General features: G+C 46.4%; 3 protein-coding genes and 1 non-coding gene across 4 annotated transcripts; 2 read left to right on the top strand and 2 right to left on the bottom strand.

Annotated features, from left to right (window-relative positions):
• Positions 1-17500: 17500 nt before the first annotated feature.
• On the bottom strand, positions 17501-19851 carry LOC144697761 (uncharacterized). Its single transcript, XM_078569764.1, has 2 exons — positions 19720-19851; positions 17501-18919 (listed from the first exon to the last, which is right to left on the bottom strand). The coding sequence occupies exons 1-2, from the start codon at positions 19849-19851 to the stop codon at positions 17645-17647; spliced, it is 1407 nt and encodes a 468-aa protein (XP_078425890.1). The 3' UTR covers positions 17501-17644.
• A 7634-nt stretch (positions 19852-27485) lies between these two features.
• Positions 27486-27651, top strand: LOC144698585 (U1 spliceosomal RNA). Its single transcript, XR_013580533.1, has one exon. It is a non-coding gene; the product is annotated as a U1 spliceosomal RNA (small nuclear RNA).
• A 912-nt stretch (positions 27652-28563) lies between these two features.
• Positions 28564-41369, top strand: LOC144697760 (uncharacterized). Its single transcript, XM_078569763.1, has 7 exons — positions 28564-28683; positions 28784-28911; positions 29888-30232; positions 36279-36509; positions 38714-39006; positions 39261-39363; positions 40424-41369. The coding sequence occupies exons 1-7, from the start codon at positions 28564-28566 to the stop codon at positions 41367-41369; spliced, it is 2166 nt and encodes a 721-aa protein (XP_078425889.1).
• Positions 41370-68266: 26897 nt separating this feature from the next.
• On the bottom strand, positions 68267-69436 carry LOC144697759 (interferon-inducible GTPase 5-like). The gene has a single exon (XM_078569762.1). It carries the CDS (start codon positions 69434-69436, stop codon positions 68267-68269), a length of 1170 nt encoding a protein of 389 aa, XP_078425888.1.
• Between the last annotated feature and the right edge of the window lie 2653 nt (positions 69437-72089).

The following is a 72089-nucleotide window of genomic DNA, read 5'->3' as shown; positions in this document are numbered from 1 at the left end:
AATTTCCAAACCCACCAACAGAATCAATGCGGCTCCTCTGAAACTTTCAAGGCAAATATTGATCCTTTATAAGGTGCCGTTCCCAGAACTATACACAGCCCTCATGGTGTGACCGAACCAGAGCTTTGTATAGCTGCAGCAACCCTTTCCCTCTTTTCTACAACAGTCTCTGTAACAGTTTGTACAGCAAGGGGAATTAGATTATATAGAGCGACTGAGAAAAACGAGGACATGCTTGATCTGAATCAATCTCTTTGGAAAGTTCGGTATGAAATCAGCTGCATAAATACATTTTTGGTTCAAAAATTATATCGCGATCTAAAGACCAACTCTTGATGTCATTGGGTCAGGGAAAATTTGTTAATGATCACACAGTGCGCATGGGCACTGCAGAAACTCCTGCACCTCTTTCAATATTGTTTCTCTTCACTCAGACTTTTCAAAAAGCAATTGGGCAATGACTTGAAAGGGAGAAAAATCAGGTTTATGAAAAAAGAGAAGGAAATTAGGACTGATCAGAAAGCTCTTTGTGAAAAGCTGACATAGACACGATGGGCCGAATTGTTTCCTAATGTGCTGTGTCATTTTATGACGACATTGCTAAATCAGTCTGATTCCAGAATTACTGATTCCATTTCTTCCAAACAAAGACCCAAAGTGCTGCTGCATGACCGCGCAGGTTAACATTGCGGACAGGTCCATTGGGTTTCGGCAGCGCACTGATTCTGTCGTGTGGTGCTTATCACGCTCACCAAACACACAAAAGGATCCCGGTTTGAAATTGGGCAGAAACGTTTTCAAAAACTGCACATTTAAATGTGAAGAGAAGTTCGATAATTCACTTGTGTTGTTAAATATTAAATACAGTATCTTACAGCCACGTGGCAATTGCTCTTCCAGATTCGCTGAAAAACATCCCACAAATGAAAAAGAAGCACATTTCATGATACACGAAACAGTAAAGGTTATGAATCATTTTCAACTGTCACTCGGCAGACCTATCAGCAGTTTGTTTACAGGTGCAGATTAACATACTTACTCTCCGTCTCAAAGATGGCTAATAGCAATGAGTGCTCCCAAAGACTAACAAGACAAGCGATACTGTAATTGAAACTGAGGAAACGGCAGATATGACACTGAATCACTTTGTATCGGTCTTCGGAATGGAGGAAGAGGAAAAACTACCAAGGAACCGAGGAAGCCACGACTCTGCGCAGATCTGGTGACATCCCTCCTTTCATATTCAGTACGGAAAAAAGAGACGTGAACGGGATGTAGGCGCCAGAATATAAAAGATGCCATGAGCCTATTTGAAAAAAGAGCAGGGGAGTTCTTCCTGCTTCCTGGTCAATGTTTATCCTTCAATCAACGTCACAAAGACACATTCTCCGCTCATTATGACGTTGCTGGTTGTGGGAGTTTGCTGAGCGGTGATTGGCTGCCGTGCTTCCTACATCACAAAAATGACGACACTTCACATAGTTCTTCATCGGCTGGTAAGTGATTTGAGACGCCCGCTGGTCGGGAAAGTCTCTACATAAATGCAAATCTGTCTTTCTTTAATTATCTTAAATCCCAGTCCTCTGGTTAATGACCCTCGTCAGTGGAAACAGTTTCTCCCTCTCTGCTCTCTCAAGCCGCCCGCCCCCACCACCCCATCCATTCCATAACTTTCAACAGCTCCATGAAATCTCTGTTTAACCTCCTTTGACCCGAAGAGAACAATCGCGGCCTTTATAATCTCTCTATAAAACTGAATTTCCTCACCTCTGGACATGATGCAAGGTGGAAAATTGCAATGAGATTTTAGAAAATATTGCCAGCTGGCAGTTGGGAAGATGGAAAAGAAACCAAAGCAGAAAACCCAGTCTCCAGCTTTGCGAATCTTTCGAAACTCTTTGGGAACCGGGATCAGAGGAGAATGAAGGGTGAACTGTCCGACTGACCGTTCAAGGTACCGTTCCCTTCTTTAAGACACTGGAACATTGACTCGGACGTTATCATTGAAATTAACTGATCTGAGACATTGAAAGGATTCTCCTTACTGCACATCAGCAATTTAAACCGAATATTGGTTTCGGGACAATCAGAACACTTGGTAACTGACAAGGCACCAAAAAGCTCGAAGGGAGATGGCACCGGCTGTAGGAGAGCTGGTTCCTGGTGACATGATTGTGGCTGCGGTGGGTGCGATCAGACTGTTTCCATGCATCCAAATGAATGCCTCACCCTTTATTTTGGAAAAGTAAAACTCGGAGAGAACAATTATTAGTCTGATAGCTGTAATCTAAAGCTTTAAATAGATATCTTACAACCTTTTGGTGCGTCCGTCTCTGTGGCGCAATTGGTCAGCGCGTTTGGCTGTTTATCGAAAGATTGGTAGTTCATGACCACCCAGCAACCAACTTTTCACTGTTTTTCAGCCCATCATATTCATCACCCTACATCTCTGGGTTGCCAAGGCGCATATTGGCTTCAAGCAAATAATCCACTATCGAGGCTCGCTCTTCTGGTATTCAGTGATCCCACAAGAACAGTTGCTTTCTTATGAATATATATTTCAAATGTAAAGAGAAAATGATTAGGCCCACCATGCACTTATATCTAACCCATTAGAAAGATATGAAGTTATGACATTCAAACAACCCCATCAGTGATTCTCTCTTCCTCAGCTCCACAGTGAGTGGGACAGGGAAAAGCAGAAAAGCAGCAATATTCCGGCCCCACACTCTCCAATCACCCGCTGCCAGCAGAAAGCAGCAACAGCAGCTTCAATCAGCGGGTTTCTGCCCATCCCTGGGATGCAAGATACTCCAACCCGGGCTAAACCTTCCAATACACCGAGCACAGGCTCAGGGAAAGGCAGGTAAATTATATCCCGTTCACTAAGCCTCCGAGCAGCATTTACAGAATACCCGAGTGAGGGAGTCACAAATAAAAACACCAACAACTTTCTAAAACAAAAACAAAAATAGCTGGAAAAACTCAGCAGGTCTGACAGCATCTGCGGAGGGGAACACAGTTAACGTTTTGAGTCCGAATGACTCTTCATCAGAACTTTCTAAAAAAAACAACTTTCTAAATCTTTTCACTGTGAAATTCCGTCTCTTTATTTAGAAACTGACAGTTGTGAATCTGAAAATGAGAACCATGGGATTTGTGTTACCGACTGACTAGTTTTCCATTGTTTGTCCATCAGGTTTCCAACTCAATTTCTGTTGGAGATTGAAGCGAATCTGATTTCAAAATGAGGTCACAAAGCAGGTAAATATTAAATCCAGGAACACAACCTGAGGAAAATAGATCACAATGTCTGGAAGGAGGTGCAGCCAAGAAATTGAAGCTGTGAATGATGTTACTGATGATTGATGGGAAAGCATTGGACCCTTCGGCTTCTGGTTGTCAATTCCTTTCTCTACCATTGCATTCAGACAGTTATCTCGCTGTGATGTTTTCCCTTCCCACACTCGGAGCAGGTGAATGGCCTCTCCCCAGTGTGAACTTGCTGGTGTTTCAGCAGGGTAGATGTACGAGTGAATCCCTTCCCACACATTGAGCAGGTGAATGGCCTCTCCCCGGTCTGACTGCATTGGTGAATTTCCAACTCAGATGGGTGGCTCAATCCTTCCTCACATTCCCCACATTTCCACAGGTTCTACCCAGTGTAACCGCACTTGTATTTCAACAGGCCAGATGATCCCCTCAATCCTCATCCACACACAGAACACGTGTACGCTTTCTCCCCACTGTGAATGGTACTTTCTTCTTCAATGTTCAAAGTCCGATGATAAATTGGGTAACTCCATCAGATCCTGGTATGAAGTTCGTTTCAGTTTCCTGATTGTAAATCCTCCCCTTCTAATACGCTATGAAACTGATTTAAAACAAAAAAAATGAAGTGATAGAGAGCCCACAAAAACACAAGGGCAGGTTGTGAAATTGAACTGAAAATTTGTGAATTTGTAGGACCGACACTGGGGAAAAATGACATTGAAAGTTGCTGGATTGCCCTAACAGATCAACTGGTACATTAATGTTCATCAGGGAACCTGCCACCCAGTCTGGGCCTACACAAGACTCTGGCCTCTATGGAGGAGAGAGAAAGAGAGGGAGAGATAAAGATAGAGATAGTGAGAGAGATAAAGATAAAGATAGTGTGTGAGAGAGAGAGAGACACAGAGAGAGAGAGAATGAGATGGTGAAATGCAGTGAGAGAGGGAGAGAGAGATGAGATGGTGAAATGCAGAGAGAGGGAGAGAGAGATGAGATGGTGAAATGCAGAGAGAGAGAGTGAGAGAGACCCAGCATCCATAGCCTTTTGGGGAGATTGGTCCTGATTTCCACCACGTTTGTCTGAACACGTTGTTCCTGATTTCACTCCAGATTCTATTGGCTTGATTCTGCCTCCTTGTTCTGGATTCCCCAGCAGAGCAAATATTTTCCTTGTATCTCCCCTCACAAGCACAGTGATCATTTTAAATACCAGCATCGTATCACCACTGAAACTTCAATATTCAATGAAATACAGACCAATTTTATGCAGCCTGCTCACCTTGAAGTGCAGCAGCATTGACCTTAATGACCTGGAGGAGCTTTCTCCCAATTGTTCAGAATGGCGACAACTTTTCCATCAAGCTGCATCACACTTTGAGTCACAACATGTTAATGATGAGGCAGAGCAGTAGCAGAGAAAGAAAGAAATGGAAGCAAATGATGCGCTCCAGTTCCCAATACTTCATGGATGTCCTGCCCCATGAGTCCAAAGATCTGCAGGTCAAGAATCAGTCTGTTCAGTCACAAGAAGACCCATGGCAGAAACTCACCACCTGAAGTAGAAGTCATCCTAGAATCGGGAGACTGCTGACAAAGTATTAACCAATGACCAAATAAATAACACAGGCACCAGGGTACTGAGAGAATACATGTAGCTGAACAGGTCGTTTTACTGAATTCTGACCACAGAAAGCTCACTCCAGTGAAAGCAGGCTGAACATGAAGATAAGGCAGAAACAAAAGTAAATATGATAGACCAAGAGTAAACATAATGCAAACTGAATTAAAAGGAACATTAGAGATTCACAATAAATAAGCAATAATAAGCAGAGACGTTTCGTTGTAAGATAATGAAAATACTGGGCAAAGATAGGAATAGTTTGATTCTGAGGGGATGAGGAGAGGCTTGATAGAGGATAGAGAAGGGTGTGATTTCTGCAGCTACTGTAGTTCTGCACTCTCACATGAAGGAGGTGGTTAGATGATGTAAGTGCCATCATTAAGCTGCAAAGTAAAATCAATACGTCATTTAAACAATTAAGTGGATTTAGAAAAGGGACCCTGTCAGATCAATGGAGCTTGAGAGATTTAGGGTTATTAATAAAAAAAAGAACATTGCCGCCTCTGAGTCAGAAACCCCTCTGCAGGCAGTCCTGGTGATTGGAGACGGCTCTCGAGCTCATTCTGGGTTGATATCAGGCAGGATAGGTCCGTCCAGCGAGTTGTGAGAGCTCAACAAACTCTTCCGGTTGAAGCCGGACCAGCAAATCGGCTGGAATTGAATGATTCCAGATAAGAAAGGAGCTTTGAACAGCCTGTGACTTCTTCCATGAATCACACTGTTCTCCAAGGGATGAGTTCAAAGAGAAACAATCGCTACACTCTGTCATTTCCTGAAATAATCCCTGCTGTCTGTCCTGAATGAATCCATTTCACGATCAAATGTTGAAATGTTTGCTCCTCGCCCACAGGGTTTCATCTGTTTAAAGCCATAAACAGAAAGGTCCAGTTTTCTCCTGGAGTTTGAGACAAATCAGCTTTCAAAATGATGCAGATTTTCAGCCAATGAGGGAGATCCGGGCTCAGCCTCGCTCCTCGTTCAATCTGATTGGTTGGCGGACCTCCAGTCCCGCCCCCTTTTCCTAATGGCCTGGAACAGCCGTCTGTTGAAGGGTCATGTGGACTCGAAACGTCGGCTCTTTTCTTCTCCACCGATGCTGCCAGACCTGCTGAGTTTTTCCAAGTAATTCTGTTTTTGTTTACAATATTTGAACCGGCTGCAGCTGCTCGGGCCATTACCCGAGACAGGGCCGGGTTAACGGCCGCCACCTTTATCGGGGAAAATGTGCAGCCGGGGCGCCTCCGGAGACAATGAGGGATTTATGGGCTCAGCCCCGCCCCTCGTTCACTCCGACTGGAGGACCAGCCGTTCTCGTTCGGTCCTCCAGCTCCATCCCCTCTTCCCATTGGTCATTCCCTCCCGTCAATCACTCCCCGGGCATTGTGAGCTGGAGTAACCGTTATGAATAATTATCAGCTCCTGGTTTGCAGCTGCGGGGCTTCTCCCTCCCGGGAACAGGCCCAGGTTAACGGCCGCCATCCTGGCTCAGCGAGTGGAGGATGGTTCACATCAGAGGATGGGGGAGGGGGGGACAAGAAATAAGAGGTTACACTTTGGGCTCAAATCAATGAGGATCTGATCTGTGGGAAGGAAGGAAACCCTGGGAGGTGGGCGGGGAGGATTCAGAAACACCCGCTGGAGGCCCCAAACCCCCAATAAGACTCATTGATTTTATTGTCAGTCTGCAGACAGGAGCTGGAGAACTGAACCCAGGCAGAGGAGAGGGAGGGAGAAAACTGGGAGTGGAGGAAAGAAATGGTGGAGATGGTGAGATGGGTTTGGATTTCAGCCCAGGGAGGAGGGAGAGTGTGTGGGACGGGGATTTACAGCTTTGGGAGAACAAACTCCCAATAAGTACCTGCAGGTCCCGCGTTTGCAGTTAAAAACTTTGTGCGGCCATCTTGGTGAAGCAACAAAGAGTGGGCGGGGCTACAGGGTTCCTGTGACCAGGAGAGAAAATGATTGATTCATTGATTCTATGCTCACTCTGCACGGAGGGGTTTGGGAACTGAACTCAGCCAGAGTAGAGGGAGATAACTGGGAGCAGAGCAAAGAATGGTGGAAATGATGTGATGGGTTTGGCAGGGTGAGCAACTCTCACAGAGATAATTAAGGGACGGCCTGCCATGGGGTCCATATGTGTGTGTTGAGGGAGGCTGTTGAGTGGGGTGCTGCCAGAGCTGTGAGGGTGGGTGGGGATGAGGTTTGGCTGCCAGAACAGTTTGAATAAGGTTCAATGTAGGTCCAATTTATGGGACAAACATCATCCTTGCACTTTGCAGCCTGGGACAGTTAACTCAAATAAGGGACAATCCCATAAAATACTGAACAGTTGGTAACCCTGGGTTTGGATTCCAGCAAAGGGAGAAGGAAAGTGTGTGACATGAGAATTTACTGCTTTGCAGGAACACGTGAGGAAAACATGCTTTCTAGAAACTAGAATTTTCTGTTCTGAATGTCTATCCTGTCTTGACAGTGCTGATGTTTGTAAACTCCTTTTACAGGATATTTGAAAGGGAGGATCTACTGACTTGGAATCGGCCAACCTGGAGAATCACAAGGTCAAGAAACCATGGAAGTGTGGGGACTGCGGGAAGGCATTCAGATCTCCATCCCAGCTGGAAAGTCATCAACGCAGTCACACTGGGGAGAGACCGTTCACCTGCTCCATGTGTGGGAAGGGATTTAATCGATCATTCAACCTACTCACACACCAGCGAATTCACACTGGGGAGCGACCATTCATCTGCTCTGTGTGTATGAAGGGATTCAGCAGTTCATCTCACCTCCTGAAACACAAGCGTGGTCACACTGGGGAAAGGCCGTTCACCTGCTCCATGTGTGGGAAGAGGTTCACTAATGCATCTGACCTTCTGACACACCAGCGAGTTCACACCTGGGAGAGGCCGTTCACCTGCTCCATGTGTGGGAAGAGATTCACTCAATCACAAAACCTAATGAGACACCAACGAGTTCACAAATAACTTCTGGAGGTGGATTCTCTTGTTATTGCAGTTGGTAATCACATCCAGGTCTGAACCATGTTCATTTGGACAGTTTGCATTTGTTTCTGCTGCTGTTAATAACCCCTATAACTGGCTGGAGCTAACTGTTCAGGAATTTGTCCCTCAAGTTCAGAGGAGATGAATTGATCAGCCAGAGTCTAACTGAATGGCAGAGCAGGCTCGAAGGGCTGAATGACCTACTCCAGTTGATAAAAGATGATCAGATAGGTGTGATCTCATTGTTATCGAACAATATGCAATGAGAGAGATCAAGGAGTCCATTTGGCCCTCAGATCATTTAACTGTGGACTGTGACTTGGAGTTGATGAAGCATCTGTCAGGCTGTGTTTATACTACATTCCTAGCCCATCTAACAAGGCACATCTCATACTGAGCCAGAGGATCTGCTGCTTACAACCACTGGGATGTTACACCACGGAATTGACCACTTACCTTGGCAAAATAGGTGTATTTCAATTTTTGGATGGAAATGATGGCACTGTTCTGGGGACCAAATTGGAGACACAAGCACAGAGGTGTGGGGAATCTACCCACTAGTGTGGGGATTGTTAACACAGCTGTGAAGGGATTTGGAATTTTTTACTGTGGCTAAGGTGCTATATACAACATGCTGTAGTTACTGTTGACTGGGGTGACATTCAATTCCCTGTTAACTCATGGGTACATTCACAATGCAGAAAGGCTGTTCACCAGCTGCATGTGGAAAGGGATTCACTCAGCCATCCTTCTTACTGACACACCAGTGCAGTCACGTGAGAGGGAGTCCATTCAGATACTTCATGTGTGTGAAGTGATTTACTCAGTTTTCCCACCTGTAAACATTCCAGATTTAAATTTTCAAAGGACTTGTTGCACAATGGGTACATTCCGGCTGGTGAGAGGCCGTATAAATGTGTGTGTGGAAGAAGATTCATTCATGCATGCTACTTGGTGACACATCAGTAGGCTCACATTTGACCATAGGGAGTTATCGATGTTGTTATTCACATCCAGGAGAGCACTATGACAGAGGACCCATGCACTAACTTTCTGAAACATAATCACAGAATGTTACGGTGCAAAAGGAAGCCATTCAGCCGTCGCGTCTGCAGAGCTCTCCAAATAAGCATTCTCCTGCCTTTTCCCTGCACCCTCACACATTGTTTCTATTCAAATAATCATCTACTGCCCTCCTGAATACCTCAATTGAACCTGCCTCCACTACACTTCTAGACAGTGCATTCCAGACTTGAACCACTCGCTGTGTGAAAAAGTTTTTTCTCACGTCACATTTGCTTCTTTTGCAAATCACGTTAAATCTGTGCCCTCTCATTCTCGATCCTTTTACAAGTGGGAAAAGTTTCTCCCTATCAATTCTATCCAGCCCCCTCATGATTTTGAACATCTCTATCAAATATCCTCTTACCCTTCTCCTCTCCAAGTAGAGCTGTCCCAACCTCTATCTTCATAACTGAAGTTTCTCATCCCTGGAACCATTCTCGTAAACCTCTTCTGCACACTCTCCAATGCGTTCACATCCTTCCTGTGGTGCCCAGAACTGTACACAGTACTTCAGCTGAGATCTAAATAATGTCATTTATAAGCTCAGCATAACCTACTTGCTCTTGTAGTCTATGCCCCTATTGATAAAGCCCAGGATACTGTATGCTTTATTAACTGCTCTCTCCACCTGTCCTGTCACCTTAATGATTTATGCACATATACACCCAAATCCCTCTGCTCCTGCACCCCTTGAACAATTGCATCTTTATTTCATATTTTCTTTCCATGTTCTTCCTACCAAAATGCCACATCCAGTCGTGAATGATGGTGGACAATTAAACAACTCACTGGAGGAGGAGGTTCCACAAATATCTCCATCCTCAATGATGCAGGAGCCAAGAACATCAATACAATAGATTAGGCTGAAGCATTTGCTACAATCTTCAGCCAGAAGTGCCGAGTGGATGATCTATCTCGGCCTCCTCCGAAGGTCCCAAGCATTACAAATGCCAGCCTTTAGCCAATTCGATTCATTCCATGTGATCTCAAGGCACGAGATACTACAAAGGCTATAGGCCCTCTCAACATTCCGGCAATAGTACTGAAGACTTGTGCTACAGAACCTGCCGCGCCTCTAACCAAGCTGCTCCAGTACAGCTACAACACAGGCATCTACCCAGCTATGTGGAAAATTGCCCAGGTATGTCCTGTGCACAAAAAGCAGGACAGGTCCAACCTGGACAGTTACTGCCCCATCAGCCTACTCTCGATCATCAATAAAGTAATTGCGGAGGGGGGGGGGTCATCAACTGTGCTATCAAGCGGCACTTGCTTGGCAATAACCTACTCATTGACGTCCAGTTTGGGTTCCACCAGGGCCACTCAGCTCCTGACCTCATTACAGCCTTAGTTCAAACATGGACAAGAGAGCTGAACTCCCGAGGTGAAGTGAGAGTGATTGCCCTTGACATCAAGGCCGCATTTGACCGAGTGTAGCATCAAGGAGCCCTAGCAAAACTGAAGTCAATGGGAATCATGAGGAAAACTCTCCGCTGGTTGGAGTCATAGCTAGTACAAAGGAAGATGGTTGTGGTTGTTGGAGGTCAGTCGTCTCAGCTCCAGGACATCACTGCAGGAGTTCCTTAAGGTAGTGCCCTCAGCCCAACCATCTTCAGCTGCTTCATCAATGGACCTTCCCTCCATCATAAAGTCAGAAGTAGGGATGTTCGCTGATGTTTGCACGATGTTCCACGACTCTTTGGATACTGAAGCAGTCCATGTCCAAATGCAACAAGACCTGGACAATATCCAGGCTTAGGCTGACAAGTGGCAAGTAACTTCATGTCACACAAGTGCCAGGTAATTACCACCTCCAACAAGAGATAATCCAACTATTTCCCCTTGATGTTCAACGGCATTACCATCATTGAATCCCCCACTATCAACATTCTGCGGGTTACCATTGACCAGAAACTGAACTGGACTAGCCATATAAATGCTGTGGCTACAAGAGCAGTGCAGAGGCCAGGAATCATGCGAGGAGTAACTCACCTCCCGACTCCCCAAAGCCTGTCCACCATCTAAAAGGTACAAGTCAGGAGTGTGATGGAATACTCCCCACTTGCGTAGATGAGTGCAGCTCCCACAACACTCAAGAAGCTTGACACTGTCCAGGACAAAGCAGCCTGCTTGATTGGCATCACATCCACAAACATTCATTCCCTCCACCACCAACACACAGTAGCAGTAGTGTGTACCATCTACAAGATGCATTGCAGGAATGCTCCTTTAACAGCACCTTACAAACCCACAACCACTACCATCTAGAAGGACAAGGGCAGCAGATAGATGGGAACACCACTAGTTGAAAGTTCCCCTCCAAGTCACTCACCATCTTGACTTGGAAATATATCACCATTCCTTCACTTTCGCTGGTTCAAGATCCTGGAACTCCCTTCCTAACAGCACAGTGGGTGTCCCTACATCACATGAAGTGCAGCGGTTCAAGAAGGTAGCTTACCACCACCTTCTGAAGAGCAACTAGGGATGGGCAATAAATGATGGCCCAGCCAGCGAAGCCCACATCTCGTGAATGAATAAAAACAAAAATCACCTCACACTTCTCCACAACGAACATCATCTGCCACCTATCTGTCCACTCCACAAACTTGCCTCCATCCTTTTGAAGTTCAACATTGTGCTTCTCAAAGTTTATAATGCTTCCAAGTTTCCTATCATCCCTCATCTTCGAGATTATCCGAATTCTTTGGCTGCAATTCTAATCGAATGAAAACGATATTTCGAGTTTATTAAAAGATTGATATTTAATGGTGATGCTATTCCCCAGCATTCCCCGGGGCCCAGAATGTGCCCTATCTTCACGACAGGAGACACCGCACGGGGCGGGGCTGTGACTGGAGCATGCGCAGTTTGATTGTTGAAAATGGACGCCCGCATTTCAATTCGATGAAGATCAGGTGAGAAACGTCAAGGGAGGAGCGGAGCCGGCGGGCGGGCGGAGAGGAATGCAACCCGTGTGGGGGGAGGTGGCGGCGGGAAGGCTTCTTAAATACCCTGTTTAAGCTTCAGACCTCGCATAACAAACTCCCAGTCCCGCCTTTATACCCAGCGGGCGGCAGCTCCGAGCTCCTGCAAGACCCGGGTTTATGTGGGGAGGGCAATGTGCAGCTGGGCGCATGCGCGGTCACCTGTCAGCAGGAGAGAATGTTGTAAATTTCTATCCTGGGGTCATAGAGGTCGACAGCACAGAAAAAGGCCCTTAGGCCCATCGAGTCTGCGCGGGTGAAACAAGTACCTAATTCTAATCCCATTTTCCAGCAGGAGGCCCATGGCCTTGTATGCCATGGCATCGCAAGTGCACATCCAAATTAAATGTTATGAGGGTATCTGCCTCTACCACCCTTTCAGGCAGTGAATTCCAGACTCCCACTACCCTCTGGGTGAAAAAATCCTTCCTCAAATCCCCTCTAATCCTCCTTCCCCTTACCTTAAATCTATGCCCCCTGGTTATTGATCCCTCCATCAAGGGGAAAAGTCCCTTCCTGTCTACCCTATCTCTGCCCCACATAACTTTATACACCTCAATCATGTCCTCCCTCAATCTCCTCTGCTCCAGGGAAAATAACCCCAGTCTATCCAATCTCTCCTCATAACTAAAACTCTCCAGCCCAGGCAACATCCTGGTAAATCTCCTCTGCACTCTGTCTAGTGCAATCACATCCTTCCTATAATTCGGATTCCAGAATTAAAGGCAACACTCTAACTGGCCAGACCAGCATTTTATACCGTTCCAACATAACCTCCCTGCTCTTATATTCTATGCCTCGGCTAATAAAGGAAAGTATCCCATATGCCTTATCTACCTGTTCAGCTACCTTATGGGACCAGTGGACGTGCACACCAAGGTCCCCCTGATCCTCGGTACTTCCCAGGGTGCTACCATTCATCATGTATTCCCGTGCCTTGTTTGTCCTATACCAAGTGCATCACCTCAAACTTATCTGGATTAAATTCCATTTGCCACTGACCAGCCTGACTATATCCTCCTGCAATCTAAGGTTATCCTCCTCACTATGTACCACCCCACCAATTTTCGTGTCATCCATGAACTTACTGATCAATTCTCCTACATTCAAGTCTAAATCGTTTATATATACAGCAAACAGCAAGAGACCCAACACTGATCCCTGTGGAACCCCGCTGGACACAGGCATTCAGTCACAAAAACACCCCTCGACCATCACCCTCTGCTTCCTGCCACTCAACCAATTCTGGATCCAATTTGCCAAATTGCCCTGGATCCCATGGGCTCTTATCTTCATTATCAGTCTCTCATGTGGGCCCTTATCAAAAGCCTTGCTGAAGTCCAAGTAGACTACGTCAAATGCATTGCCCTCATCTGCACACCTGGTCACCTCTTCAAAAAATTTCAATCAAATTGGCCAGACATGACCTCCCCAAAACAAAACCATGCTGACTGTTCTTGTTTAATCCCTGCCTCTCCAAGTGTAGATTAATTCCATCCCCCAGAATTGCTTCCAATAGTTCCCCCACCACTAAGGTTAGACTGACTAGCCTGTAGTTCCCTGGTTTATCCCTTCCTGCATTCTTGAATGACGGGACCACATTGGCTGTCCTCCAGTCCTCTGGCACCTCTCCTGTGGCCAGACTTGCCTCACTGACTGACAGGAATGGATTTTGGAAATTCCTTTTACAGGGGGTTAGAAGGGGAGGATTTACAGAAGGGAAACTAAAATGTTTTCCTGATGGGATCTTCTACAGGAATTGTGTTGGTGAGCGGTCATAAAAGGGCAAATGATATTAAATCCAGAAAAGTGCGAGGTAATGCATTTGGGGAAAGCAAACAAAGCAATGGAATACTCAATAAACAGGAGGATATTGAGAGGGCTGAAGGAAGTGAGAGACCTTGGACTGCAAGTCCACTGGTCCCTGAAGGTGGCAGGACAGATTTACAAAAATGTTGCCAGGGCCGGAAAATTGCAGCTATGAAGAAAGATTGGATCGGCTAGGGTTGTTTTCCTTAGAACAGAGGAGGCTGAGGGGTGACGTAATTGAGGTACACAAAATTATGAGGGGCCCAGATAGCGTAGACAGTAAAGGCTTGTTTTCCCTAGCTGAGAGGTCAATTACCATGGTCCATAGATTTAACGTGATTTGGTAGGAAGATTAGAGGGGACTTAAGGAAAAATCTCTTCACCCAGTGTGTGGTGGGTGTTTGGAATTCACTGCCTGGTTTGACGGTGGAGGCAGAAACCCTCAACTCATTTAAAAGGTACCTGGGTCTGCATCCGAAGTGCTGTAACCTGCAAGGCTACGGACCATGTACAGGAAGGTGGGATTAGAATGGGTGGCTAGTTTTTTATTTTTCGGCCTGCATAGATACGATGGGCTGAATGGCCTCTTTCTGTGCCATACCTTTTCTGTAGTTCCATGAATTGTTTCTGAACCGCCTCACTATCCCATTAATATAAATAGACTGTAGGTTGCTGTGAGTGTCAGACTATATTGTGTCTCCTCATTCTTCCCCCTTCTCCCACTCCGAGTTCCAGGCTGGAGGCTCCTGCGGCTCGATGTGTAGCTTTGGTGGGAATGTGGGACAGTTCTTGGGCCCAAAGATCCTGGAGTGTTGTAGGGCTGGAGGAGATTATAGAGATTGGGGGAGGGGAGGCCATGGAGAGATTTTAAAACAAGGATCAGCATTTTAAAATTGAGGTGCTGCTGAACCAGGAGCCAATGTGGGTCAGCAAGCATGGGATGGTAGGCGAATGGGACTTGGTGTGAGTGAGGACATAGACAACAGAGTTTTGGAGGATCTCACGTTTACTGAAGGTAGAATTTGGGAGGCCGGTCGGGATTGTGTTAGAATAATCAAGTTTAAAGTTAACAGTTTGATGGATGTAAGTTTCTGAAGCAGATGAGCTGAAGCAGGGGCAAAGTCAGGCGATGTTACTGAGGTGGAAATGGGCAGTCTTAGTGATAGTGCAGATTTGTGGTCAGAAGCTCACCTTCTGGTCAAATATGACATTGAGGTTGCAAACAACGTGCTTTAACTTCACACAGTTTGTGTACCATCTACAAGATGCACTGCAGCAACTCACCAAGGCTCCTTCGACAGCACCTTACAAAGCTGAGACCTCTGCCATCTAGAAGGACAAGGGCTGCGGATAGATAGTAACACCACCACCTGGAAGATCCCCCCCAAGCCACACACCATCCTGACTTGGAAATATATCGTCGTTCCTTCACTGTCGCTGGGTCAAAATCCTGGAACTCGACCTCCCTAACAGCACTGTGTGCGTACCGACACCACATAGACTGCAGCGGTTCAAGAAGGCTAAAAGGTTAGTTAAGGAAAAAGTGGGACCTATCAGAGATGAAGATGGAAACTTGTGTGTAGATGCAGAGGCTGTGGGAAGGGTTTTGAATGAATATTTTGTCTCCATGTTTACAAAGGAAAGGGAGGATGGAAATATAGTAGTCCAGGAGGAACACTGCGAGATATTGGACTGGATAATCATAAAGAGAGAGGAAGTACTCGAAGGGTTGAAACTCTTGAAAGTTGATAAGTCACCAGGGCCAGATGGATTGTTTCCAAGGCTGCTGAAGGAAGTCAGGGAGGAGATAGCACATGCTCTGAGGATGATTTTCCAATCTTCACTAGATACAGGGGAGGTACCGGAGGACTGGAGAAATGCAAACGTAGTTCCATTGTTTAAAAAGGGATCAAAGGAAATGCCAAACAATTATAGGCCAGTTCGTCTTACATCGGTGGTGAGCAAATTAGCAGGTTCAATCCTGAGAGATAGGATTAACTGTCATGTGGAAAGGCATGGGCTAGTCAGGGATGGTCAGCATGGATTTGTTAAAGAAAGGTCTTGCCTCACAAATTTGATTGAATTCTTTGAGGAAGTGACAAGAAGGGTTGATGAAGGTAATGCAGTGGATGTTGTGTACATGGATTTTAGCAAGGCATTTGACAAGGTCCCACATGGCAGATTGGTCAGGAAAGTAAAAGCCCATGGGATTCAGGGTAATGTTGCAAACTGGATAAAAGGTTGGCTTTGTAACAGGAAACAAAGGGTAATGTTCGATGGATGCCCTTACGAATGGAAAGTTGTCTCAAGTGGTGTTCCACAGGGCTCAGTGTTGGGACCCTTGCTGTTTGTGTTATATATTAACGATTTGGACGTGAACGTGGCGGGGATGATTGGGAAATTTGCAGATGACACAAAGATTGGCGGAGTAGTGGATAGTGTAGAGGATAGCCATAATCTCTAAAACAATATAGATGGGTTGGTGGAGTGGGCGGTAAAGTGGCAGATGGATTTTAACATAGATAAGTGGGAGGTCATACATTTAGGGAGGTCAAACAGTTACAAGGATTACACAATAAATGGGAATATACTGAGAGGGGTAGATGAAGTGAGAGATCTTGGCGTGCAAGTACACAGGTCCCTGAAGGCAGCAGTTCAAGTAGACAAGGTCGTAAAGAAGGCATATGGAATGCTCTCCTTCATTGGCAGAGGTATATAATATAAAAGTAAGGATATAATGTTGGAATTGTATAAAACACTGGAGAGGCCACAACTGGAGTGTTGTGTGCAGTTCTGGTCACCACATTATGGGAAGGACATAATAGCTCTGCAGAGAGTGCAGAGGAGGTTTACAAGAATGTTGCCAGGGTTAGAAAAGTGTAACTATGAGGAGAGATTGGATAGATTGGGGTTATTTTCCTTAGAACAAAGAAGGCTGAGAGGTGACTTGATTGAGGTGTACAAAATTATGAGGGGAATAGATAGAGTGGACAGGATAAAATTGTTTCCCTTGGTAGAGAATTCTAGATCCAGGGGACGTAGATTCAAGATAAGTGGCAGAAGGTGTAGGGGGGAACATGAGGAAGAACTTTTTCACGCAGAGGGTAGTGGGTGTCTGGAATTCGCTGCCCAAGTTGGTGGTTGAGGCAGAAACTTTAAACTCCTTTAAAAAGTACCTGGATCTGCACCTAAAGTGCTGTAAGCTGCAGGGCTATAGACCGGGAGCAGGAAGGTGGGATTAGAAAGGGTACCTGGGTGTCCTCGGGCTGGCATGGACAAGATGGGCCAAATGGCCTCCTTCTGTGCTGTAACTTTTCTATAGTTCTATGGGTATAATGATGGCAGATTTGAAGGAAAGATGGACAGTACTTGAGAGAGAAAACTGTCGACATATTCAGTGAAAATGGGGAAGTTGAGTGATCAGTAGTTTAGTGGGTGTAGGGTCAATAGAGCAAGAGATGAATTTCATGGACAAGATGAGCTCTGAGAGGGCATGAGGGGAGATGGAAGGGAAACTACAGAAAGATGTGAGTTCAGGGCTCAGGTATTGGGGAACTTTAGGGAGGGCGAGTGGAAAGGAGGGAAGCAGCAGAGGCAGCTCATCCGATTGTCTCAATCTTAGTGACAAAGAAGCTCCATGAGACCCTCACACCAGTTGTTGGGGGTGAGGATGGAGGGAGAGCATTTCAAAAGGAATGAACTTGTGTTAGAGATATTAAAAAGGTTCAACACATTGTGCCTTTTAACACACAACTAATTTATTTGATATTTATCCAGAATATTCGCCCCCCTAAATGGTCTGTAGTTTATTAACATCAGCAGAAACAGATCCCAATGAACATGGTTCAGTCCTGGATGTGATTAACAGCAAAATCCCACCACTTTAGTTACTTGTGAACTCGCTGGTGTGTCAGCAGGTTGGATGAGGTAGTGAATCCTTTCCCACACTGAGGGCAGGTGAATGGCCTCTCCCCAGTGTGAATTCGTTGGTGTGTCAGCAGGTGGGATGGATGAATAAATGCCTTCCCACACTGAGGGCAAGTGAACGGCCTCTCCCCAGTGTGAATTCGGTGGTGTGCCAGCAGGTTGGATGAGGTAGTGAATCTCTTCCCACACTGAGGGCAGGTGAATGGCCTCTCCCCAGTGTGAATTTGCTGGTGTGTCAGCAGGCTAGATAACTGAGTGAATCCCTTCCCACACTGGGGGCAGGTGAATGGCTTCTCCCCAGTGTGAACTCGCTGGTGTCTCAGCAGGCTAGATAACTGAGTGAATCCCTTCCCACACTGGGGGCAGGTGAATGGCTTCTCCCCAGTGTGAACTCGCTGGTGTCTCAGCAGGTAGGATGAGGCAGTGAATCCCTTCCCACACTCAGAGCAGATGAAAGGTCTCTCCCCTGTGTGAACTTGCTGGTGTGTCAGCAGGTGGGATGACTGAGTGAATCCCTTCTCACACTGGGGGCAGGTGAATGGCCTCTCCCCAGTGTGAACTCGTTGGTGTGCCAGCAGGTTGGATGAGGTAGTGAATCTCTTCCCACACTGAGGGCAGGTGAATGGCCTCTCCCCAGTGTGAATTTGCTGGTGTGTCAGCAGGCTAGATAACTGAGTGAATCCCTTCCCACACTGGGGGCAGGTGAATGGCTTCTCCCCAGTGTGAACTCGCTGGTGTCTCAGCAGGTAGGATGAGGCAGTGAATCCCTTCCCACACTCAGAGCAGATGAAAGGTCTCTCCCCTGTGTGAACTTGCTGGTGTGTCAGCAGGTGGGATGACTGAGTGAATCCCTTCCCACACTGAGGGCAGGTGAATGGCCTCTCCCCAGTGTGAATTCGCTGGTGTACAGTGAGTTGAGATGATCGCCTGAACCCAGTACCGCAGTGAGAGCATTTAAATGGTCTCTCGTCAGTGTGAACACGTTGATGGGACATCAGCTCGCAGGAACTTTTAAAGCACTTCCCACAGTCTGGGCATTTAAAAGGTCTCTCTTCACTGTGAACTCGCTGGTGGCTCAGCAGGTAGCTTGAAAGAGTAAATCCCTTCCCACACGTTGAGCAGGTGAACGGCCTCTCCCCAGTGTGACTGCGCCGATGCTCTTCCAGCTCTGACGGGAATCTGAATCCCTTCCCACAGTCCCCACATTTCCATGGTTTCTCCCCGATGTGGCTGCACTTGTGTCTTGACAGGCCAGATGATCGGTTGAAGCCTCGTCCACACACAGGACACATGCACGATTTCTCTCCACTGTGAACGGTACTTTCTCCTTCCATGTTCAAAATCAAATGATATTCAGGGCGAATGTCAGATTCTGCTGTGATGTTTTGTTTCTGTTTCCCGACTGCAAATCCTCCCCTTCTAATACCCTGTGAAATTGATTTAAAACAGAAAAAAAGGTGTGAGAGAGAATCCACAAAAACACAAATGCAGGTTGTGAAATTGAGCTGCATGAATCTGGTAATTTGTGGGGCCGGCACCAGGGAAAAGTGACCATGAAAACTGCCGGATTGTCATAAAAACCCAACTGGTTCACTAATGTCCTTCAGGGAATGGAACCTGCCACCTGGTCTGGGTCTACACAAGACTCTGGCCTCCATGGGATGAAAGAGAGAGGTGGGAGGTGCAGGGGGTGAAGATGTGTTTAATACATCTTCAGCTCAACCAGAACTTTGGCAGAATATCCCAAACCCTCAACATCCACTACCTAGAAGTATGAAAGTAACACGTGTCAATGAACACCATCACCTCCAACTCACACACTGTCCTAACTTGTCTGACATCCAGTACTGGATGAGCAGAAAGTTCCTCCATTTAAATGTTGGGAAGATGAAAGCCATTGTCTCCACTCCCTAACCACCGACTCCATCCCTCTTGCAGCTCTCTGAGGCTGAACCAACCTATTCACAATCTTGTTGTCAAATTTCAGCCCAAGCTGAGCTACTGACTACAAATCACTAAAACCACCCATTTCCACCTCAGTAACATCGCCCAGCTGTGCCACTGCCTCAGAGCACAGCCCGGTCCCCACAGTGGCGCTCTGGGTTCCTGTTCTCATTGATAGGGGACTTTCTGACCCACAGGGAATTCTGGATAAACCAGCCGCCATCGAGACCAATCAGTGAACAGCCATTTTTTTCCCCCAGTTGGTAAATTGGAAGATCCATGGCAAGGGGAATATTGGACAGGAAGCACAATGAGAGGTTCGGACACTTTATTAAATACTTACAGCAGAAGCACATTAATCTGATCGGAGATCACTTCCTCACGAGCAGCCAGCGGTGTGAAGCCTCCTGAGATTCCGGTCCCTCAGTATCTGTGGATGGAAACCATCCTGGTACCTTGTCTATCTTTCAATACAGACAGCTTATCCAATATCTCATCAATTTTAAACCCTTCAAGGGTCTCAACTATCTCCTTTTTCATCAGGACCTGTGCAATGTATTTTTCTTTGGTAAAGGCAGGTGCAAATTGTTAGTTTAATACCTCAGCTATGCCCCTTGCCTCTATGTGTAAATCCCCTTTGTGGTCCCTAATCAGCCCCACCCATACCTTTATCACCCTTTACCTAGTTGTATGCCTACAGAAGACATTTTAATTTTTAAGTTACCTGCCAATCTCTTTTCATACTCTCTCTTTGCTTCTCTTAATTGCTTTTCCAATTCTGCTTTGAACTTTTTTTATTCAGCTTGGTTCTATTTTACACCTGACATCTGCAAGAAGCACATTTTTTCTTCTTCATCTTAATCTCTGTCGTTTTTGTCATCGTGAGAGCTCTGGACTTCTTGCCCCTATCTTTTGCCTTGTGGGAATAAACCTTGACTGTGTCTAAACTACCTCTTTTTCAAAGGCTGCCAATTTTTCAATTCCAGTTTCACCTGCCAACCTTTGATTCTAACTTAACTGGGTCAGATCCATTCTTACCCCACTGAAATTGGCTTTCCCCCAGTTCATTATTCTCATACTTACCTGAAACCTTTGCCTACAGACAAACTGTTTCACTTCCACATTCAAACTTTGATGATATTCAGGTCCTGATTAATCGAGTGACTCTGTCAGATGTTGATGTGATGTTTGGATTGAGTTTCCCGTCTGTCAATCCTCCACTTCCAGTGCCCTGTAAGTTTACAATAACCGTCACTATAAATCCAGGATAGAAACTGAGAAGGGACAAACATTTCTTTTGATTTGAGTTTGCTGTGTGTAAATCTTCCCCTTCTAATCCCCTGTAAAAGGAGTTTCCAAAATCCGTCCCTGTCAGTCCAGGATAGAAATACACAATATCATCTCCTCCTGCTGACAGGGACAGGGATGATCGCGCATGCGCCCTGCTGCACAAGATGGCGGCCGTTAACCCGGGTCTCTCACCTAGGGACACGGATCGGGGGAACTGCCGCCCACAGATACCAGCGAGGAACCGGTAGCTTGTTATTCTGGCTTCAGAACGGCTCAAGGTGTTTACGAAACCTGCCCGTCCACCGGCCGGCTGCATCTCTCCCTCAATTCAGCCCTTTATCTTACCGGCTGCGGACCTGACAAACAGGCAGCTTTCTTTCGCCCTCACTCACACTGCGCATGCTCCAAACTCGAGGCGGGACTGCACCTGCGCTCTGATGTCCAGCTCCAGCAGCCACACTGCACATGCAAACGTCACAATGTCCAGGTGATTGACGGCAGCTCCGGACCAATGGTGGATGGGGGCGGGACTGCAGGATCAAGGGGGTACGGTTGGCCCTCCAACCAATCGGAGTGAATGAGGGGCGGGGTTGAGCGCGGATCTCGCTCATTGGCTGAAACTCTGCATCATTTTGAAAACAGATTTGTCTCAAACTCCAGGAGAAAGCTGGACTTTTCTGTTTGTGGCTTTAAACAGATGAAACCCTGTGGGTGTGGAGCAAACATTTCAACATTTGTTTCTGAAATTTGGGAACATGGTGAAACGAGGCACAAAATTAAAGGAATAACTGGGCAGACAGGGAATGTCACCACAACAAGGGAGTCCTTGGTTTCAATAAATGAGCAGGCAGGAGGGTTTAGGACACCATGGTCCTGCCAAGAGGGAGGTGTCAGCTGTGGCTCAGTTCATAGCACCCTCGCCTTTGAATCAGAGCGTTGTGGGTTCATGTCCCACTCCCGGAAAACCAAGAACTGTGATTGTACTCGAAAGAGTTGCAATCTGTGACTGTTGATAATTCGAAAGAGTTTCCTGGGGGAAAAAAAAAAAAAGTCAAGAACTGTGAATGTACTCGAAAGAGTTGACAGCTTACCATGGTCCTGCCAAGGCAAGGTCGGGATGGAAGGGCGATAACCAATCGCAATCCAAATCCATACCGTGGGTTACCTATCACTGTCCGAGTCACGGTGAACCACAGCGAAGGAGGATCACCTATGGATCGGGGCTTCTTCACCAGGAGGATCCTGTTGAAGGTGTGCGGCTTCCAAGCTACGGAGATCTTCACCCTGCATGAAACGAGGCACAAACTTAAAGGAATAACTGGGCAGACAGGGAATGTCACCACAACAAGGGAGTCCTTGGTTTCAATAAATGAGCAGGCAGGAGGGTTTAGGACACCATGGTCCTGCCAAGGCAAGGTCGGGATGGAAGGGCGATAACCAATCGCAATCCAAATCCATACCGTGGGTTACCTATCACCGTCCGAGTCACGGTGAACCACAGCGAAGGAGGATCACCTATGGATCGGGGCTTCTTCACCAGGAGGATCCTGTTGAAGGCGTGCGGCTTCCAAGCTACGGAGATCTTCACCCTGCATGACTCCCGCAAAGGCGGTTATTTTGACGTGACGTTCAAGCGGGTGGCAGACTGCGTCCGGCTCCTGAGGGTGTTCGAGGAGAAGAGAGACCTGCCGGAGATGAAGATCCTGACGGCGGAGCCGCACTTTTCTCTGCCGTTGCAACGGGAACGTGAGGTGATGGTGCATGTGTACAACCCCTTCGTCCCTGTCGCCGACGTGGTCACCTTCCTCACCAGGTACTTCGATAAGGTGGGGAGCGGCACCGAGATTCGAGACGACTTGGGGATCTGGACAGGCAAACGCCTGTTTAAGGTCACGCTAAAGACCGATGGTAAGGGAGCCATTTTCCACCCTCCCTCCAGTTTCGCTATCGGGGGAAACCGGGGCTACCTGGTCTACGCTGGGCAACCCAAGCATTGTCGCTCATGCGGCAAGGCTGGTCATGTGGCGGCCAACTGCAGCGCCTCCCTCTGCAAGATCTGCAAACAGGAAGGGCACCAGACAAAAGACTGCAAACAGGCCAAGTGCTGCAACCTGTGTGGCGAGGCAAGTCACCTCTACAGGACCTGCCCCAAACGCTGCCGTACTTACGCACAGGCAGCCAAAGCCGACCAGGGGGAAGCAGAAGAAATGTTTCGTGTCACTCCAACCACCAAGGCCCCCAGGGAGCTCAACGGGACAAAGGAGGACACAGAGAGAGACAAGGTGGAGAAAGAGATCGAGGCAACAGAGAGCCAATCAACAGCACTACCCCCTGAACCTCCCAGTCCTCAGGACAGCGAATCAATGGAGGAGGAGGCAGCAGTGGAAAAGCAGCAGGGGGAGTGGCGGACGGTGAAGAACAAGAAAAGTAAGAGGGAACGAAGAAGAAGCAAAGGCGTTTCCCAGAGAAGCGGCAAGAGGCGTCTCCCATCCGACACGGATGACAAGGGCAGCAGCTCTTCGGATGATGAAGTGCCAGAGCGGCACCGACAGAAGAGGCGGCAAAGCTCCAGGGCGTTGGAGGACGAGACACCCGAGCTCCAGAAAATTGGAGACAACAAGGAGACCAGCGCCCCCCAACTTTGCCTGCAACCTGAGGAGGCCAGTGCACCACAGCCCCTGGAATCTGGGAGCAGTGAGGCAATCATCGCACCCCAGCTCCAGGAAGCCGGGAACAGCAACACCCCAGAGGGGGTGAGTTTTGGAGAACCTTCTCCAGCAAAGGTCATCTCAAAACCCGCTCTCGACGTGAACCTCCAGATGCCACTGGAGCAGAACACGGCCAAGGAGATCTACCTCAGCCCATCCAAAGTGAAGGAATTTGAGCTCACTATGGGTATGAAGGAGCAGACTAAAGGTCTGGGACTCTCAGAGACAGTGGGTTTGGTAGGAGAATAAATGCTTTAAAATGGGTTTAAAGATTGTATCCATAAATGTGCGTAGCATTAAATCTACTACGCGATGTGTTGCGACCTTGGACTACCTAGCCAAGGTCAAAGCTGACCTGTTGTTTCTGCAGGAGTGTGCGATACCGCACCTCAGCTCCTACAGGCAATGGTCACGATGGTGGTCTCACGGGCCATCGATCTGGTCGGGCGGAAACGACTCTCGTTCCTCCGGCCTGGGTATTCTGCTGCGGGGAGGCAACTTCACCGTCTCCGAGGTCAAGGAGGTGGTGGGCGGGCGACTCCTCGTAGCAGACGTAGTGTACAAGAACGCTCCACTCCGGTTAATTAACGTGTATGGCCCGGCACAAGGGGCTGAGCGGCTGGAGGTTTTTCAGCAGCTCCCACTGCTGCTGGCGACCTCCAGGCCGGTCATTCTGGGCGGGGACTTCAACTGCATCATCGATGCGGCTGGACGATCCGGCAGGGCCGGAAGCAGATTGGACGCTACGTCCAGATCCCTGATGGAAACAGTTAAGGATGCCAAGCTGCACGACGTCTTCAGCAACCCTGCAGACGGAGCGCAGCGTAGATACACCTGGTCGCGGCCAGACGGGTCCATTCGTTCCAGGATAGACTTCCTGTTTGTGTCCCGTGCATTCACAGTCAGATCCACCGAGGTCAAGCCGGTGTTCTTCTCTGACCACTGCCTCCTACTGGCGGACTGCCACTTGGAGAAGGACCTGAGGGTGGGCAGGGGGGCATGGAAGCTAAATGTGCAACTGCTGACCCCAGAGAACATTGAGGAGCTCAAGAGGGATTACAAAGGTTGGAGAACCGTGAAACCCCTCTTTGAGTCCCTGACACACTGGTGGGAAGCGATCAAGGGAAGCATCAAGAGGTTTTTCATCCTCAAAGGCACCCAGAAAGCTAGAAAGGAACAGAGGGAAATGTCCCGACTCCAGAAAAAGATGCAGAATCTGCTCCGGCTGCAGTCGATGGGGGTCGATGTCAAGGAGGAGCTCCAAGAGGTGAAGGGCCAGCAAGCCTCGCACTTTGCCTCGGAGGCCTCCAAGATCATTTTCCGTTCCAGGGTCCGCTCCGTGGAGCAGGATGAGACGTGCTCACGTTTCTTCTTCCAAAAGGTACACAGAGAGCGCTCTGTGATCAGCAGCCTGAAGGAAGAAGACGGCTCAGTAAAGTCATCACGGTCCGACATTCTGAGGATCAGCAAATCCTTTTATGCCGGACTGTATGACGTGAAGCCCACGGACAGCACGGCCTCCCAGTCCTTCCTGTCCTCTATCACGGAGGTCTTAGACCACAGTACGCGGGAGAGCCTAGACAAACCGCTAACTCCTGATGAACTGACTAAGGCCCTCGAGTCCTTCGAGAAGAGTAAAACCCCCGGAAGCGACGGCTTGCCGGCGGAGTTGTATTCGGCTCTGTGGGACTTGATCGGCCCAGACCTGCTAGGGGTGTACGAGAGTATGCTCCTGGCCGGTAGTATGTCAGAATCCATGAGGAAAGGCATCATCACCCTCATCTACAAGCACAAGGGGGAAAGGGAGGAAATTAGAAATTGGCGACCCATTTCACTGTTGAATATGGACTATAAGATTCTGTCCAAGGTCATCGCCAATCGGGTCAAATCCGCTCTGGAATTGGTGATTCACCCTGACCAGACCTGCTCTGTGCCAGGCAGGAAGATCTCTGACAGCCTGGCGCTGCTCAGGGATACGATTGCCTATGTACAGGACAGGGGTGTGGATACCTGCCTCATCAGCTTGGATCAGGAGAAGGCCTTTGACAGAATATCGCACACCTACATGGGGGATGTGCTCTCCAAAATGTGGTTTGGGGAGGGAATTCGAAATTGGATCCAACTGCTCTACACTAACATCAGCAGCGCAGTCTCAATCAATGGGTGGGAAACAGATAGCTTTCCGATTAAATCTGGAGTCAGGCAGGGCTGTCCTCTCTCGCCTGTCCTTTTCGTGTGTTGCATAGAACCCTTTGCCGAGTCCATCAGGAAGGATCCGGGCATAAGAGGAGTGACGATCCCAGGCAGTGGAGGCACTCAGGTAAAAGCCTCCCTGTACATGGACGACGTCGCCGTCTTCTGCTCGGACCCGCTGTCGGTGCGCAGACTGATGCACATCTGCGACCAGTTCGAACTGGCCTCGGGAGCCAAGGTAAATCGGGGGAAGAGCGAGGCCATGTTCTTTGGGAACTGGGCTGACCGATCCTTTTTCCCCTTCACTGTCAGGGCTGACGGCCTGAAGGTGCTGGGGATATGGTTCGGAGGGACCGGGGCATGCGTTAGAAACTGGAAGGAGCGAGTGGCTATGGTGAAAAGGAAACTGGGCATGTGGGAGCGACGCTCCCTCTCCATTGCGGGTAAGAACCTGGTCATCAGGTGTGAGGTACTCTCGCTGTTGCTGTACGTGGCGCAGGTCTGGCCCATTCCAGACTCCTGCGCGACGGCGATCACTCGAGCCATCTTCCGCTTTATCTGGAGGTCGAAAATGGATCGTGTCCGCAGGGACGCGATGTACAAGCCTCTAGATAAAGGGGGAAAAAACGTGCCCAACATCGCCCTCATACTGATGGCCACCTTTGTGTGTGGCTGCATCAAGCGGTGCGTAGACCCTCAGTACGCAAACACCAAATGTCACTACGTGCTGAGGTTCTACCTGTCCCCGGTGTTGCGAAGGATGGGTCTGGCCACGCTGCCGCGGAACGCTCCAAGTAGTTGGACCGTGCCATACCACCTGTCCCTGGTGGAAAAATTTATGCAGAAAAACACCTTTGACCACAAGTCCATCAGGCAGTGGTCAGCACGTAACGTCCTAGAGGCCCTGAGGGAAAAGGAGAGGGTGGACCCTGTGGGATGGTTCCCCGAGCAGACTGTCAAAGTCATTTGGCAGAACGCCTCATCGCCAGAACTTTCCAACAAGCACCAAGACGTAGCTTGGCTGGTGGTGAGAAAGGCCCTCCCCGTCAGATCCTTCCTACACGCCAGGAGGCTCACCCCCTCTGCACGTTGCCCTCGAGGTGGCTGTGGTGGGGAAGAGACCGTTGTTCACCTCCTTGTGGATTGTGCCTTTGCAAAGAAAGTCTGGAGAGAGATGCAGTGGTTACTGTCGAGGTTCATCCCGAGCAGCTCTGTGACACAGGACTCTGTGCTCTACGGGCTGTTCCCAGGGACACACACCGAGACAAACATCAACTGCAGCTGGAGGATCATCAACTCGGTGAAAGACGCGCTTTGGTCTGCCCGAAACTTGTTGGTCTTCCAGCACAAAGAGTTGTCCCCGACCGATTGTTGCGGACTGGCACAATCCAAAGTCCAGGACTACGTGCTGAGGGACGCACTAAAGCTTGGGGCAGCTGCCGCAAAGGCGCAATGGGGAAGGGTCGCTGTCTAAGACCTTTCTACCACAGCGCACCGAGAGACTGGGAACTGTTTAGAGCCCCTCGGGCTGTACAGATCAAAATGAAAGGCTGTAAATGATTGTAATATTGTTTGTACTGATGCACCTGGTGATACATTTTGTAAAAGTTTAACCTGGATTGTACCCTTGTAATGTTGTTTTTGAAATGGTTTTGAATGTGATTGAAGATTTTTATGAATAAAGTATATTTTTACAAAAAAAAAGGTTGTTCTCCCAGGACGAGGCTATCCCATTGCACTTCGGGTGTGCTGATGCCTGCGATGTCCCCAAATGCGGGATACTCGACTGCAAAATTTGTGGTAGTGGGGGACTGCGTTCTCGCTCTCCCCTGGTTTACAATTCAAAAAATAGACTTCAACTTATTTGTTTAATGAGGTTCTTTGTTATATCTTATCCAATGTAAACAATTTGGGCCACAAAATACTCTTTCGAAATCTAGACTCTTTTGTTTTCCCTCCCGCAACTATCCAACCCCCATTCTTTTCCTCCCTGCGATTATCAACAGGCGATTATTCCATCTCCGCATCATTTTATCGCTGCCATTTCTTTTGCGGCCGCCAAATTCCACGCGCCATTTTTAACCCCGTATTTGCCCACTCCAATATTCTCTCTCAAACCCCCATATAATACCCAACCCACCATCAAAACAGTCCCTGCACTCCTTCCAGCACCACCCTCCACCTCCCAACCCACCCCGTATCTCTCTGGACTTCGTTATAATATCATCATTCATATACATTCACCATTTAAAACATGCAACTGCGAACCCTCACTATTTCAAACATGTGCAAGTACCCTGTCCCCATGTACATTCTAATTACCCCCCTCCGAAATCAACAGCAGCCTCCCACCCCCTCTGTATAATCTCCCACTTCAACAGCTCCCTCTGTGATTTCTACCTTCTCAAACTCCTGCCCCCCTCTCCCCATGTGTAAAGTCTTTCCCTGCCCCTTCTGCAGCTCACTTCCCCTGCTGTGTGTTTATCTCATAAACAGGCTTTCCATTCACTTGCCATTATTTCTTCAAGACTTCAGTAGCGCAAAGCGAAGAAATAAACGGAGAAAGAAAGCTGGAGAGAGACAGAAAGAAATCTAAACCCAAAACCTCCGTAAAATGAATAGAAAATGACCAACAGGAATCCCGTTTCTGGGCGGCTCCTTTGTTGTGAGTCGGACTCGGTGGAAATGGAGAAGAAACTGGGAAGCCGCGGCGAGGATGGGGGAGGCGCTGCAGCATCGCTTTAATGGGCAGCCCCGACCCCCAGCCCGGGGAGATCACCGCACGGCCGCCGGGCCCGGCCGCTCTCATTCGGCCTCTGAGAGCCGCACTCGCTGTTCCTGAGGCTGCGCTTGCCCCCCGCTCAGTTTCTCCATTGAATCCTGTTTCTCTCCTTGTTTCTCCCAACTCATATTCACCGCCTCATTTTCTTTTCTTCCTCTGAGCCCCTGAACTCCACCTGACAGGGTCATGTTGGAGAGCGGACATTGACTGTCCTGGGAAACAACAGCAAGAGGAGCTCAGAGGCCGGAGGAGCAAAGGAGCAGCGAGTTCAGTCACCAATCGGGGGCATTGAGGACTGGACCCTGAGTCAGTCAGTCAGGGGAGTCAGAGTGAACCCCTGGGGAATCAGTCATCTCTGAAAAATTAAATGAGTATCTCTTTTATCAACAACACAAGTTAACATTTCTCAGTATTTTTTTTATTCTTTGTTATCTCAATCCCAGGACATCTCTGTTGGAGTTCCTCAGGTCAGTGTCCGAGGCCCAACCATCTTCAGCTGCTTTACCAATCACCTTTCATCCATCATAAGTCAGACTTGGGAATGTATCGCTGTTCCTTCACTGTCGCCGAGTTGAAATCATGGGCCTCCCTTCCTAACAGCACCGACACCACATGGACTGCAGCAGTTCAAGGAAGTGGCTCACCACCATCTTCTCAAGGCAATTCCAGCTGGGCATCAAATACTGGTCTTGCCAGTGACACCCACATCACATGAACAAATTAGAAAAAGGAAAGAAACTGGAATTGTCTGTTCTGAATTTCTATCCTTTACTGACTTTTGTAAACTCCTTTTACAGGATACTTGAACAGGAAGATTTGCTGACAGGAAACTCAAAGAAAACATCACGTCAAAATCTGACAGATTCACTCAATACATCAGGAGCTGGATATCATTGAATCTTTAATATAGAAGGAGAAATGTTTTACCAATTGCACAGCCTGAAAAACCATTGCACCATTCACAGCGAGGACAAATTGTGTGGATGAGGTTTGAACTGACCATCCAACATGGACAGCCACAAGGACACCAGCACCATGGTGAAACCGTGGAAATGTGGGAACTGTGGGAAGGGATTTGGTTCCCCATCAAAGCTGGAAATTCATCAACGCAGCCACACTGGGGAGAGGCCATTCACCTGCTCCGTGTGTGGGAAGGGATTCACTCATTCATCCAGCTTTCTGAGACACTAGCACATTCACACTGAGCAGAGTTCAGTCATCTGCTCCGTGTGTGGGAAGGCAATCGGTCATTCATCAAACTTTCTGAGGCACCAGCAAACTCACAGTTTAGAGAGGCAGTTCACATTCTCTGTGCGCGGGAAGGGATTCACTCAGTCATCCTACCTGCTGACACACCAGCGCATTCACACAAGGGAGAGTCCATTCATCTGTTCCTTGTGTGGAGAGGGATTTAACCGATTATCCAGGCTTCTGACTCACCAGAGCATTCACACTGGGGAAAGTCCATACACCTGCTTTATCTGTGGGAAGGAATTTAATCGGCCATCCAAACTACTGACACACCAACGAATTCACACTGGGGAGAGGCCATTCACCTGCTCCATGTGTGGAAAGGGATACACCAATTCATCTGACCTGTTGACACATCAGCGAGTTCACACTGGCGAGAGGCCATTCACATGTTCCATGTGTGGAAAAGGATTCATTCGGTCATCCCACCTTCTGACACATCAACTTGTTCATACTGATCAGAGACCTTTTAAATGTTCTGACTGTGAGAAGACCTTTAAAAGTGAAAAGGATCTGATTACACACCAGCGAGTTCACGAGTGACTATGGGGATTGAAATCTGGTTACTGTTGCTGTTAATCCTGTTCAGGATTGAATTCTTTCATTCTGACAGCTGGAGTTTGTTTCTGCTGAAATATAATTGTGCAAATATGGGTGGCAGCTCAGAAGACTGGACAGAATTTAAAAAAAGAAAAGAATGACTGAAAGATTAATAAAGAGGGAAAAGGTCGAGAACGAGAGAAAGCTAGTTAGAAATATAAAGACAGATAGTAAGAGTAAATTTCGATATTTTAAAATGAAAAGAGTTAACAAAGTGAGGGTTGCTCCTATAGAAAGTGAGTCTGGGGAGTTAATAATGGCAGATGAATTGAAGAGGGATTTTGCATTGTCTTCACTATAGAGGATACAAGTAATATGCCAAGAATGGCTGTAAATCAGGATTTGGAAAGGGGGAGGAGCTCAAGAAAATTACAATCACCAGGGAAGTGGTACCGAGCAAATTGTTGGAGCTGCGGGCTGACAAGTCCCCCTGTCCTGATGGATTTCATCCTCGGGTCTTAAAAGAAGTGGCTAGTGAGATAGTTGATGCGTTGGTTTTAATTTTCCAAAATTCGCTAGATTCGGGGAAGGTCTCATCAGATAGGAAAATAGAAAAGGGAGGGAGACAGAGAGCAGGAAAGTATAGGCCAGTTAGCTTAATATCTATCATAGGAAAAATGTTACAAGTGTTATAACAGGGCACTTAGATAAATTCAAGGTAATCAGGCAAAGTCAATAAAGTTTTGTGAGAGGGAAATCATGCTTAACCAATTTATTGGGGTTCTTTGAAGAAGTAATAGGTGCTGTGGATAAAGGGGAACTGGTGGATGTACTGTACCTATATTTCCAGAGGGCTTTTGATAAGATGTCACATTAAAGGTTATTGTGGAAAATAAAATCTCATGGTGTAGGGGGTAACATATTGACATGAATGGAAGATTAGCTAGCTAACAGGAAACAGAGAGTGGGCATAAATGGGTATATTTCTGATTAGCAAAATGTGATGGTTAGTGTGCCACAAGGATCAGTGCTGGGACCTCAACTCTTTATAATTTATATAAATGATTTGGATGAAGGAACCAATGGTATGGTTGCTAAATTTGCTTATGACACACAGGTAGGAAAATAAATTATGAAGAGGACATAAGGAGGCTACAAAAGGATACAAATAGGTTAGGTGAGTGGGCAAAGATCTGGCAAGTGGAGTATAATGTGGGAAGATGTGACATTGTCCATGTTGGCAGGACGAATAAAAAATCATATTTAAATGGTGGGAGACTGCAGAGCTCTCAGATTCAGAGGGATCTGGGTGTCCCAGTGCATGAATCGCAAAAGGTTAGTGTGCAGGTACCACAAGAAATTAGCAAAGCTGAAAGAATATTATCGTTCATTGCAAGGGAAATTGAATACAAAAGTAGGGAGGTTATGCTTCAGTTATACAGGGCATTTGGTGAGCCCACATCTGGAGTACTATGTGTAATATTGGTCTCATTATTTAAGGAAAGATGTAAATGCATTGGAAGCAGTTCAGCGAAGGTTTAGTTGATCATTACCAGGAATGGGGGGGTTGTCTTATGAGGAAAGGTTGGACAGACTAGGCTTGTTGGACATAGCATGTCAAACTTTGTTTTTCACACATTGTTGTACAATTTTGTCTTTCGTACCTGAGTGTTTAACATCACCTGGTTGGAGCTCAGGAAGGACAACCTGGGGGAGGATCATACACCAGGAACAGAACTTCAGCCTGGACGCAGTCCTTTAGGGTCACACTGAGAGGGACAAATGGCATTTTGGTCTTTCTCATATTTCTTCACTGACAGCAAAACCCACATGTGGATTAATCCTGAGGTGTGTGAGAAATGTGTCACAGCCACTTCTGTGCAGTATATACAGCCTAAAGATGACCAAGGTCAGGCTGTGGAATCCAAGGCCACATAGAAAAATGGATGGAAAAATACAAACTCCCTGTAAATCTATCCCTCTGATTTCTGTTTGGAATCATTGGGTTTCAAAGTTCCCGAGTAGAAGGCTCCTTTACAACTGTGGTTGTACAACCTGAGTCAGGCAGTCTGGAAATGTGCTGTTAAATCAGAGATTGGTGTAAAAGTGTGCTCTGTTCCTGACTGAAACTGAAATGGCAGGAATAAGTCTCCAGTTTAAAAATGACTGTGGTGATTATTCTGTGAAGTTTTTAAGGTTTATTGGTGACAGTCCTGAGTCTACTACTTTAAGCCAATGTCAGCAACAACTTGTATTGACATAGCACCTTTAACATAGTAAAATGTAGCTAAAAGTAAATAGTGTAAAGTCTGTATTAAAATAACACAAGGAGGAATTCACAGGATCCTTTTAACTCCCGGGATAATTATACAACAGACATTTGATCTCCAGATAAAGAAGGACCTGCACCATGTTTCCAACAATTCCCTGCTATATTGGTGTGTGTGTGTTAGATTCCAGGATTTTGTTGCAGTCTTCCTCAGTATTAACTGTACTTCCCAATTTGGTAATCAATTAATTCATAAATAAATCAGTTAATCACTTCCTCATGTCATTGTACACTGTGCTACTGAATTAAAGATTTAATGAACTGTACAACAAAGTTTTGTTAACTGGGAATTCTTATCTGTGATTTACTGTAATTCTGCTCCCAAATTTTAAAATTGGTTTTCTGATTTCTGAGTCCAAATCGTTTATATAAATTTGAATAACAGTGGTTCCAGCATTGCTCCCTGTGGAACATCAATTCCCACCTTTTACCAGTCTGAGTTGCTACTCTTAACCTCTTCTCTCTGCTTTCTGTTTTGTAACCCGCTTGTTATCCATAACAGTGTGCACAAGGTGACCAAGATCAGGCTCTGTGGAGTGAAGGGCCAGGCAGCAGATGGATGGAAATGGCTACAAAACCGAAATCAGAGGGTTAGATTTAGAGGGAGTTTGGAGCCATCTTTTCATCCATTCTGCCTTGTGGCCTGACCTTCACCGAGACCATCAATATAAGGGGAATTATCCGGAATACCAATAGGAAAGTAGAGGCTGCAATTATGCAAAGATGTTCTGTATTGTCTAAAATCTCCCACCAGGGCTGATCACCAGAGGAGACATAAACCGCCTAATATCTATTGGTGGCTTAGCTTTTTGTCATTATGTCTGTTCAAGATGTTGTCCATTATAGATTAAGGTTCAGAGAAAGTGCTGGAATTAGATAGTCAAAACTGCTTTGAGTCCCTGGAGGGTGATGTTTACTTGAATTTCTATAACTTTTTGGTCCTTGCAGACACTGATACTTTATCGCCAGTCTTAGTCAGTAACTTAGTTAGTTGGCGGTGTGAGGCAAAACCTGGTCCACCTGATCGATAGGAAGTGAATCCATGTGGGTTTGTGTGTGTGTTGTGTCAAACCAAGTGGAAGGTCCCATGTCCTTTGTAACAACATGAAGAGTCTGTTTTTTTTTCAAGATCCCTTCCTTTCCCCTCACTATTATCCTCAGTTCAGAAAACCCTTGTGTACATCATCCTCCAGCATGCTACTGTCTCCACTAAATACTTCCATCGGTCTTACTAACAGATAGGAATGGGATCACTGATATCACAGGAATAATTTCTGAAATGCTGCCATTCTGATTTTAAAGCTTCCTGGAGTAAGACATTGATCCAGACCTTCTCACCTAACACCAATCCTTATCCGCATCTGAGTTCCAGATTTTAATGTGATTGTCCCATATGTTTAGCATCTGTCCATCTGTGAGAGATGATGGGAATGCAGCCTCAGAACTTTGGTGAGATCAGATGAGACGATCTGCTGCACTTCATCTGATGGCTGAACAAGCCGATTCTGTAAAGGCAAAAGTGCCTCGTATGAAGGTTTTCCTTACTCGTGTTGCGAGATGATTTCTGCTGACACCTTGTTTGTCTGTGTTGAAGTTTCTGAAACGACATGTTGCTGTGGTGGTGAACTCCTGCCCACAGCTGGTGTTTCCAGTTGCATCAATCATCAATTAGCTTCCCACTTGTCATGATTAATGTTGAGGGCTTTCATGTCTCATCTTTGAAGCATTGTGATTGTGCAATATGGAAAACATGTTTAACCTCTTTAAACCTGGTTCAGCACATCCCCTCCACACACATTACAACAAATTGTCTTTGAGATCAGTTTTTCCTTTACATTCTGTATTGTTCTGAATATTAACTTTATCCCTGACCTGTCCTAACCCTCCTGCCGGTTCATTTATTGAAACCAAGGACTCCCCTTGTTCAAATGGTGAATTCCCTGTCTGCCCAGTTATTTCTTTAAGTTTGTGCCTTGTTTCACCATGTTCCCACATTTCAGTAACAAATATTGAAATATTTGTTCCACACCCACAGGGTTTCATCTGTTTAAAGCCACAAGCAAGAAAGGTCCAGTTTTCTCCTGAAGTTTGAGGCAAATCATCTTCCAAAATGATGCAGAGTTTCAGCCAATGAGGGAGATCCTGGTTAGGCCCCGCCCCTCATTCACTCCAATTGGCTGGAGGGCCAGCCGCACCCCTTTGGTCCTGCAACCTCTTGCTATTGGTTCAGAGCTGCCGTCAATCACCCAGGCATTGTGATGGGAGCATGCGCAGTGTGGTTGCTGGACATCAGTGCGCAGGTGCAATCCCGCCTCGAGTTTGGAGCATGGGCAGTGTATGAGGGCGAAGGAAAGCTGCTTGTTTGTCAGGTCCGCAGCCGGTAAGATAAAGGGCGGAATTGCAGGAGAGATGCAGCCGGCGGGTGGACGGGCAGGTTTCGTAAACACTTTGAGCCGTTCTGAAGCCAGAATAACAAGCTACCGGTTCCTCGCTGGTATCTGTGGGCGGCAGTTGCCCCGATCCGCGTTCCTCGGTGAGAGGCCCGGATTAACGACCGCCATCTTGTGCAGCAGGGCGCATGCGCGGTCATCCCTGCCCCTGTCAGCAGGAGGAGAGAATATTGTGCATTTCTATCCTGGACTGACAGGGATGGAGTTTGGAAAATGATTAATTCATTGATTTTATTGTCAGTCTGCAGACAGGAGCCGGAGAACTGAACCCAGGCAGAGGAGAGGGAGGGAGAAAACTGGGAGTGGAGGAAAGAAATGGTGGAGATGGGTTTGGATTTCAGCCCAGGGAGGAGGGAGAGTGTGTGGGACGGGAATTTACAGCTTTGGGGGAACAAGAGAGAAAACAATATTCCATTAAAACTAGAATTGTCTGTTCTGAATTTCCATCCCGGACTGACAGTGATGATTTTTATAAACTCGTTTCCCAGAGTATTAGAAGGGAAGGATTTGCAGATGTGAAACTCAAACCAAACATCTTCTGACAGAGTCACTTGATTCACCAGGACCTGAATATTCTCAGACTTTGAATGTGGAAGGAGAAATGTTTGTCTGTTCTGTCAGTGGGGAAAGATACTGAACTTCAGTGTCACTGGATAAACACCGAGGCACACACACACACACCCAAGTGAGAGTGTTCAGTGAACTGACTGTGGAAAGAGCTTTAACCAGTTAAACAGCCTGAAAAAGCATCACATCGTTCACAGTTTGGAAAACCATACACATGTTCTGTGTCTGGACAAGGTTTCAACTAATCATTCAACCTGGAGAGACACAAGGACACCCACACTATGGAGAACTGTGGAAATGTGAGGACTGTGGGAAAGGATTCAGTTACCCATCCCTGCTGGAAAACCATTGACGCAGTCACACAGGGGAAAGGCCATTCACCTGCTCTGTGTGTGGGGAGGGATTTACTCAGTCATCTGGCCTTTGGTCACACCAGCGAATTCACACTGAGGAGAAGCTATTCAGCTGCACTTCCTGTGGAAAGAGGTTCAGGCACTCTTCAGCACTCACTGTACAACAATGCACCCAAATTGGGGAGAGGCCGTTCACCTGCTCCGAGTGTGGGAAGGGATTCACTCAGTCATTCCATCTTCTGACACACCAGCGAGTTCACACTGGAGAGAGGCTGTTCACTTGCACTTCCTGTGGAAAGAGTTTCAGACAGGCATCCTCCCTCATTTTACACCAGCGAGTTCACACTGCGGAGAGACCGTTCACATGCTCCGTTTGTGGGAAAGGATTCAGTCGGTCATCCAACCTCACTGCACACCAGCGAGTTCACACTAGGGAGAGGCTGTTCACTTGCTCGCTGTGTGGGAAGGGATTTGCAAAGTCTTTCAACCTGCTGACCACCAACGCACTCACATTGAGAAGAGGTTATTCAACTCTCGGTGTGTGGGAAGGGATTCACTCAGTCACGATGCCTCCTGAGACATCAGCAAGTTCATAAGTGACTGCAGGGGTTGGATCCTGCTGTTCTTGCTGCTTGTAAGCTTGTTTAATATTGATAGTCTGGCAATATTTTGTTTCTGCTGATGTTAACAACCCTATAACTGGCCGGAGTCTAATATTCTGAAGGTGTCACTGATTTTCAGGGCTGCAATGTCCCTTTTTAAAAGCACCATCTGTGATCCTTCCCCTTAATTTGAAAAACTTTCAGCAGGACCCCCTTGACAAAATTATGAACTTTTACTACAATCGTAAATTGATATTTGGTGAAAAATCTACAATTCAGTGTCTGAAAGATTCAACTGCAGGGATCTAAATATTTTTTTTCAATGCCAATGGGAAGAGGATAACCAGGGAAAGAGTAGGGCCCATTAGGGACCAATGGGCCTTGACATCTTGACCAACATTCAAGGCTATGGGCCAAGTGCTGGTAAATGGGATTAGGTAGGTAGGTCAGGTGTTTCTCACATGTTGATGCAGAATCGATGGGCCAAAGGGCCTCTTCTGCACTCTGTGATTCTGAGACGATTTCAGGTGTGACGGGAAAAATGCAGAGACACACAAACCCAGGTTAGAGCATTCCTGAAGAACTGTGTTCAGTTCTGGGCAACAAACATCAGGAAAGATAGAATGGCCTAGGAGGGAGTGTAGCACATATTTACCTGAGTGATCTGAGCTCCAAGGGTTAAGTTACAGAATGAGATTACACATAAGAGTCACAGAGTCATTATGGCACAGAGGAGGCCATTAGACTCATTGAGTCCATGCCAGCTATGTAGAGCAATCCAATCAGTCCCGTTCCCCTGCTCTATCCCCGTATCCTTGCAAGTTTATTTCCCTCATGCTTCTGTCCAATTTCCTTTTGAAATCACTACCATGTCCATTTTCACCCCCCTCATAGGCAGTAACCTCCAGGTCATCACCACTCACTGTGTAAAGATATTCTTCCTCACATCTCCCGCAGCTTTTACCCAAAATTTTAAACCTCTGTCCTTGAGTCCTTGTATGATCAGCTGATGGGAATAGCTTTTCTTTGTCCACCATATCTAAACCTGTCATAATCTCGTACACCTCTCCCAATCTCCCCTCAACCTCCTTTGCAGGAACCATTCTGGTAAATCTCCTCTGCACCTTCTCAATGACCTTCACATCCTCCCTAAAGTGAGGTGACCAGAACTGGATGCAATTCTCAAATTGTGGCCTAACCAGAGCTTTATAAAGAATTCAACATAACTTTCCTGTTTTTGTTCTCAATATCACTATTTATGAAGCTCAAGATCTAATCGGCTTTGCTAACCACTCTCGTAATACATTCTGTCACCTTCAGAGATCAAAGCCATGAAGCCCCAGGTCCCTCTGTCCCTGCTCACTCTTTAGAGCTGTGCCATGAATAATATTTTCCCTCTCCCTATTCCTCCTGATAAAATACATCACCTCACTGTGAGGGTTGTAATCCCTGGAATTTATAAGATTAAAAGCTGATTTGATCAAAGTTTTTGGGATATTGGAACTGACAGGATAGATAGAGAGGAACTATTTCCACTGGTTGGGGAATCTAGGACCAGTGGGCAGAGGCTAAACATAGAATCAGGTTCTAGCACCTTTTCAGGGAAAGGGTTCCAGATCAGAACAATTCTCTGTTGGTGCACTTCCCTGTTTTTGTACTCAGTACCTCTATTTATGAAGCCCAAGACCCCCATATGCTTCACTGATACCCCCTCAATCTGTCCTGCCACACGAAATTGGTTCCACAAATGGTTTAATCATCACTCGTACTCACAGAACCTACATAATGATACAAGATTTAAAATAGTTCCTGTAATATGTGCCCTGAACACCACACACCCGTCCCTAAGGTTATGTCATCCCATCTACAAGGACCTTGATGTTCGGATGATAAGGGAATTATCCAGGAATTTCATAAGTCAGAATGCAGGGAGAGAGATGGGTGGACTATGACCACCCAGTAGCCAAGACCCCGGTGTTAAGGCAGTTTTGGGAAAACACCGCGATCGTCCCTGTGATAGTGACACCAGTAAAAAGGGTGGAGGGAAGAGAGGGATCAGTGACTGGGCTGGAATAGGGGCCACGGCTGGCACGGCCGCTGGGAAGCACTTAGACATGGAGAATATTTGGGAACAGGACGAGGCTGTGAGGCAGCAATGGACAGGAATCTTCAGTAAAAGAAATAAAAGGCAGAGAGATGAAATCCTGGAACAACAAGAAGGAGTGAAATCCAGAAAAGAGATGGTGGACGGACGGATCGAGAGAAAAGGAACGGTCAGTGAGATCATTCAGCAGAATAAGATTGAGGTGAAAAGTCAGAACATGTCTAAAGCTGTTCCCTGTGTGATGTAAGGAGGGTTTTTATTGGATCAGATACAACAAGGCCAGGAGGACATTGAAAAGCAATAGAGAGTCCAACAATAGAGAGCCCAAAGGGTCTGGAGGGGGGAGAGTTAATAAACTCAGGGAATCACAGGCTGCACGAACCTCAAGTGTGACCCCAGACCCATTGTAAAGCAGTTAACAAATAAATCCCTGATTTTACTGAGACTCTTTTCCGTGTCGCAGCTCCTGTAAATACTGACGGGAAAGGGACTGGAATCTCAGGAGGCTCCAAACCGCTGACTGCTCGTGTGGAAGTGATCTCCAATCAGATTAACGTGCTTCTGCTGTGAGTATTCAATAAAGTGTCTGAACCTTTCATTGTGCTTCCTGTCCAATATCCCCCTCATCCATGGACTTTCTGTTTTACCAACTGGGGGAAACAAAATGCCCGTTCACTGATTGGTCTCGATGGCGGCTGGTTTATCCAGAATGCCCTGTGGGTCAGAAGGTCCCCTATCAATGAGAACAGGAACCCAGAGCGCCAGCGTGGGGACCGGGCTGTGCTCTGAGGCAGGGGCACAGCTGGGCGATGTTACTGAGGTGGAAATGGGTGGTTTTAGTGATTTGTAGTCAGAAGCTCAGCTTGGGCTGAAACATGACAACAAGATTGTGAACAGTCTGGTTCAGCCTCAGAGACTGCAAGAGGGATGGAGTCGGTGGTTAGGGAGTGGAGACAATGGCTTTCATCTTCCCAACATTTAAATGGAGGAAATTTCTGCTCATCCAGTACTGGATGTCAGACAAGTTAGGACAGTGTGTGAGTTGGAGGTGATGGTGTTCATTGACACCTGTTACCTTCATACTTCTAGGTAGTGGATGTTGAGGGTTTGGGATATTCTGCCAAAGTTCTGGTTGAGCTGAAGATGTATTAAACACATCTTCACCCCCTGCACCTCCCACCTCTCTCTTTCATCCCATGGAGGCCAGAGTCTTGTGTAGACCCAGACCAGGTGACAGGTTCCATTCCCTGAAGGACATTAGTGAACCAGTTGGGTTTTTATGACAATCCGGCAGTTTTCGTGGTCACTTTTCCCTCGTGCCGGCCCCACAAATTACCAGATTCATTCAGCTCAATTTCACAACCTGCATTTGTGTTTTTGTGGATTCTCTCTCACACCTTTTTTTCTGTTTTAAATCAATTTCACAGGGTATTAGAAGGGGATGATTTGCAGTCGGGAAACAGAAACAAAACATCACAGCAGAATCTGACATTCGCTCGATTTATCATAACCTGAATATCATTTGATTTTGAACATGGAAGGAAAAAGTACCATTCACAGTGGAGAGAAATCGTACATGTGTTCTGTGTGTAGACGAGGCTTCAACCGATCATCTGGCCTGTCAAGACACCAGCGCAGCCACATCGGGGAGAAACCATGGAAATGTGGGGACTGGGGGAAGGGATTCAGATTCCCGTCAGAGCTGGAAGAGCATCGGCGGAGTCACACTGGGGAGAGGCCGTTCACCTGCTCAACGTGTGGGAAGGGGTTTACTCTTTCAAGCTACCTGCTGAGCCACCAGCGAGTTCACAGTGAAGAGAGACCTTTTAAATGCCCAGACTGTGGGAAGTGCTTTAAAAGTTCCTGCGAGCTGATGTCCCATCAACGTGTTCACACTGACGAGAGACCGTTCAGGTGCTCTCAATGCAGGACTGGGTTCTGGCGATCATTTCAACTCACTGTACACCAGCGAATTCACACTGGGGAGAAGCCATTCACCTGCCCCCATTGTGGGAAGGGATTCACTACCTCATCCAACCTGCTGGCACACCAACGAATTCACACTGGGGAGAAGCCATTCACCTGCCCTCAGTGTGGGAAGGGGTTCACTCAGTCATCTCACCTGCTGACACACCAGCGAGTTCACACTGGGGAGAGGCCATTCACCTGCCCTCAGTGTGGGAAGGGATTCACTCAGTCATCTCACCTGCTGACACACCAGCGAGTTCACACTGGGGAGAGGCCATTCACCTGCCCTCAGTGTGGGAAGAGATTCACTACCTCATCCAACCTGCTGACACACCAACGAATTCACACTGGGGAGAGGCCATTCACTTGCCTCCAGTGTGGGAAGGCATTTATTAATTCATCCCACCTGCTGACACACCAACGAATTCACACTGGGGAGAGACCATTCACCTGCCCCCATTGTGGGAAGGGATTCACTACCTCATCCAAGCTGCTGACACACCAACGAATTCACACTGGGGAGAGGCCATTCATCTGCCCCCATTGTGGGAAAGGATTCACTACCTCATCCAACCTGCTGACACACCAGCGAGTTCACAAGTAACTAAAGTGGTGGGATTTTGCTGGTAATCACATCCAGGACCGAACCATGTTCATTGGGATCTGTTTCTGCTGATGTTAATAAACTACAGACCACTTAGGGGGGCTAATATTCTGGATAAATATCAAATAAATTAGTTTTGTGTTAAAAGACACAATGTGTTGAACCTTTTTAATATCTCTAACACAAGTTCATTCCTTTTGAAATGCTCTCCCTCCATCCTCACCCCCAACAACTGGTGTGAGGGTCTCATGGAGCTTCTTTGTCACCAAGATTGAGACAATCGGATGAGCTGCCTTTGCTGCTTCCCTCCTTTCCACTCGCCCTCCCTAAAGTTCCCCAATACCTGAGCCCTGAACTCACATCTTTCTGTAGTTTCCCTTCCATCTCCCCTCATGCCCTCTCAGAGCTCATCTTCTCCATGAAATTCATCTCTTGCTCTATTGACCCTACACCCACTAAACTACTGATCACTCAACTTCCCCATTTTCACTGAATATGTCAACAGTTTTCTCTCTCAAGTACTGTCCATCTTTCCTTCAAATCTGCCATCATTATACCCATAGAACTGTAGAAAAGTTACAGCACAGAAGGAGGCCATTTGGCCCATCTTGTCCATGCCAGCCCGAGGACACCCAGGTACCCTTTCTAATCCCACCTTCCTGCTCCCGGCCCATAGCCCTGCAGCTTACAGCACTTTAGGTGCAGATCCAGGTACTTTTTAAAGGAGTTTAAAGTTTCTGCCTCTACCACCAACTTGGGCAGCGAATTCCAGACACCCACTACCCTCTGCGTAAAAAAGTTCTTCCTCATGTTCCCCCCTACACCTTCTGCCACTTATCTTGAATCTACGTCCCCTGGATCTAGAATTCTCTACCAAGGAAAACAATTTTATCCTGTCCTCTCTATCTATTCCCCTCATAATTTTGTACACCTCAATCAAGTCACCTCTCAGCCTTCTTTGTTCTAAGGAAAATAACCCCAACCTATCCAATCTCTCCTCATAGTTACACTTTTCTAACCCTGGCAACATTCTTGTAAACCTCCTCTGCACTCTCTCCAGAGCTATTATGTCCTTCCCATAATGTGGTGACCAGAACTGCACACAACACTCCAGTTGTGGCCTCTCCAGTGTTTTATACAATTCCAACATGATATCCTTACTTTTATATTCTATACCTCTGCCAATGAAGGAGAGCATTCATATGCCTTCTTTACAACCTTGTCTACTTGAATTGCTGCCTTCAGGGACCTGTGTACTTGTACGCCAAGATCTCTCACTTCATCTACCCCTATCAGTATATTCCCATTTATTGTGTAATCCTTGTAACTGTTTGACCTCCCTAAATGTATGACCTCACACTTATCTATGTTAAAATCCATCTGCCACTTTAACGCCCACTCCACCAACCCATCTATATTGTTTTAGAGATTATGGCTATCCTCTACACTATCCACTACTCTGCCAATCTTTGTGTCATCTGCAAATTTCCCAATCGTCCCCCCCACGTTCACGTCCAAATCGTTAATGTATAACACAAACAGCAAGGGTCCCAACACTGAGCCCTGGGGAACACCAAATGAGACAACTTTCCATTCGCAAGGGCATCCATCGAACATTACCCTTTGTTTCCTGTTACAAAGCCAACCTTTTATCCAGTTTGCAACATTACCCTGAATCCCATGGGCTTTTACTTTCCTGACCAATCTGCCATGTGGGACCTTGTCAAACGCCTTGCTAAAATCCATGTACACAACATCCACTGCACTACCTTCATCAACCCTTCTTGTCACTTCCTCAAAGAATTCAATCAAATTTATGAGGCAGGACCTTTCTTTAACAAATCCATGCTGACCATCCCTGACAAGCCCATGCCTTTCCACATGACAGTTAATCCAATCTCTCAGGATTGATTCTGCTAATTTGCTCACCACCGATGTAAGACTAACTGGCCTATAATTGGCATTTCCTTTGATCCCTTTTTAAACAATGGAACTACGTTTGTATTTCTCCAGTCCTCCAGTACCTCCCCTGTATCTAGTGAAGATTGGAAAATCATCCTCAGAGCATCTGCTATCTCCTCCCTGACTTCCTTCAGCAGCCTTGGAAACAATCCATCTGGCCCTGGTGACTTATCAACTTTCAAGGTTTCAACCCTTCGAGTACTTCCTCTCTCTTTATGACTATCCAGTCCAATATCTTGCAGTGTTCCTCCTGGACTACTATATTTCCATCCTCCTTTCCTTTGTAAACATGGAGACAAAATATTCATTCAAAACCCTTCTCACAGCCTCTGCATTTACACACAAGTTTCCATCTTCATCTCTGATAGGTCCCACTTTTTCCTTAACTAATCTTTTAGCCTTCTTGAACCGCTGCAGTCTATGTGGTGTCGGTACGCACACAGTGCTGTTAGGGAGGGAGTTCTAGGATTTTGACCCAGCGACAGTGAAGGAATGATGATATATTTCCAAGTCAGGATGGTGTGTGGCTTGGGGGGGATCTTCCAGGTGGTGGTGTTACTATCTATCTGCAGCCCTTGTCCTTCTAGATGGCAGAGGTCTCAGCTTTGGAAGGTGCTGTCGAAGGAGCCTTGGTGAGTTGCTGCAGTGCACCTTGTCGATGGTACACAAACTGTGTGAAGTTAAAGCACGTTGTTTGCAACCTCAATTTCATATTTGACCAGAAGGTGAGCTTCTGACCACAAATCTGCACTATCACTAAGACTGCCCATTTCCACCTCAGTAACATTGCCTGACTTTGCCCCTGCCTCAGCTCATCTGCTTCTGAAACTTACATCCATCAAACTGTTAACTTTAAACTTGATTATTCTAACACAATCGTGACCGGCCTCCCATATTCTACCTTCAGTAAACGTGAGATCATCCAAAACTCTGCTGTCTATGTCCTCACTCACACCAAGTCCCATTGGCCTACCATCCCGTGCTTGCTGACCCACATTGGCTCCCGGTTCAGCAGCACCTGAATTTTAAAATGCTGATCCTTGTTTTCAAATCTCTCCATGGCCTCCCCTCTCCCAATCTCTATTATCTCCTCCAGCCCTACAACCCTCCAGGATCTCTGGGCCCAAGAACTGTCCCACATTCCCACCAAAGCTACACATCGAGCCGCAGGAGCCTCCAGCCTGGAACTCGGAGTGGGAGAAGGGGGAAGAATGAGGAGACACAATATAGTCTGACACTCACAGCAACCGACAGTCTATTTATATTAATGGGATAGTGAGGCAGTTCAGAAACAATTCATTGAACTACAGAAAAGTTATGGCACAGAAAGAGGCCATTCAGCCCATCGTATCTATGCAGGCCGAAAAATAAAAAACTAGCCACCCATTCTAATCCCACCTTCCTGCACATGGTCCGTAGCCTTGCAGGTTACAGCACTTTGGATGCAGACCCAGGTACCTTTTAAATGAGTTGAGGGTTTCTGCCTCCACCGCCAAACCAGGCAGTGAATTCCAAACACCCACCACACTCTGGGTGAAGAGATTTTTCCTTAAGTCCCCTCTAATCTTCCTACCAAATCACGTTAAATCTATGGACCCTGGTAATTGACCTCTCAGCTAGGGAAAACAAGCCTTTACTGTCTATGCTATCTGGACCCCTCATAATTTTGTGTACCTCAGTTACGTCACCCCTCAGCCTCCTCTGTTCTAAGGAAAACGACCCTAGCCGATCCAATCTTTCTTCATAGCTGCAATTATCCGGTCCTGGCAACATTCTTGTAAATCTGTCCTGCCACCTTCAGGGACCAGTGGACATGCAGTCCAAGGTCTCTCACTTCCTTCAGCCCTCTCAATATCCTCCTGTTTATTGAGTATTCCCTTGCTTTGTTTGCTTTCCCCAAATGCATTACCTCGCACTTTTCTGGATTTAATTTCATTTGCCCTTTTCTGACCACTCACCAACACAATTCCTGTAGAAGATCCCATCAGGAAAACATTTTACTTTCCCTTCTGTAAATCCTCCTTTTCTAACCCCCTGTAAAAGGAGTTTCCAAAATCCATTCCTGTCAATCAGTGAGGCAAGTCTGGCCACAGGAGAGGTGCCAGAGGACTGGAGGACAGCCAATGTGGTCCCGTCATTCAAGAATGCAGGAAGGGACAAACCAGGGAACTACAGGCTAGTCAGTCTAACCTCAGTGGTGGGGAAACTATTGGAAGCAATTCTGGGGGATGGAATTAATCTACACTTGGAGAGGCAGGGATTAAACAAGAACAGTCAGCATGGTTTTGTTAAGGGGAGGTCATGTCTGACCAATTTGATTGAATCTTTTGAAGAGGTGGCCAGGTGTGCAGATGAGGGCAATGCATTTGACGTAGTCTATTTGGACTTCAGCAAGGCTTTTGATAAAGTCCCACATGGGAGACTGATAATGAAGGTAAGAGCCCATGGGATCCAAGGCAATTTGGCAAATTGGATCCAGAATTGGTTGAGTGGCAGGAAGCAGACGGTGATGGTCGAGGGGTGTTTTTGTAACTGAATGCCTGTGTCCAGCGGGGTTCCACAGGGATCAGTGTTGGGTCTCTTGCTGTTTGCTGTATATATAAACGATTTAGACTTGAATGTAGGAGGATTGATCAGTAAGTTCATGGATGACACGAAAATTTATGGGGTGGTAAATAGTGAGGAGGATAGCCTTAGATTGTAGGAGGATATAGTCGGGCTGGTCAGTGGCAAATGGAAATTAATCCAGATAAGTTTGAGGTGATGCACTTGGGCAGGACAAACAAGGCACGGGAATACACGATGAATGGGAGCACCCTGGGAAGTACCGAGGATCAGGGGGACCTTGGTGTGCACGTCCACTGGTCCCTTAAGGTAGCTGAACAGGTAGATAAGGCATATGGGATACTTGCCTTTATTAGCCGAGGCATAGAATATAAGAATAGGGAGGTTATGTTGGAACGGTATAAAACGCTGGTTAGGCCACAGTTAGAGTATTGCCTTTAGTTCTGGAATCTGAATTATAGGAAGGATGTGATTGCACTAGACAGAGTGCAGAGGAGATTTACCAGGATGTTGCCTGGGCTGCAGAGTTTTAGTTATGAGGACAGATTGGATAGACTGGGGTTATTTTCCCTGGAGCAGAGGAGATTGAGGGGGGATATGATTGAGGTGTATAAAATTATGTGGGGCATAGATAGGGTAGACAGGAAGGGACTTTTCCCCTTGATGGAGGGATCAATAACCAGGGGGCATAGATTTAAAGTAAGGGGAAGGAGGATTAGAGGGGATTTGAGGAAGTATTTTTTCACCCAAAGGGTAGTGGGAGTCTGGAATTCACTGCCTGAAAGGGTGGTAGAGGCAGATATCCTCATAACATTTAATTTGGATGTGCACTTGCAATGCCATGGCATACAAGGCCATGGGCCTCCTGCTGGAAAATGGGATTAAAATTAGGTACTTGTTTCACCCGCGCAGACTCGAAATATCGTTTTCATTCGATTGGAATTGCAGCCAAAGAGTTCGGATAATCTCGAAGTTGAGGGATGATAGGAAACTTGGAAGAATTGTAAACTTTGAGAAGCACAATGTTGAACTTCAAAAGGACGGAGGCAAGTTTGTGGAGTGGACACTATCTGTCAAGGCACATCTATCTGGCAGATGATGTTCGTTGTGGAGAAGTGTGAGGTGATTTTTGTTTTTATTCATTCATGGGATGTGGGCTTCGCTGGCTGGGCCATCATTTATTGCCCATCCCTAGTTGCTCTTCAGAAGGTGGTAGTGAGCTGCCTTCTTGAACCGCTATACTTCATGTGAAGTAGGTACATCCACTGTGCTGTTAGGAAAGGAGTTCCAGGATCTTGAACCAGCGAAAGTGAAGGAACGGTGATATATTTCCAAGTCAGGATGGTGAGTGACTTGGAGGGGAACTTTCAACTGTTGCCATTCCCATTTATCTGCTGCACTTGTCCTTCTAGATGGTAGTGGTCGTGGGTTTGTAAGGTGCTGCCGAAGGACCCTTGGTGAATTCCTGCAGTGCATCTTGTAGATGGTACACACTGCTGCAACTGTGTGTTGGTGGTGGAGGGAGTGAATGTTTGTGGATGTGATGCCAATCAAGCAGGCTGCTTTGTCCTGGACAGTGTCAAGCTTCTTGAGTGTTGTGGGAGCTGCACTCATCTACGCAAGTGGGGAGTATTCCATCACACTCCTGACTTGTACCTTTTAGATGGTGGACAGGCTTTGGGGAGTCAGGAGGTGAGTTACTCCTCGCATGATTCCTAGCCTCTGTCCTGCTATTATAGCCACAGCATTTATATGGCTAGTCCAGTTAAGTTTCTGGTCAATGGTAACTTACAGAATGTTGATAGTGGGGGATGCAATGATGGTAATGCCGTTGAACATCAAGGGGAAATGGTTGGATTGTCTCTTGTTGGAGATGGTCACTACCTGGCACTTGTGTGACGTGAATGTTACTTGCCACTTGTCAGCCTAAGCCTGGATATTATCCAGGCCTTGTTGCATTTGGACATGGACTGCTTGAGTATCCGAAGAATCGCGGAACAATGTGCAAACATCAGCGAACATCCCTACTTCTGACCTTATGATGGAAGGAAGGTCCATTGATGAAGCAGCTGAAGATTGTTGGGCTGAGGACACTACCTTAAGGAACTCCTGCAGTGATGTCCTGGAGCTGAGACAACTGACCTCCAACAACCACAACCATCTTCCTTTGTGCTAGCTATGACTCCAACCAGCGGAGAGTTTTCCTTATGATTCCCATTGACTTCAGTTTTGCTAGGGCTCCTTGATGCTACACTCGGTCAAATGCGGCCTTGATGTCAAGGGCAATCACTCTCACCTCACCATGGGAGTTCAGCTCTCTTGTCCATGTTTGAACTAAGGCTGTAATGAGGTCAGGAGCTGAGTGACCCTGGTGGAACCCAAACTGGACGTCAATGAGTAGGTTATTGCCAAGCAAGTACCGCTTGATAGCAATGTCGATGACCCCTCCCCATTACTTTACTGAAGATCGAGAGGAGGCTGATGGGGCAGTAATTGTCCAGGTTGGACTTGTCCTGCTTTTTGTGCACAGGACATACTGGAGCAATTTTCCACATAGCCGGGTAGATGCCAGTGTTGCAGCTGTACTGGAGCAGCTTGGTAAGAGGCGCGGCAAGTTCTGGAGCACAAGTCTTCAGTACTATTGCCGGAATGTTGAGAGGGCCTATAGCCTTTGTAGTATCTCGTGCCTTGACATCATATGGAATGAATTGAATTGGCTGAAGGCTGGCATTTGTAATACTTGGGACCTCCGGAGGAAGCCGAGATCGATCATCCACTCGGCACTTCTGGCTGAAGATTGTAGCAAATGCTTCAGCCTAATCTATTGTACTAATGTTCTTGGCTCCTCCATCATTGAGGATGGAGATATTTGTGGAACCTCCTCCTCCAGTGAGTTGTTTAATTGTCCACCATCATTCACGACTGGATGTGGCATTTTGGTAGGAAGAACATGGAGAGACAATATGAAATAAAGATACAATTGTTCAGGGGGTGCTGGAGCAGAGGGACTTGGGTGTATATGTGCATAAATCATTAAAGGTGGCAGGACAGGTGGAGAGAGCAGTTAATAAAGCATACAGTATCCTGGGCTTTATCAATAGGGGCATAGACTACAAGAGCAAGTAGGTTATGCTGAGCTTATATATGACATTATTTAGATCTCAGCTGAAGTACTGTGTACAGTTCTGGGCACCACAGGAAGGATGTGAACGCGTTGGAAAAAACGTGCCCAACATCGCCCTCATACCGATGGCCACCTTTGTGTGTGGCTGCATCAAGCGGTGCGTAGACCCTCAGTACGCAAATACCAAGTGTCACTACGTTCTACCTGTCCCCGGTGTTGCGAAGGATGGGTCTGGCCATGCTGCTGCGGAACGCTCCAAGTAGTTGGACCGTGTTGTACCACCTGTCCCTCGTGGAAAAATTTATGCAGTGAAACACCTTCGACCACAAGTCCATCAGGCAGTGGTCGGCACGTAACGTCTTAGAGGCCCTGAGGGAAAAGGAGAGGGTGGATCCTGTGGGATGGTACCCCGAGCAGACTGTCAAAGTCATTTGGCAGAATGCCTCATCGCCAGAACTTTCCAACAAGCACCGAGACGTAGCTTGGCTGGTGGTGAGAAAGGCCCTCCCCGTCAGATCCTTCCTACACGCCAGGAGTCTCACCCCCTCGGCACGTTGCCCTCGAGGTGGCTGTGGTAGGGAAGAGACCGTTGTTCACCTCCTTGTAGAATGTGCCTTTGCAAAGAAGGTCTGGAGAGAGATGCAGTGGTTTCTGTCGAGGTTCATCCCGAGCAGTTCTGTGACACAGGACTCTGTGCTCTACGGGCTGTTCCCAGGGACACACACCGAGACAAACATCAACTGCAGCTGGAGGATCATCAACTCGGTGAAAGACGCTCTTTGGTCTGCCCGAAACTTGTTGGTCTTCCAGCGCAAAGAGTTGTCCCCGACCGAGTGTTGCAGACTGGCACATTCCAAAGTCCAGGACTACGTGCTGAGGGACGCACTAAAGCTTGGGGCAGCTGCCGCAAAGGCGCAATGAGGAAGGGTCGCTGTCTAAGACCTTTCTGCCACAGTGCACCGAGGGACTGGGAACTGCTTAAATCCCCTCGGGATGTACAGCTCAAAATGAATGTCTGCAAATGATTGTAATATTGTTTGTACTGATGCACCTGGTGATACATGTTGTAAAAGTTGAACCTGATTGTACCTTTGTAATGGTGTGTTTGAAATGGTTTGGAATGTGGTTGACGATATTTTATGAATAAAGTATATTTTTACAAAAAAAGACATCCGCGCATGCGCTCTGCACCCCGCTGAGCCAAAATGGCGGCCGTCAACGCGCTTCTTCGGAAAAAAAACCGGGCTGCAAACAAGGGTATCTCAGGGTCTTATTCGAGGTTTGGAGCCTTTACAAAGTGTTTAGAAACCCTCCCCATCCTCCCGGCGGCTCCAACCCTTCCTCCGTGTTTTCATTTCCTTGCCAGTTTGAAGATAAGACAGACAGAAGACGCTACATCACCATTATGGCGCATGCTCCAAACACTGGGCGATAATGCACCTGCGCATTGCTCTCCTCTGGCGGGGAAAGAGGACATTCAGCACCGCGGGGGATGCTGGGTAGATTCCTTGCCATAGAATGGCCTAATTGGTAGTGGTCAGTATTTTTTTTTTGCAAAGATGTGGGGATTGGGGCGAGTGTCGGGCAGTCAATAAAATTAGGAACCAACACAAAAACAAAAATTGCTGGAAAAACTCAGCAGGTCTGACAGTACCTGTGGAGAGGAAGACAGAGTTAATGTTTCGAGTCCGTAGTAACGTTAACTCTGCCTTCCTCTCCACAGATGCTGTCAGACCTGCTGAGTTTTTCCAGCAATTTTTGCTTTTGTTTCAGATTTCCAGTATCCGCAGTATTTTGCTTTTAAATTAGGAACCAAATTATACAGAAGCCCAAGTGCACAGAACATCCATTATCCACTAAAAAGGGAATTGATGGTGAATTGCAAATCCCCCAAAGTTTTAGCAAAACAGCAGCAATGACGTGGAATCCAATCCCTCCAGTCAAATGTGAACTCAGCAGATGGGGTGACTGAGTGAATCCTTTCAGTGAGTAACTGTCAGGATTGTTGTCTCGTGGATATTCCTGGTTGTGTATTTTTAGTTATGCTGTCACATACCAATAACACAGTAATCTGGAAACAGGCTGCAGCTCCTTTTTTTCATTCATCACAGGATGTGGGTGTCACTGGAAATGCGGGCATTTATTGCCATCCGTAATTACCCTTGAGAATGTGATGGTGACCTGCCTTCCCAAACCGCTGCAATCCAGTTGAATTTTACTTTCTTCGAGCGGCTTTGATATGACCAAGTGGCTTATGCACCATTTCAAAGGGTCAAACACATCACATTGCTGTTGGTCTGCAGTCACCAGTAGACCAGATGAGGTTGGGATGGCATCCTAAAGAATGTCAGGGAACCAGTTGGACTTTTATAACAATCCATTCATTTCATGATCACTGATAACAGCTTTTATAGTAGATTTTTATTCCAGATTTATTGAATTAACTGAATTTAAAATCTCTAACTGTTGTGATGAGTTTTGAACTCACATCTCCAGATTATTATTCCCTCTAGATTGCTAATCCAGTAATGTAACCACTATGCCTGGACATGTCGTCAGAATGCCTGAATTCAGACTGACAAACAGGTGCTGTACTCGGAGCTACACCAGGGAGGCTCTTCACATGGGGCCAAAGGAAACTTTTCAAAGACAATCTCAAGGCCTACCTGACATTCTGCTCTATTAACAGAAACACTTGGGAAGCAGATTCCCAATCGCCTCCAAAACGGTGAATCATCATCCATAAACTTTTCCATCAACAAGAGCAGCCACTGAGAGAGAGGAACAGAGGGAGCAGCTGCTCGAATCAACAATCCATCACCAACTCTACTGGCCAACAAACCCCATGTCCTCACTGTAAGGAGAGCCTGCAAGGCTAAGATAGGACACATTAGTCACCTGTGAATACACAACTAACACTGACGTATCACTTGCACCCAGTCACCCACAAGGAAGAATCACCCTTGACAGAAGGGATTGCTGATGGATAACCACGATGTTATCGTACCCTTCTTTATCTGGGGATTGAATGTCAGTTATACAATTGTAGCAGCAGTTAAAAGCCTCCTATGAACACCTCCATGCGATCTCTTAGTGCAGATTTTAAACAATTTATTTTGAGTGTGCTTACGTTCAATGAGTTAATACTGATTTTGTAAACCAACGGTTATGCCTCAGTTGGAGTGCTGTATTCAGTTATGGACATCACACTTTAAACAGGATGTGAAAGCCTTAGAGAGGGTGCAGAAGAGATTTGCTAGAATGGTACCAAGGGTAAGAGGCTTCAGCTATATGGAGAAACTGGGATTGTTTTCCTTGGAGCAAAGGGTTAAGCAGGATGGTGGTAGCGGCATGATGGTATTGTCACTGGACTAGTAACCCAGAGACCAGGGTTAATGCTCTGGAGGCTGGGTTTCGATTCCCACCAGGTCTCATGATGACCCTGAAGCCATTGTTGCTTGTCATAAAAACCCATCTGATTCACTAATACCCTTAAGAGAAAGAAATATGCCATCTTCACCTGGTCTGGCCTGCATATGACTCCAGACCCACAGCAATATGGTTGACTCTTAAAATACCCAGAACTTACACCATGGACTGCAGCAGGCCAAAAAGATGGCTCACCACCACCTTCTCAAAAAAGATGCAAAGCGGTTTTCAAAATCATGAACAGTTTTGACAAACTGAAAGAATAAGGGTGTCCAGTCGCAGAAAAATTGCTAATCTGAGGACACAGATTTCAGAACTTTTTTTTAAGCAGTGTGTTGCTGTGATCTGGAAATCACTGCCTGAAAGGGTGCTTGAAGCAGATTCAAGAGCAACATTTTTGGGAGAATTGAATAAATAGTTGAAGGAAGAAATATCCAAGTCTAGGAGTAAAGAGCAGGGGAGTGGGACTAATTCGATAGCTACACTAAAGCGCTGGTACAAACACGATGAGCTGAACACCTTCCTTTAGTCCCTGTACCATCTGAAGACAATGGCAGATGATGCTACCCAGAATGCTTCAGGTGGTAGAATATGGCCCATCAACATCAACAGGGATGCAACACTGATTTTTCTCCCTTTCTTTCATGAAGGTGCTGTGTGATGGTGAGGTTCAATCCCAGTTACTGTTTACCCACCTGTACCCTGCCAAGTGGTAATTATGAGCTTATGATCCTACACTGTGAGCTATAATAACGGTATTTTATTCAAGAAGCAAGTTTTCAGACCAAAGGCTGAATTGCAGTGTGACTTACATGAGGAAATTCGCATAGAGACTAAATAATAAAGTTAAAAACATGGAAATATGACAATCAAATAGCAGAAACAGGTTCCAGTTGAAGACTAGCAGGAAAAATGTTTCCAGTGATAATAATAAGCACAGACACCAGAACTGGAATAAAAGACAGGCTATTTTCTAATAATAACAGTGGCATAGTATAAGTGTAACAATTACAAACACAGGGTCTGATACAGTAAGAGTGCAGATGGGCCCAAAGGAAGAACAGCATAGGTTTGGCTCACCTTGAGTGTAACAAATACAGTATTTGTTCCAATAATAAGAGTTAGGCTGCAGTGTGTTAGTTAACACATCATTGGATCCAATGTGATGATAATGCAGTCAGTATCTAGTGCACCAAAACCAAAGTTTGGGTCTCATCTAGCAATGTAAGTGAGTCATGGTTTATTGGTATAATATGATGTCAATGTGTTGCCTAATGTCTAATAACAGAGCCAAGGATCACTGCAATGGGAATGGGATGGGTTTAATGTAAAAACACAGACATGGTCTAGTGGAATGGGAACTGATATCAATATTGACTAATTAGTGGCACTCTCACCCCGAGTCAGAAGGATGTGGGTTCAAGCTCTCTCCAGAGACCCAACCACATCATCTGAGCCGATGGTCCTGGTCTCATTATAAATGGGAGTCTCTGTTCTTTTGCCGAATATTTTCTTAGACTCAGAAGGAGTGAAGGGAATGACAGACGGGACAACTCTGGGCAGTTGCTCCATCCAGCAAAGCATTCCTGGGACATGTTTGCAGGTTTAACGTGCCCATCCACTCCTTAAAAAAAACCTCTTCCTCTTTGGGTTTGTGAAGGGAGTTACGACTGCAGCACGTGGGGCTGACTGGAGTCTGGTGTAAAAATAATCACACAGGCTGACTCCAGTTGTTAATAACAGAGGCCACTTTAACTGCAGGGAACCTTACATTAAGGGAGGAAAGAGGCAGAATAAAGATCCGATTGTAATAGGGGGACAAGGTGTAAGGAAGCAATGATATTTGGGTTTCTGTGTTATGGTGAATGTCACCGGGAGGTGTGTGATAAAATAGGAGTGGAAATGTCATGACAGAGACACGTGTGACTGACTCCACTTGACTGAGAGCTGTTGTAGCCAAGGGGAGGGCAATGACGACATGGGGAACTCCAGAGATTTCTGTTATCTGAGGTGATAATGGTGCATCTGAGGAACTGAAAAGAATCGGTTCCTTCTCACCCTTGCCTGCAGTTCCCAAGTTACACAGACACACAGGAAACAGATCTGACAGCTCGTAGAAACCAACATTTTAAATCTTCTGTTTGAGACACATTATGATTGAAAAGATCAAATGTTAAAACCTCAGGAGAGGAAAATTCAGAATGTCACAAAGATCAGTGAACCGTCCAATTAGTTCCATTCACCATAACTCTGCCAATTTTCCCCTCTTCATTTATTGATCCAATTCCCTTTGAAAGTTGCTATTTTATCTGCTTCCAACCCCGTCAGTGTGTGCATTCCAGATCACATCAAATCACTGCGTAAAAATATTCTCCTCATCACCCCCTCTGGTTCTGTTGTCAAAATCATAAATCTGTGTCCTCTGGTTACAAACTCCTGCATCTGAAAACAGTTTCTCCTAGTTTTCTCCCTCCCTCTTCTCTGCCTTGGTTCAGTTCTCCAGCTCCTGTGTCTCTGATTCAGGGTCTCAGGCGGGAACCCAGCTGCCGCCGGGCGGGACACAGGAGGGGGAACCCTCCCGGGTGGGTCTTAGCCGGACCCTGTGTCCGTCCTCCCAGTTTCTGAGCCCCCGGGAGGCCCGCGGTCTCCCCGTAATTTTTGAATTTCCCGCTCCGGAGCCTCTTCCCCCGAACCCGGCTCTGTCACCGGGAAGAAGCCCCGGAGCTGCAAACACGGGACATGGAGGCTGTGATCCGGGATTGCGGCCTACACCGGGTGTTTCTGAAGTCTCTCCCCCGACCCGCCGGCTCCATTCGGTCTCATTCACCCGCCGCCTCCAGTCAGTTTCCGTCTCCCTGCGGCTCCGACACCAGCCAGTCCGAACACCTGCACTGCGCATGCTCCAGTCAGAGCGACACTGCGCCTGCGCAACAATCGCCTGTTGTGCAGATAGGGCACATTCTGCCTCTTGGTGAATGCTGGGTAAGTCCCACCGCCATTGACAACCTGTTTCATCGAATACAACATCATCTTCTGTGCTCTGATTACGATTTGAACCCTGGATATAAAATGGTTAAGTCAGTTGACACAGTATCCATAGTTCTATCCTGGAATTGATTAACAGCAGGAAAAAACCCTCAATGTCAAATGTGAACTCACTGGATTCTTAGCAGGCGGTGTGAACGAGTGTGTCTTTTCTCGTAAACAGAACATTTAAACAGCTCCTCATCACCAATTGATTGTATATCAATTGCTTTAAACTTTTAAAGCTGAAGTGTTAACTAGTGGAAATACTGAATAGATCCCTCCACACATATAAAGTATCTGAATGGTCTCCCTCTGACGTGACTGTGTTCTTGTGTCAGTAAAGGGGATGACCAAGTGAATCCCTGTCTAAATACAGCTGGTGGACGGTGTATTTGTGGTGTGGTTGTACCCATGAGTTCCCAGCTCTGACATGCTTCGCAAACTCTTAATATAACGATTTCCATATTCTCACATTCCCCTGGTCAAAGAAAAGCAAAAATACTGTGGATGCTGAAAAAATAGAAAATGATGGAAATACTCTGATATTGAGCAACTTCCAGGTCAGAATTGACTTGATATGATGTGTTGCAGCCGTAGCATTTGGAAGTTGGTAGGCACGAATGTGATCCACAACAACAACATTTGCAGTAAGTGCAGCTCGAGGAACTTCAGCTCAGAGTCGTTGAGCTGGAGCCTGAACTTTGGACAATAGGGAGAAAGTTGCCTGGACAATTTGATTCAGCAAGCAGCCACTCTCCTTAAGTTACATAATATCAGATTTAGTCTGTGGTCAGGGATGGGAGGGTGTGACTATTGGTGATACAGGTATGGGTATCAAGAAGGTAGCACTTTGCACTTGTCCAGTAAATTCAAAGTTCTTGGAGCCATGAGGACAGCAGATTGATGTATGAGCAAAGTGACCATGGTACCGAGTTACAGGGGACCATTCAAGCTGGGGGTGGTGGGTGGCGGAGAGAACAGAGTGTAGGAACAGTCGGGGACAGTAGCCAAGGGTGTGAGTCCCGAATGCTGTGCAGCCTGCTCAGTAATGGATTTAAGGACATCTCCTCGGGCTGGAGAGTAATGTGGAGAGGGAGGGAGAGGGCCCAGTTATCGTGGTTCATGTAGGTACCAGCTACATAGGTATTATCGTGTAAGAGGTTCTGCTCAGGGATCATGAGCAGCTAGGACCTAAATTAAAAAGCAAAAACAAAAGTAATAACCTCTAGATTACTGTCTCAGCCATCAGGAAATCGGTCAAAATGTTGAATGTTCAACAACTGGTATCACAAGGGTCATTTGGAAGAACTCCTTCAGACTCATCCCATCTGGGTCACTAATGTCCTTTAGGGAAGGAAATCTGCCAACCTTACCTGGTCTGGCCCACGTGTGACTCCAGGCCCCAACAATATGATTGACTCCTAACTGCCCTCTGAAATGGCCTAGCAAGCCTCTCAGTTATACTCAAGGCAGCAACTCGCCACCACTTTCTCAAGGAGCACAGGAAGAGGCCATTCAGCTCCGCGGGCCTGCCCCCCCTCCCCCATTCACTAGGATGGCGGCTGATCTTCTGCCTCGACTCCACCATCCTGCCCTATCCCTTCGCGCCCAAAATCCTTTCAGTCTCAGACTTGTATAGACTTAGCGACGGAGCATCCACAGCTCTCGGTGGGGAGGGGGGTGTTAGAATTCCAAAGATTCACAACCCTCCGAGTGAAGGAATTTCCCCTCATCTCAGTCCAAAATCGACGACCCCTCACCCTGAGACTGTGACGCCCCCGCCGCCCCCATTCTAGACTTTACAGCCGCAGGAGGGAAACAGTCTGTCGGCACCAACTCCGTCAAACCCTCGAAGAATGTTCAAAGTTTCAATCAGATCATCTCTCGTTCTTCCAAACTCCAACAGTAACAGGCTCCCCTACTTCAATCTCACCTCGTAGGACGGCCCTCTCGTAGGGATTCACGGAATGAGTAAGGAGGCCATTCTGCGCTTCACCCCCATGCCAGCATCCCAGGGATCAGCCTCGTGAACCCTCACTGCATCCCCACCAAAGGCAAGTCTCCTTAGCTAAGGAGGCTGAAACTTGTGCACATGTGCTCCAGGCGTGGTCTCGCCGAGGCCTTGTATAATGGGGGCAAAACTTCCTTACTCTTAAAGCAGCACCTCCCTCGCAAGGGGAGAGCCGACATGCCATTCGCCGCCCTTTATTGCTTGCTGCCGCCAGCGGGGCAGCTTGCCGCGTTTCGGGTGTGGGGCACCCAAATCCTCCCACGCGTCAACGTTGACCAGGGCTCCGCAAGGTGGCTGAAGGGTGCAACGCCAAAGCAATTCACTCCAGGGCGTCGCCCTGGCTCCCTTTGAGTGAGGGGCACTCGGCGAATCCCAAGTGAAATTGGCGCCGTTCTCCCTTTTGCCCCACATGCAATGATGATGGTGATGATGATGATGGTGTGTGTGTGTGTGTGTGCACGTAACTCCTGCCATTTCGTCTTACCTGGACCTTTGGTGCTCTGAGACCCTTTACTGCATTATTTCAACTCTTCGGCCTGCCACTGGTCACTTGCCTACCTCCAACCTGATACGCTTCACTGACTTACTCTACGACTATGTCGCAACCTCTCCTATCTCTTAAAGCCTATCTTTCCTCTTAAGAGGGAAACTTTTCATTTAAGTCCAACAGTTCTGACATGCAGTCAGAGCCACATTAGTTGGCCAATGTTTGGGTGACCTTTGACCCTGCCTAAACTGGCATCCCAATGAGGTCCTGGCTGCCTTTTATTTCACTTTTTAAAACAAAGGGGAGCCTCTCCTGATTAGAGTAACCTTACTTCAAAAACTGTGTTCCCTCTTATAATGTTTTATTTCTACTTTATTCCATGACCAGCCCCTCCACCTCACATCCTCAAATGGCGTCGCTTCCCCCTCCATCTAACGGCTTAAATACCGGGGCGGCCGCAGGGAGGGGGCGGGGACAGCCATCGCCACGCCCCCGCCACCAATCACGGCGGGCGTTTCTGCATCGCCCATCGCGCGGCGGCGGCCCGCCGTCCAATCAGCTCCCCACCACCTCCAGACCCCGCGCGGGCGGCGGGCGGCTCGAGCTTTCCCGCCAACGGTCGGAATTCAAAATGAGGACCACGTGGTTGGGGTGGTTATTCGGCCCCTCCCGCCATTACAAGCCCCTTTCCCCAAAAATGCGTCGCAAAAAGGCATTAACATGCTAAAGGATATGGTGACCTATCTTCTCAAAATACATGAAGATGAAGACATTAAGATGACTGAAAAACAGAACATCTTAAAAGGCATTCGCAAAAGGAGAGCACATCTTCTTAAAAGGCCATGAGATGACTAAAAAGGACATATTTTCTCAAAAGGCATTACGATTATTGATAAATAGAACACATCTTCCCAAATGACTGGAAAGGAGGACAAATGTTCTAAAATGCATTAAGATACAGAACATATCTTCCCAGAAGACATTAAGATGACTGAAAAAAGAACATATCTTCTTAAATGCATTAAGATAACCAAAATGAGGACATATACAAACATATGAACTAGGAGAAGGAGTAGGTCACAAGACCCTTCAAGTCTGCTCCGCCATTTAATAAAATCATGGCTGATCTGATTGTAACTTCCTCCTACCCCTGATAACCTGTCACCCCCCTTGTCAATCAAGAATCTATGTAGCTCTGCCTTACAAATATTAAAAGACCTTGCTTCCACCGCCTTTCAAATAAGAGAGTTTCATGACCCACCACCCTCCGAGAGAAAAAATTTCTCCTCATCTCTGTCTTAAATGAGTGACCCCTTGTGTTTAAATAGTGACCCCTAGTTCTAGATTCTCCCACAAGAGAAAACATCCTCTCCACATCCACTGACCCCTCAGGATCATAAATGTTTCGATCAAGTCACCTCTTACTCTTCTAAACTCCAGCGGATACAAACCTAACCTGTCCAATGTTTCCTCATAAGACACCCACCCATTCCTGGTATTAGTCTCGTAAACCTTCGCTGAACTGCTTCCAACGCACTTACAACCTTCCTTAAATAAGGTGACCAATACTGTACACAGTTCTCCAGGTGTGGTCTCACCAGTGCCTTGTACAACTGAAGCATAACTTCCCTACTTTTCTATTCAATTCACCTCGCATAAACTATTACATTCTATTAGCTTTCCTAATTACTTGTTGTATCTGCATACTAACCTTTTGTGATTCATGCACTAGGACACCCAGATCATCCAGAATCTTAAATCTCTGCAATCTCTCATTATTTACATAATATGCTTCTTTTTTATTCTTCCTGCCAAAGTGGACAATTTCACATTTGCCCACATTGTACTCCATTTGCCTGGTCTTTGTCCACTCACTTAACCTATCTATGTCTCCCTCTTTATGTCCTCTTCACAGCTTACTTTCCTACCTATCTTTGTGTCGGCAGCAAATGTAGCCACCAAACTATCTGCCCCTTCATCCAAGTCATTTACATAATTTGTAAAAAGTTGAGGTCCCAGCATTGATCCCTGCGGCACACCACTCGTCACATCCTGCCAACCAGAGAAAATCCATTTATGGCTACCCTCTGTTTCCTGTTAGCCAGCCAATCTTCTATCCATGTCAATACATCCCTACACCCACGAGCTTTTATTTTCCACAATAGCGTTTGTGTGGCACTTTATCAAATGCCATCTGAAAATCTAAGTACAGTACATCTACCTCTTTATCCATAGCACATGTGGCTCCTTCAAAGAAGGCCAATAAATTGGTTAAACATGATTCCCCTTTCAAAACACCATGTTGACTCTGCCTGATTGCTTTGAGTTTTTCTAAATGCCTTGCTATAACATCCTTAATAATAGCTTCTAACATTTTCCCTATGACAGATGTTAAGCTAACGAACCTGTAGTTTCCTGCTTCCTGTCTCCCTCCCTTCTTGAATAAAGGAATCACATTTGCTATATGCCTATCTAATGGAACCTTCCCAAAATCTGGAGAATTTTGAAAAGCTTCTTAAAAGGCTTTAAGATGATCAAATATCCCCTCAAATGCATGGAGGCGGCATATTATAAGGCATTAAGATAACTGAAAAAGAGAGCATTTCTCAAAAGGCATTAAGATAATTGAAAATTATAAAGGAAAATATCTTCTTTAAAAGGCATTAAGATATGGAAAAAGGGAAAATATCTTCCTAAAAAGCATTAAGAGGATTGAAAAAGAGGACATATTTCCTTAAAAGGCATTAAGCTGGCTAAAAAAGAACATAACCTCATCTTATTGCTGAAAAATTGGGGGAAATATCGAAGGCAAGTTAATCAACGGTCAACGCCAGGATGGTTGATCAAGGCCAAATAATTGCCTCCATGTCCAAACAAGAGTTGTCAACACAGGCCATCAAGAGTCACTAAAATTTCTTGAGGTGCAACCACCCACTAAAAACTTAAATGTAGCCCAAAGAGTTTCGGGGAGATGACGGTGTAGTGGTACTGTCACTGGGCTAGTAATCCAGCGGTCCAGGCTAACGCTCAGGGGACACGAGTTCCAATCAAGAAGATTTAGCAGAAGCGACATATATTCAGAAACAGGAACCTGTCCTCTGCAGGCAAAAGGAACATGTCCAGGCATTACGCCTTTTTTTGAATTAAACAAAAGCCTGGGGGGAAACAGTTCCCTTGGTGCATTGTCCAAAGTAACACCTTGACCAATCTGCTAAGTGCAAGACGAAAATCTTCGCAGCATGTCTCCTCAGCAATACACAACTCTTATCTATTCTAAACAATTTGGTAGATATGATGCCTTTATAAAGCACCTTTCATGGCATCCCACAGCACTTTACAAGTCAATGAAGTACTTTTGAAGTGTAAGCACTGTCGCATTGTCGGATTACCAATGTAATTACTGCTTTTTTCAGTGTCATTGGCCAAGAGATAAATGCTCATGGCACAGTAGGGATAATTCCTCTGCTCTTCTTCGGAATAGTACCCTTGCAATCCTTTACATCCAGCCGAGAGGGCAGATGGGGGGCCCTCGGTTGAAAGCCTCATACGGCAGTGCAGCATTCTCTCAGCACTGCATCAGGAGTGTCAGCCCAGCTTGTGGGCTCGAGTCACTGGACTGGGCCTTGAATCCACAACCTCTGACCCTGCGGCCAGGCTGCTAGCCAACAAGCCATGCTGGATATACAGTCAGGTTTTGTTTTCAAAAATCAGGGTGATTTGATTGAAGTGTATACAAGATCCCGAACGGCCTTGACAAGGTGGATGTCGAAAGGATGTTTCCTCTTATGGGTGAGTCCAGAACTAGGGGGCACTGTTTTAAAATTAGAGGTCGCCCTTTTAGGACAGAGATGAGGAGAATTTTTTTTCTCTCAGAGGGTTGTGCGACTTTCGAATTCTCTGCCTCAGAATATGGTGGAGCCGGAGTAATTGAATATTTTTAAGGCGGAGGTGGACAGATTCTTGTGAGACAAGATAATCAAAGGTTGCCAGGGTTAGATGGGGATGTGGAAATCGAAACACAAGAGGATCAGTCATGATCTTATTGAATGGCGGAGCAGGCTCGAGGGGCTGAATGGTCCACTCCTGTTCCTATTTGTTATGTTCTAATGTTCCAATCATGTCAATATTTCCTATGGGAAAAAAATGTTAACATCTCCACTGTTAGAGGTGAATAAGATTAGGGCAGGTTTAGATAAAGTAGACAAAGTAAAGCTGTTCCCATGAGCGAGGTACAGGAGACATAGACTTGAGGTTTTGCACAGGGGATGTGGGGGAGATGTGAGGAAGAACTTTTTTACACAGTGAGTGGTAATGAACTCGTTGCCCACGAGGGTGGTGGAATCAAAGACGATGAATGATTTCAGAAGGAAATTGGGTGGAAACCTGATGGAAATAAACTTGCAGGGGTACGGGGATAGAGTAGAGGGAATGGGACTGACTGGATTGCTCTACAGTGGACCAGCAGGGACTCGATGGGCGAAATGGCCTCCCTTCTAAGTGCTAATGGCTCATTGACTATCATCTGTGGCCTTATACCCTACTATTGAACAAAATGTTAAAGTCTCTTTTCCTACATATATCCAAAAACTTTCTACACAAATTTCCATTTGCTTTTTCAACTCATTAAAACTTCTAGCATACAAATTGAGGCTTTAAAAAAATTACGCATTTCACATGATTAAATTTATCCATAGGGTTTTTATTTGAAAGGGCCGACTTTTCTACACGACAGCAGCACAGAAACAGACCATTCGGCCCATCTGCTGCATGCCAGTATTTCTGCTCCACATGAGCCTCCTCCCACCCCCTTACCACATCCTTCTGTTCCTTTCTCTCTAATGTCTCTCCAACTTCCCTTTAAACATATCTGTGCTATCCACCTCAACCCCACCCCGTGGTAGCGATTTCCACATTCTCACCACTCGCTGGGAAATGAAGTTTCTCCCGAATTCCCCATCGGAGTTTCCATTCAAAAGGTCTCAACCTCTTTCAGCACTTTGGGTTTAAGACTCAATATCCATTTACTTACAGCTGTATTTTCACTGTCTAAATATATATCAAAGGCTCCTTGGTAGCTGGAATATAATGGCACTGAGACAGACGAGTAACTGAATGTTCTGGTTCAACCCTCATCAGTGCGTGCATTACTTTTCAAAACTATTTAAATGAAATGCTAGAGGGGAAAACTTTAAAATGTTTATTTGGATAAAATTCCTGTTTAATATTTTGAAAGGAGGTGATTATTTGTGTAGTGATTTAACATCTCCTACTTGGGCAGCCCTTCAGGTTCGAGGATGACTTGCTTCCACTCCAGTCCGATGGGTTCTATGGTGGCTGAGAAGCCCAGCGTACGATCTGCAGACTGTGCCACATGCAGCGGCAGCTGGAGATTGAAGGGTGGGGCGGATGGCTCGTCCACGGGTTTGTGCGCTCTCTCGGACACCTGGGCTTCACCTTCACAAAAGAACCTCCTCCATCCATTTTGGTCGGTCACAGGACAGGGACTCCCATGAGTCGGTGTTACTTGGGGGGTGGGAAAGGGGGGGAAATAAGTGTCACTGAAGCGTCTCCTGCCTCCATTGAGTTCTGAGTACAGCAGTTGCTTCCGGAGTCTGGTATCAGGCATATGAAAGACCTGTCCTGCGTAACAGAGTGGGTTTGGAGTGATTTGCGCCTCACCACTGGGCATACTGGCTTGGGAAGAGGAAGCTGGTGTTGGATGGCCTTTTTAGTTTAAAAAATAAACTGCAGGAATAATTACGCATAATTATGCTTTTGAGGGATTCTGCATAGAGATGGTTGGATATTTGAGACTCATTTTAAGATTTTTCCCCCCCCCTCAAACACACCATACATTGGGAAGTCAAGATGCCAAATGTGCTGATTGTGTAGCATATTAAATCATTCTGCTAGCATAGACGATACCCAGAGGGACTCACCAACTTGGTAATAATATTATTTGTTCGCCAATATGCAAATATTTGAGGTTTAGTCGTCAGAATCCTACACACCCACTTCAAACTCGCAGGCTTCTTATCTTAAATGGAACGCAATTTATTGGCTGCGATCTCACCTTAAATCTGGCCCTTCCACTAAAGGAATTGTTACCTATTTCGCTTTCTTTGGAACAGAGGAGACCAAGGAGTAGAACGTGAGTAGTGTACAAAATTAAGCATTTTATCTGTAATGAAGAGGGCCATGATGCAGAGTGGATATGAAGTACCCATTTCCCTCAGGAGCTCTGTATTTGAGAGGACTGCCTAAGTGTGTTGGTACTCAAACAGAGTCAGTGGGTGCACACTCGCACAGGTGCATGCAGGAGATTAATAGGAGTCAGGTTGTCTTGAGGTTTTGAAAGATGTAAAGGATAGGGGTGTTTAGCTTGAGGGACAAGTAACTAGGTTAGATCTAAAATTTGCGTTTTTAGAGAAGTTGAGAGTTTGTTTGAATATCAAAGGGGAATCAGAGGTGCCAAAAAACATCTTTACATTTCGCAGGGAGTTCCATAGGTAGAGTAGTGGGGTTACTATATTTTATTGACCCCAAAAGCAAAGACAAGACAGAAACATAAAAAGATTTTATATGTGGAAGGATTTGAGTTTCAAAGAGGTGTGAGAACAATGGAACTGGGATGGAAGGGGGAAGAGTTTAGGATTAGAGATAGCTGGAGCTCTGGGCCCGGAGAGTTTGCCATTTGAACCGGCCATTCAGTCAACAGAAAAGTCCTGGGCTGCAACAAGCAGTTTTATTCTGAAGTGGATTCCAACGTAGAGAGGAAGAGGTTAGAGGTCATGTGCAATGCCTTTATTAAAGCTACAACACTTCACCTTGTGTAATATTACTGGATTTTATAGTTAACCATCTATAAAGGGACTGTTGCCTGGGAGGTGTTGCCTGGGAGGTGTTTACTTGTAGGATTGACCAAGTAGAATTTTCCTTTCTTTGGGGAATGTTTTTTAAAAAACTAACATTAATGGTGTAACTAATCTTCTATGTTTACGTTTCCTTTTATTGTTGCTAATAAAACGTTCGGGATTTTAGGAAATAAAAGTAAAAGCATTACTGGACTTCTTGCTAAGATCAGTACATCGCTTTGTTTTCAGAATACAAAACAAAGGGTATAGTCCATAAGACAAGTTTCCCTGAGATTTGGTTTGCTCAGCAATTAACACCGGCTGTGGTTATAACAATGGAAGATGGTCACACTCCCAAGGACCTTCCGTGTAGCAAGGTACATGGACCCAAATTACTAGTGGACAAGCAAAGCAATGGTTCATGGATAATTGTAGCCATGACACGAAGGCCCTAACCATCGACAATTGCACCTGGAAGTCAATTCTTTTAGGTTGGCATGCTATGCCACAAATGGCCAGTGGCAACAATCCCCAATGTCACTTGGCAGCTTCATGGTGCAATGCCCGAGACAGAACCTGTCACTTGGCCTTCAAAGAGAAAGGTACACCAAGTGAAGACACCCCTCTGATTGGATCATTTGCTACCTGCCCACCATTGCCCACAGATTGACCTCACCAAGGGGAATGTTGGTGTCCTTCAACAACCAGGAGACAAATTTAATGTCATTGGCAGAAGGATTAGATGGGCATAGATACTGAACTAGCCATATAAATACTGTGGCTACGAGAGGTCAGAGGCCAGGAACCATGTGACAAGTAACTCATCTCCTGACTCCAAAGCCTGTCCACCATCTGCAAAGCACAAGTCAGGAGTGTGATGGAATACTCCATTTGTCTGGATGAGTGCAGCTCCCACAACACTCAAGAAGCACGACACCATCCAGGACAAAGCAGCCCCGCTTGATTGGCACCCCATCCACAAACATTCACTCCCTCCACCACTGATGGTACACACTGCTGCTACTATCTACAAGACGCACTGCAGGAATTCACAAAATCCCCTTCAAAGCACCTTCCAAACCCACAACCACCACCATCTAGAAGGACAAGGGCAGCAGACACATGCGAACACCACCACCTGGAAGTTGCCATCATTGTCACTCACCATCCCGAGTTGGAAATATATCAGCCATTCCTTCACTGTCATTGGGTCAAACTCCTGGAACTCCCTCCCTAACAGCATTGTGGGTGTGTCTGTACCACAGGTACTGCAGCTGTTCAAGGCAGCTCACTACCACCCTCAAGGGCGACTAAGGATGGGTAATAAATGCTGGCCCAGCCAGCATAGCCCACATCCCATGAATGAATTTTTAGAAATTCATATGTGATGGGTACAGGCAGCAACTTTATACACATTTATTGGAAGTGGACATCGCTGGCTTGGTCAGCATTTATTGCCCATCCCTAATTGACCTTGTTCAGACATTAAGAGTCAACCACATTGCTGTGGATCTGGAGTCACATGTAGGCCAGATAAGGACAAGGACATCTGAAGGTCAGTGAACCAGATGGGACTTTACAACAAGAAAAATGGTCAGACGTGGGGTCTACTTTTTTTTTTTTTGCAAATTGAATTCAAATTTCACCATTGGTATTTGGACCTAGGTCCCAGAGCATTACCCTGGGTCTCTGGAATACCAGCCTGGTGACAATACCACTACACCACCACTTCCCCAAAAAGTGCACTTGGAAATCTGCGTGTCATGCTGTAACCCACAAGGCTAGGGACCAATCCCACTTGGCACAGACATGGGCCAAATAGCTTCACTATGCTGCAAATCAAAACAAAAATTGCTTTTAAAGTTATCCAGGGTTTGGGAACGTGTGTTTACCTAATCCAGTTTTACAGAAACATAACTACACGGTTATCATAGAGAAAAAAATTCCAAGGTAGCTGACTCCAGGATAAATTGCATAAGTTATTCATTTTAATAAATCAATTCCTCACGAGTGACAGACAGCTCTAACACAAAAGTCTTTGATGACCCACATACAAACCTGCATTTATGAAATCAGTATTTACAGGAAATTCTTCAACAGGAAAATGAAAAAAGTGGATGACAAACAGGTTACATGCAGCAGTTAACAAAATGTTGAAGCTTTTTTTTTTATATAAATACATTTTTAAAAAAAAAATTCAACTGTAGTTAATCCCTTCACTAAAGCTACTTTGAAAAGTCAGATAACAGTCACTGTACACATTAATAATTTTATTTAAATTCTGAAGTTTCTCAAATAACCATAGTGAGTTCAGTTATCAATTGGAAATAGACTGAAACGTTAAGTTGTGCGAATTTTGATACTCCCAATAGCATTCCTTTTGTGAAATAAAATGAGACTCACTCAGCTGTAATCTGTACAAGAAACAGCTTTGTTTACATTTTCAGCAAAAAAAGTGAGTTTACTTGCATTGCTCAGAAATCACATCTTTCATTTCTTTTGCACACATTTGGCATTTCCTTATTGAATCCTGGCCTTTCACCCACCAACTCCCCCTGCAGTGACAAGTTTCTACTACCTCCTCCTGTTGGGAGGAGAGGAAAACAAAGCAGTGCCGTCAATAGTCAGCCATTCTTCCAAAATATTGGCCTCAATTAGTGTTGATGTGCTTGAAACAAAGGTTCAATTTTTTTTAAAAATTGAAGTGTTGCTCGACAACCACACTGGACTCAGGTTTAAGTCAAAAATATCACGCCCATCATCTTTAAAAGTGGAGAGTCAGCAATTCAATCTACACTAGGGCTTCCAGAGACGGTCATTGGCTGTTAAATGATGGTGTTTACTATTACAACATCTACAAGAGCTATTGCTACTTTTAACATGGGAAGGATAGAAGAAATGATCCCCAATATTGCATCAACACTTGGATGTACAATACAGCTTAAACTTACAAAAGAAAACACATCTGGGTTATGTTGCTCATTCAGACAAAGAGGGTCAGTCAATGTGTTGCATTGACAACAGCTGGATGGTTGCAGTAATGTGCTTAGGCAAAACCTCACACCCAGCTAGCATGGTAGCTACCAGCTGCAGTGAAATACGAGTCTTGTAGTGCCTAGCCTTCAATTTTGGCCCATGCCCATGTGGACTGCCAAGTAGAATTTCATCAGCAAGCCAATCTCATTTAGTTAGTTGTGACAGGTGAAGGTCTTGGGATGAAATGGCTATGTTTTGTACTTTAAGAGAATGAACAATCTTGGACTGGCAGAGCATGGAATGCCTCTGCAACAAGGTTACTTTGCAGACTATGGAGGAAAATAGGGAATTAAGCCACGTCACCCACCAGAGGATACCAAAGTTGGCCTTTGATACTGAAGTTGAGCTTTCCTCTCCCTTCATGTGTACCAAACACCATTGATTGTTGGGCCTCAAACAATGTTATTCACCCTTCAGTACATCCTCCATTTTCCTCTGAACACGGCAGGCATCGTCCGTAAACTTCTGCAGCATGGTATCCAACAAGCGGATGGTGGAAGCCCCAGACAGCTTCCCTCCAGGCAGGGTCTCGAGGAAGGGAATCCACTTCACGTAGCTGTGGGGGACCGACACGTTTATCTCCGTCCACTTCAGCAGCTCCTCCGAGACGCCCTTCTCCGTCAGCATCTTCGCCATCGTGGTCTGGATCTCATCCGAGAGGACAAAGGTCGGCCGGCGAATCAGCTTGGCCCTTTTCCTCAAGGCTGGGTAGTCCAGCTCTAACAGGACGCGGTAAAGCCGGATCTCGTTGTACAGAAAGTGGACATTGGCCTGGTAAGGCAGCTGCTCGATCGGGATGGGGTCGATGAGGCAGCTGTAGACCGCCGACACCGGAATGAACTCCCTCAGAGAGTCCTTCAGCTCCATCTTGTTGGCCAAGTAGTGCAGGGAGAGCAGCAGGGCGTGTTTCTGGAGTGGAGGAGAGGAATTTCTCTGCAGAGCCTGGACGCACTCCAGAAAGTCGAACCGGTCAACCTGGTGGGAGGAGACACAGAAGAAGTGAGCAATCGCGTATTCAATGTTCAGATTTGCAAAGTAGCCGGCGGTGAAAACATTCAGGACGTACTCAACGAACTCCTTCTCCCTGTAGCCAGGAGGGCCCAAGTCAATCTTGGTGCGGATGAGGTAGAACTGCTTGCCAACCCGCCTGAGCTCGCTGGCAAGGGTTGCGACCTCCCACGTGAACCACGTCGATGACAGGATGAAGAAGCCGACGTACTTGTCGACCTCCACCGCCTTCAGGTAGTCGCCCGACGAGAAGCCGGATCCCCGAACGCTGGGCAGCTCCCAGAACACAGAGCTGGGGTTCCCCGGCCGGCTGTAAGGCGCCGGCTTTGTCACCTGTTGGGCGGGGCCGGTGGGTGCCGCGCCATCTTCGCCATCCTTGTAACCCATGACTGAATTAATGAAAGCAGACTTCCCCACTCTCGGGGTCCCGGTGACCGCCACATGAACCGTCACACTTTCCAATCTGCTCCTCTCAGCTTTCACCAAAGATGCCACTTCGGATATCCCGCCACGGCTCATGGCATCTGAAAATCTTCCTATAATCCCCGCAATTTCCAAATCCATGCTTGTAAACTGAGAGAAAAATAAACCAGAGTTGGAATCTAATCTACAGCATAGAACAAAGAATGAACACACCGATGAGCTCCAAGAGTCCTCCTTCCGTTTCTAAGACCCACAAACAACACGTGGGAGGAGAGAGGGAGTGGAGGTGCCACATAATGGATGGCACTAGTAATCCAGAGACACAGGGCAATGCTGTATGGGCCCGGGTTGGTGGAATTAGAATTCCATAAAAATCTGGAACTAAAAATCTATTGACGGCCACGAACCGATCTGGTTCACTAATGCCCTTTCGGGAAGGAAATCTGCCGCTGTCCTTACCTGGTCTGGCCTACATGCCGTTAATTCTGACACCCACGCCCCATGAATGAAGAAGAAAATTTAACTCAATGCCAACTGAGGGAAGTCACCTTTTTCTCAGGCCTTGAGGAAACAGACAGGTCACTTTGTATAGATGGAGGCCTGATTTTAATCTCTTGTGTGACAAATCTTGTTGTTGTATCTAGCAGACTAGCACGCAAGGAGGCCATTCGATCTGTCAACTGAGCAATTCAACTAGTGCCATTCCCCTGTAGTCCTGCATATTCTGCTGTCCTGTAGCCAAGATCTCACTATTTTTATAAAACTTAAATGGCTAAGTTACATACTTAAAAAACTGGATAAAGGCTTTCAAATGACTGGAGCCATTGCTGGCCGACTCAAACAAAAGTAACTTCCTGGCACTCCGAACAGCTGCCACTTCGTTATCTCTGAAGAGATGCCAATGATTGTTGTGACTGCAAAGATCAAATCCAAGGGAATTGTACAAAGACCAATTACATTTCTGAGGCCAAGGCCTGGCCAACAGAGAAGACCAGTCTGATAGTTCAAAGGACCTCAAAACCTCTTGGAATGATTAAATGGTTGAAACATTAACCATCAAGAATCCAGACTAAGGATTATAAATAAATCCTTTGTCCGAACCAAAGTGGAGAAGTGGGAGTAATATCACATGATTTCCCCAGCATCCTAGCTGGGAGAACCAGTTACCCTGCCTTGTGGAGCTGCGAAGCAGATTGCTATCTTCCATAGAGCAAGTGGCAGCAGAGCCAGGACTCTGTCCAAGTTTAAATGGCCCTAGCCCCCATCTGCACTGTTTCTACTGGAACTTACTGCACCAAGACTAATTCATCTCATCATAGAAGTTCTGCGCGCTGGAAAAGTGAATTATCCAGGATTAGTCTTCAACCTGCCGACTCTGAAAGGAATATATCATTGGACCTTTGATTCTGGAGTCCAGTGAAATAATTTTTATTTTCCGTGGTCTTTGCCCTGTACTTCTTCCTTTATCTCTCTTTTGTATGAATGTAAAAGTGGGGGTGTGGGGGGGTGGGGGGGGGGTTGTGGCAAACCCTCCTTCCTGCTTTGTACGTGTAAAATAAACTACTCCTCCGATTCTACCCTCGAGTTTGCTGTGGAGTGGTTAATAAAAATTGGATCACATCAAAACTGAGGCTTGGGGAAAAAAAGCCCCACTTTTGAAATCATTCATCCATCCATTTCCACCCCCCCACTTCCACCACCCCTCGCGGGCACCACACTCGCAGTGCTAAGAAATAAAAATGTCCTTCACACTTCTCCTCCTCTTCCACCCCCTCCCCCCGCCCCACACACCCCGTCTCTTAACTAAAATCTGTGTTCCTAGTCCTTGGTATAATCAGTATCATCAGCTTTTCCTCGTACAGGTAAAACGTGGAGAAGCTGGGATTGCTCTCTTGAGAATCGAGAAGCTTAAGAGGACATTGAAGTTCTTAAAAAAAAAAATCACAAACCGTTCAATGGCAGCAGAGTTAGATTTTAAACGAGGGTTGCTGAAAAAAACCGTAGCAACACGAGAAAGTTTTTTTAAAAAACGGTTGTGAAAAGATGGCAGCAGCAGATTCTAAAGTGAATATTCCTATTTGTGGAACTTGAAGGCTACAGGGAACACCGCAAGTGCAGAACTAATCAGACAAGAGTCAGTACATGCAGGATGGGCTGAATGGCCTCCCCGTGCTGTACAAATGCAGAAACTGTTTAGCCTGCAGATGGTCAAGCATTCAGCTGGACGTCAGTGTAAATAAACGCAGGATTAATTATACCTAATGGAGGCAAGTCCCATATGTAAGAAGTCAACCAAACCCATTTCTACTCGGATGTAGAGAGGACAACCGCAAGGCACAGGGCCCTCTATGACCAGTTGTCTATGTTAGTTTGCGGGTAAATCATTTCTTCAAAAGATCTCAAGCAGGCTATCAGGGTCACTGACCAGGGGAAGTCAATTCTGACAGCATAGAACTAAACAAACCACTCAAATTCAACCTTTGATTTGCACATCAATCCAAGAAATACTATGATACAATGCCAAAAGTATCTTTACAGTGCAAGAGGACAACACTTGGCCCGTTGTGTCTGCACTGGCTCTCTGAAAGAGCATTCAGCCTAGTCCCACTCCTCTGCCTTATCCCTATAACCTCGCACACTTTTCAGGGAGCAATCCAATTTCCCTTTGAATAGCTCAGTTGAACGTGCCTCCACCACCCTTTCAGGAAGTTCGTTCCAGACTCCAACCACCCTCTGGGTGAAAACATTTTCCTCACATCACATTTACTCCTTTTCCCACAATTATTTTGAATCT

The sequence above is a fragment of the Cetorhinus maximus genome, chromosome 23 (genome assembly GCF_964194155.1).
Source record: "Cetorhinus maximus chromosome 23, sCetMax3.hap1.1, whole genome shotgun sequence".
NCBI classification, from domain to species: Eukaryota; Metazoa; Chordata; class Chondrichthyes; order Lamniformes; family Cetorhinidae; genus Cetorhinus; species Cetorhinus maximus.
This window is presented reverse-complemented; position numbering and strand designations above follow the sequence as displayed.

Coding starts and splice junctions, on each gene's coding strand:
- LOC144697759 (XM_078569762.1), bottom strand. CDS start 69,436: ATGGATTTGGAAATTGCGGGGATTATAGGAAGATTTTCAGATGCCATG.
- LOC144697761 (XM_078569764.1), bottom strand. CDS start 19,851: ATGGCGGCTGGTTTATCCAGAATTCCCTGTGGGTCAGAAAGTCCCCTA. Junction 18,920..19,719: donor AGCTGGGCGATGTTACTGAG/GTGGAAATGGGT, acceptor TCAAGACACAAG/TGCAGCCACATCGGGGAGAA.
- LOC144697760 (XM_078569763.1), top strand. CDS start 28,564: ATGGGCAGCCCCGACCCCCAGCCCGGGGAGATCACCGCACGGCCGCCG. Junction 28,684..28,783: donor CTGCGCTTGCCCCCCGCTCA/GTTTCTCCATTG, acceptor TCCACCTGACAG/GGTCATGTTGGAGAGCGGAC. Junction 39,007..39,260: donor GAATAAGATTGAGGTGAAAA/GTCAGAACATGT, acceptor TCCGTGTCGCAG/CTCCTGTAAATACTGACGGG.